This window comes from Chiloscyllium punctatum, chromosome 33 (assembly GCF_047496795.1).
Source record: "Chiloscyllium punctatum isolate Juve2018m chromosome 33, sChiPun1.3, whole genome shotgun sequence".
NCBI classification, from domain to species: Eukaryota; Metazoa; Chordata; class Chondrichthyes; order Orectolobiformes; family Hemiscylliidae; genus Chiloscyllium; species Chiloscyllium punctatum.
The window spans coordinates 52,685,954-52,756,595 of record NC_092771.1 but is presented as its reverse complement, the minus strand read 5'-3'; positions in this window follow the sequence as shown (position 1 = coordinate 52,756,595).

Below are 70,642 nucleotides of genomic sequence, written 5' to 3'. Positions count from 1 at the left end.
ATTGTCAGATTTGAGTCAGTCTGCTCTTCCCTGGGTGTGTTACATTGACAGAGTGGGGTCAGTCTGCTCTTCCCTGGGTGTGTTACATTGACAGAGTGGGGTCAGTCTGCTCTTCCCTGGGTGTGTTACATTGACAGAGTGGGGTCAGTCTGCTCTTCCCTGGATGTGTTACATTGACAGAGTGAGTTCATTCTGCGATTCCCTGGATCGGTTAGATTAACAGAGTGGGGTCAGTCTGTTCTTCCCTGGGTGGGTTACATTGACAGAGTGGTGTCAGTCTGCTCTTCCCTGGATGTGTTACATTGACAGAGTGAGTTCATTCTGCGATTCCCTGGATCGGTTAGATTAAGAGAGTGGGGTCAGTCTGCTCTTTCCTGGGTGTGTTACATTGAAAGAGTGGGGTCACTCTGCTCTTCCCTGGGTGTGTTACATTGACAGAGTGGGGTCAGTCTGCTCTTCCCTGGGTGTGTTACATTGACTGAGTCGGGTCAGTCTGCTCTTCCCTGGGTGTCTCACATTGACAGAGTTGGGTCAGTCTGCTTTCCCTGGGTGTGTTACATTGACAGAGTGGGGTCAGTCTGCTCTTCCCTGGGTGTGCTACATTGACAGTGTTGGGTCTGTCTGCTCTTCCCTGGGTGTATTACATTGACAGAGTGGGTTCAGTCTGCTCTTCCCTGGGTGGGTAACATTGACAGAGTTGGGTCAGTCTGTTCTTCCCTGAGTGTGTTACAATGACAAAGTGCAGTCGGTCTGCTCTTCGCTGGGTGTGTTACATTGACAGAGTGGGGTAAGTCTGCTCTTCCCTGTGTGTGTTACTTTGAGAGAGTGGTGTCCGTCTGCTCTTCCCTGGGTGTGTTACATTGACAGAGTGATGTCATTACGCGATTCCCTGGATGTTTTAGATTAACAGAGTGGGGTCAGTCTGCTCTTCCCTGGGTGTGTTACATTGAAAGAGTGGGGTCAGTCTGCTCTTGGCTGGGTGTGTTACATTGACAGAGTGGGGTCAGTCTGCTCTTCCCTGGGTGTGTTACATTGACAGAGTGGTGTCAGTCTGCTCTTCCCTTGGTGTGCTACATTGACAGAGTGGGGTCAGTCTGCTCTTCCCTGGGTGGGTTACATTGGCAGAGTGGGATCAGTCTGCTCTTCCCTGCGTGTGTTACATTGACAGAGTGGTGTCAGTCTGATATTCCCTGGGTGGGTTACAGTCACAGAGTTGGGTCAGTCTGCTCTTCCCTGGGTGTGTTACATTGTCAGACTCCCGTCAATCTGCTCTTCCCAGGGTGGGTTACATTCACAGAGTGGGGTCAGTCTGCTCCTCCCTGGGTGTGTTACAGTACCAGAGTGACGTCAGTCTGCTCTTCCCTGGGTGTGTTACATTGACAAGGTTGGGTCAGTCTGCTCTTCCCTGCGTGGGTTGCATTGACAGAGTGAGGTTAGTCTGCTCTTCCCTGTGTGTGTTACATTGACAGAGTGGGGTCAGTCTGCTCTTCCCTGGGTGTGTTACATTGACAGAGTGGAGTCAGTCTGCTCTTCCCTGACTGTTTTATATTGACAGAGTGTGGTCAGTCTGCTCTTCCCTGAGAGTGTGACATTGACAGAGTGGGGTCACTCTGATCATCACTGGGTGTGTTACATTGACTGAGTGGGGACTGTCTGCTCTTCCCTGGGTATGTTAGATTGACTGAGTGGGATCAGTCTGCTCTTGGCTGGGAAGGTTACATTGACAGATTGAGGTCAGGCTGCTCTTCCCTGTGTGTGTTACATTGATAGAGTGGGGTCAGTCTGCTCTTCCGTGGGTGTGTTACATTGACAGAGTGGGGTCAGTCTGCTCTTTCCTGGGTGTGTTACATTGTCAGATTAGAGTCAGTCTGCTCTTCCCTGGGTGTGTTACATTGATAGAGTGGGGTCAGTCTGCTCTTCCGTGGGTGTGTTACATTGACAGATTGAGGTCAGGCTGCTCTTCCCTGTGTGTGTTACATTGACAGAGTGGGATCAGTCTGCTCTTTCCTGGGTGTGTTACATTGTCAGATTAGAGTCAGTCTGCTCTTCCCTGGGTGTGTTACATTGATAGAGTGGGGTCAGTCTGCTCTTCCGTGGGTGTGTTACATTGACAGAGTGGGGTCAGTCTGTTCTTCCCTGTGTTTGTTACATTGACAGAGTGGGGTCAGTTTGCTATTCCCTGCGTGTCTCACATTGACAGAGTTGGGTCCGGATGCTCTTCCCTGGGTGTGTAACATTGACAGAGTTGGGTCAGTCTGCTCTTCCCTGGGTGGGTAACATTGACAGAGTTGGGTCATTCTGCTCTTCCCTGGGTGTGTTACATTGACAAAGTGGAGTCAGTCTGCTCTTCGCTGGGTGTGTTACATTGACAGAGTGGGGTAAGTCTGCTCTTCCCTGGGTGTGTTACTTTGAGAGAGTGGGGTCAGTCTGTTCTTCCCTGGGTGGGTTACATTGACAGAGTGGTGTCAGTCTGCTCTTCCCTGGGTGTGTTACATTGACAGAGTGAGGTCATTCAGCGATTTCCTGGATGGGTTAGATTAACAGAGTGGGGTCAGTCTGCTCTTCCCTGGGTGTGTTACATTGACAGTGGAGGTTAAATCAGCTCTTCCCTGGGTGTGTTACATTGACAGAGTGGGGTCAGTCTGTTCTTCCCTGGGTGTGTTACATTGACAGAGTGGGGTCAGTCTGCTCTTCCCTGGGTGTGTTACATTGTCAGATTAGAGTGAGTCTGCTCTTCCCTGTGTGTGTTACATTGACAGAGTGGGGTCAGTCTGCTCTTCGCTGGGTGTCTCACATTGACAGAGTTGGGTCAGTCTGCTCTTCCCTGGGTGTGTTACATTGACAGAGCGGGGTCACTCTGCTCTTCCCTGTTTGTGCTACATTTACAGAGTGGGGTCAGTCTGCTCTTTCCTGACTGTGTTAAATTGACAGAGTGGGGTCAGTCTGCTCTTTCCTGGGTGTGTTACATTGTCAGATTTGAGTCAGTCTGCTCTTCCCTGGGTGTGTTACATTGACAGAGTGGGGTCAGTCTGCTCTTCCCTGGGTGTGTTACTTTGATAGATTGGGGACAGTATGTTCTTCCCTGAGTGTGTTACATTGACAGAGTGGTGTCAATCTGCTCTTCCCTGGGTGTGTTACATTGACAGAGTGAGGGCATTCTGCGATTCCTTGGATGGTTTAGATTAACAGAGTGAGGTCAGTCTGCTCTTCCCTGGGTGTGTTACATTGACAGTGGAGAGTCAATCTGCTCTTCCCTGGGTGTGTTACTTTGAAAGAGTGGGGTCAGTCTGCACTTCCCTGGGTTTGTTACATTGACAGAGTGGTGTCAGTCTGCTCTTCCCTGGATGTGTTACATTGACAGAGTGAGTTCATTCTGCGATTCCCTGGATCGGTTAGATTAACAGAGTGGGGTCAGTCTGTTCTTCCCTGGGTGGGTTACATTGACAGAGTGGTGTCAGTCTGCTCTTCCCTGGATGTGTTACATTGACAGAGTGAGTTCATTCTGCGATTCCCTGGATCGGTTAGATTAACAGAGTGGGGTCAGTCTGCTCTTTCCTGGGTGTGTTACATTGAAAGAGTGGGGTCACTCTGCTCTTCCCTGGGTGTGTTACATTGACAGAGTGGGGTCAGTCTGCTCTTCCCTGGGTGTGCTACATTTACACAGTGAGGTCAGTCTGCTCTTCCCTGGGTGTCTCACATTGACAGAGTTGGGTCAGTCTGCTCTTCCTAGGGTGTGTTACATTGACAGAGTGGGGTCAGTCTGCTCTTCCCTGTGTGTGCTACATTTACAGAGTGGGGTCAGTCTGCTTTTTCCTGGCTGTGTTAAATTGACAGAGTGGGGTCAGTCTGCTCTTTCCTGGGTGTGTTACATTGTCAGATTTGAGTCAGTCTGCTCTTCCCTGGGTGTGTTACATTGACAGAGTGGGGTCAGTCTGCTCTTCCCTGGGTGTGTTACATTGACAGAGTGGGGTCAGTCTGCTCTTCCCTGGGTGTGTTACATTGACAGAGTGGGGTCAGTCTGCTCTTCCCTGGATGTGTTACATTGACAGAGTGAGTTCATTCTGCGATTCCCTGGATCGGTTAGATTAACAGAGTGGGGTCAGTCTGTTCTTCCCTGGGTGGGTTACATTGACAGAGTGGTGTCAGTCTGCTCTTCCCTGGATGTGTTACATTGACAGAGTGAGTTCATTCTGCGATTCCCTGGATCGGTTAGATTAAGAGAGTGGGGTCAGTCTGCTCTTTCCTGGGTGTGTTACATTGAAAGAGTGGGGTCACTCTGCTCTTCCCTGGGTGTGTTACATTGACAGAGTGGGGTCAGTCTGCTCTTCCCTGGGTGTGTTACATTGACTGAGTCGGGTCAGTCTGCTCTTCCCTGGGTGTCTCACATTGACAGAGTTGGGTCAGTCTGCTTTCCCTGGGTGTGTTACATTGACAGAGTGGGGTCAGTCTGCTCTTCCCTGGGTGTGCTACATTGACAGTGTTGGGTCTGTCTGCTCTTCCCTGGGTGTATTACATTGACAGAGTGGGTTCAGTCTGCTCTTCCCTGGGTGGGTAACATTGACAGAGTTGGGTCAGTCTGTTCTTCCCTGAGTGTGTTACAATGACAAAGTGCAGTCGGTCTGCTCTTCGCTGGGTGTGTTACATTGACAGAGTGGGGTAAGTCTGCTCTTCCCTGTGTGTGTTACTTTGAGAGAGTGGTGTCCGTCTGCTCTTCCCTGGGTGTGTTACATTGACAGAGTGATGTCATTACGCGATTCCCTGGATGTTTTAGATTAACAGAGTGGGGTCAGTCTGCTCTTCCCTGGGTGTGTTACATTGAAAGAGTGGGGTCAGTCTGCTCTTGGCTGGGTGTGTTACATTGACAGAGTGGGGTCAGTCTGCTCTTCCCTGGGTGTGTTACATTGACAGAGTGGTGTCAGTCTGCTCTTCCCTTGGTGTGCTACATTGACAGAGTGGGGTCAGTCTGCTCTTCCCTGGGTGGGTTACATTGGCAGAGTGGGATCAGTCTGCTCTTCCCTGCGTGTGTTACATTGACAGAGTGGTGTCAGTCTGATATTCCCTGGGTGGGTTACAGTCACAGAGTTGGGTCAGTCTGCTCTTCCCTGGGTGTGTTACATTGTCAGACTCCCGTCAATCTGCTCTTCCCAGGGTGGGTTACATTCACAGAGTGGGGTCAGTCTGCTCCTCCCTGGGTGTGTTACAGTACCAGAGTGACGTCAGTCTGCTCTTCCCTGGGTGTGTTACATTGACAAGGTTGGGTCAGTCTGCTCTTCCCTGCGTGGGTTGCATTGACAGAGTGAGGTTAGTCTGCTCTTCCCTGTGTGTGTTACAATGACAGAGTGGGGTCAGTCTGCTCTTCCCTGGGTGTGTTACATTGACAGAGTGGAGTCAGTCTGCTCTTCCCTGAGTGTTTTATATTGACAGAGTGTGGTCAGTCTGCTCTTCCCTGAGAGTGTGACATTGACAGAGTGGGGTCACTCTGATCATCACTGGGTGTGTTACATTGACTGAGTGGGGACTGTCTGCTCTTCCCTGGGTATGTTAGATTGACTGAGTGGGATCAGTCTGCTCTTGGCTGGGAAGGTTACATTGACAGATTGAGGTCAGGCTGCTCTTCCCTGTGTGTGTTACATTGATAGAGTGGGGTCAGTCTGCTCTTCCGTGGGTGTGTTACATTGACAGAGTGGGGTCAGTCTGCTATTTCCTGGGTGTGTTACATTGTCAGATTAGAGTCAGTCTGCTCTTCCCTGGGTGTGTTACATTGATAGAGTGGGGTCAGTCTGCTCTTCCGTGGGTGTGTTACATTGACAGATTGAGGTCAGGCTGCTCTTCCCTGTGTGTGTTACATTGACAGAGTGGGATCAGTCTGCTCTTTCCTGGGTGTGTTACATTGTCAGATTAGAGTCAGTCTGCTCTTCCCTGGGTGTGTTACATTGATAGAGTGGGGTCAGTCTGCTCTTCCGTGGGTGTGTTACATTGACAGAGTGGGGTCAGTCTGTTCTTCCCTGTGTTTGTTACATTGACAGAGTGGGGTCAGTTTGCTATTCCCTGCGTGTCTCACATTGACAGAGTTGGGTCAGTATGCTCTTCCCTGGGTGTGTAACATTGACAGAGTTGGGTCAGTCTGCTCTTCCCTGGGTGGGTAACATTGACAGAGTTGGGTCATTCTGCTCTTCCCTGGGTGTGTTACATTGACAAAGTGGAGTCAGTCTGCTCTTCGCTGGGTGTGTTACATTGACAGAGTGGGGTAAGTCTGCTCTTCCCTGGGTGTGTTACTTTGAGAGAGTGGGGTCAGTCTGTTCTTCCCTGGGTGGGTTACATTGACAGAGTGGTGTCAGTCTGCTCTTCCCTGGGTGTGTTACATTGACAGAGTGAGGTCATTCAGCGATTTCCTGGATGGGTTAGATTAACAGAGTGGGGTCAGTCTGCTCTTCCCTGGGTGTGTTACATTGACAGTGGAGGTTAAATCAGCTCTTCCCTGGGTGTGTTACATTGACAGAGTGGGGTCAGTCTGTTCTTCCCTGGGTGTGTTACATTGACAGAGTGGGGTCAGTCTGCTCTTCCCTGGGTGTGTTACATTGTCAGATTAGAGTGAGTCTGCTCTTCCCTGTGTGTGTTACATTGACAGAGTGGGGTCAGTCTGCTCTTCGCTGGGTGTCTCACATTGACAGAGTTGGGTCAGTCTGCTCTTCCCTGGGTGTGTTACATTGACAGAGCGGGGTCACTCTGCTCTTCCCTGTTTGTGCTACATTTACAGAGTGGGGTCAGTCTGCTCTTTCCTGACTGTGTTAAATTGACAGAGTGGGGTCAGTCTGCTCTTTCCTGGGTGTGTTACATTGTCAGATTTGAGTCAGTCTGCTCTTCCCTGGGTGTGTTACATTGACAGAGTGGGGTCAGTCTGCTCTTCCCTGGGTGTGTTACATTGACTGAGTCGGGTCAGTCTGCTCCTCCCTGAGTGTCTCACATTGACAGAGTTGGGTCAGTCTGCTTTCCCTGGGTGTGTTACATTGACAGAGTGGGGTAAGTCTGCTCTTCCCTGTGTGTGTTACTTTGAGAGAGTGGTGTCCTTCTGCTCTTCCCTGGGTGTGTTACATTGACAGAGTGATGTCATTATGCGATTCCCTGGATGTTTTAGATTAACAGAGTGGGGTCAGTCTGCTCTTCCCTGGGTGTGTTACATTGAAAGAGTGGGGTCAGTCTGCTCTTCCCAGGGTGTGTTACATTGACAGAGTGGGGTCAGTCTGCTCTTCCCTGGGTGTGTTACATTGACAGAGTGGTGTCAGTCTGCTCTTCCCTGGGTGTGCTACATTGACAGAGTGGGGTCAGTCTGCTTTTCCCTGGGTGGGTTACATTGGCAGAGTGGAGTCAGTCTTCTCTTCGCTGGGTGTGTTACATTGACAGAGTGGGATCATTCTGCTCTTCCCTTGGTGTGTTACATTGACAGAGTGGGGTCAGTCTGCTCTTCCCTGGGTGTGTTACATTGACAGAGTGGGGTCAGTCTGCTCTTCGCTGGGTGTCTCATATTGACAGAGTTGGGTCAGTCTGCTCTTCCCTGGGTGTGTTACATTGACAGAGTTGGGTCAGTCTGCTCTTCCCTGGGTGTGTTACATTGACAGAGTGGGGTCAGTCTGCTCTTCCCTGGGTGTGTTACATTGACAGAGTGGGGTCAGTCTGCTCTTCCCTGGGTGTGTTACATTTACAGATTAGAGTGAGTCTGCTCTTCCCTGTGTGTGTTACATTGACAGAGTGGGGTCAGTCTGCTCTTCGCTGGGTGTCTCACATTGACAGAGTTTGGTCAGTCTGCTCTTCCCTGGGTGTGTTACATTGACAGAGTGGGGTCAGTCTGCTCTTCCCTGTGTGTGCTACATTTACAGAGTGGGGTCAGTCTGCTCTTCCCAGGGTGTGTTACATTGACAGAGTGGGGTCAGTCTGTCTCTTCCCTGTGTGTGCTACATTTACAGAGTGGGGTCAGTCTGCTCTTTCCTGGCTGTGTTAAATTGATAGAGTGGGGTCAGTCTGCTCTTTCCTGTGTGTGTTACATTGTCAGATTTGAGTCAGTCTGCTCTTCCCTGGGTGTGTTACATTGACAGAGTGGGGTCACTCTGCTCTTCCCTGGGTGTGTTACATTGACAGAGTGGGGTCAGTCTGCTCTTCCCTGGGTGTGTTACATTGACAGAGTGGGGTCAGTCTGCTCTTCCCTGGGTGTGTTACATTGACAGAGTGGGGTCAGTCTGCTCTTCCCTGGGTGTGTTACATTGACAGAGTGGGGTCAGTCTGCTCTTCCCTGGATGTGTTACATTGACAGAGTGAGTTCATTCTGCGATTCCCTGGATCGGTTAGATTAACAGAGTGGGGTCAGTCTGTTCTTCCCTGGGTGGGTTACATTGACAGAGTGGTGTCAGTCTGCTCTTCCCTGGATGTGTTACATTGACAGAGTGAGTTCATTCTGCGATTCCCTGGATCGGTTAGATTAAGAGAGTGGGGTCAGTCTGCTCTTTCCTGGGTGTGTTACATTGAAAGAGTGGGGTCACTCTGCTCTTCCCTGGGTGTGTTACATTGACAGAGTGGGGTCAGTCTGCTCTTCCCTGGGTGTGCTACATTTACACAGTGAGGTCAGTCTGCTCTTCCCTGGGTGTCTCACATTGACAGAGTTGGGTCAGTCTGCTCTTCCTAGGGTGTGTTACATTGACAGAGTGGGGTCAGTCTGCTCTTCCCTGTGTGTGCTACATTTACAGAGTGGGGTCAGTCTGCTTTTTCCTGGCTGTGTTAAATTGACAGAGTGGGGTCAGTCTGCTCTTTCCTGGGTGTGTTACATTGTCAGATTTGAGTCAGTCTGCTCTTCCCTGGGTGTGTTACATTGACAGAGTGGGGTCAGTCTGCTCTTCCCTGGGTGTGTTACATTGACAGAGTGGGGTCAGTCTGCTCTTCCCTGGGTGTGTTACATTGACAGAGTGGGGTCAGTCTGCTCTTCCCTGGATGTGTTACATTGACAGAGTGAGTTCATTCTGCGATTCCCTGGATCGGTTAGATTAACAGAGTGGGGTCAGTCTGTTCTTCCCTGGGTGGGTTACATTGACAGAGTGGTGTCAGTCTGCTCTTCCCTGGATGTGTTACATTGACAGAGTGAGTTCATTCTGCGATTCCCTGGATCGGTTAGATTAAGAGAGTGGGGTCAGTCTGCTCTTTCCTGGGTGTGTTACATTGAAAGAGTGGGGTCACTCTGCTCTTCCCTGGGTGTGTTACATTGACAGAGTGGGGTCAGTCTGCTCTTCCCTGGGTGTGTTACATTGACTGAGTCGGGTCAGTCTGCTCTTCCCTGGGTGTCTCACATTGACAGAGTTGGGTCAGTCTGCTTTCCCTGGGTGTGTTACATTGACAGAGTGGGGTCAGTCTGCTCTTCCCTGGGTGTGCTACATTGACAGTGTTGGGTCTGTCTGCTCTTCCCTGGGTGTATTACATTGACAGAGTGGGTTCAGTCTGCTCTTCCCTGGGTGGGTAACATTGACAGAGTTGGGTCAGTCTGTTCTTCCCTGAGTGTGTTACAATGACAAAGTGCAGTCGGTCTGCTCTTCGCTGGGTGTGTTACATTGACAGAGTGGGGTAAGTCTGCTCTTCCCTGTGTGTGTTACTTTGAGAGAGTGGTGTCCGTCTGCTCTTCCCTGGGTGTGTTACATTGACAGAGTGATGTCATTACGCGATTCCCTGGATGTTTTAGATTAACAGAGTGGGGTCAGTCTGCTCTTCCCTGGGTGTGTTACATTGAAAGAGTGGGGTCAGTCTGCTCTTGGCTGGGTGTGTTACATTGACAGAGTGGGGTCAGTCTGCTCTTCCCTGGGTGTGTTACATTGACAGAGTGGTGTCAGTCTGCTCTTCCCTTGGTGTGCTACATTGACAGAGTGGGGTCAGTCTGCTCTTCCCTGGGTGGGTTACATTGGCAGAGTGGGATCAGTCTGCTCTTCCCTGCGTGTGTTACATTGACAGAGTGGTGTCAGTCTGATATTCCCTGGGTGGGTTACAGTCACAGAGTTGGGTCAGTCTGCTCTTCCCTGGGTGTGTTACATTGTCAGACTCCCGTCAATCTGCTCTTCCCAGGGTGGGTTACATTCACAGAGTGGGGTCAGTCTGCTCCTCCCTGGGTGTGTTACAGTACCAGAGTGACGTCAGTCTGCTCTTCCCTGGGTGTGTTACATTGACAAGGTTGGGTCAGTCTGCTCTTCCCTGCGTGGGTTGCATTGACAGAGTGAGGTTAGTCTGCTCTTCCCTGTGTGTGTTACATTGACAGAGTGGGGTCAGTCTGCTCTTCCCTGGGTGTGTTACATTGACAGAGTGGAGTCAGTCTGCTCTTCCCTGAGTGTTTTATATTGACAGAGTGTGGTCAGTCTGCTCTTCCCTGAGAGTGTGACATTGACAGAGTGGGGTCACTCTGATCATCACTGGGTGTGTTACATTGACTGAGTGGGGACTGTCTGCTCTTCCCTGGGTATGTTAGATTGACTGAGTGGGATCAGTCTGCTCTTGGCTGGGAAGGTTACATTGACAGATTGAGGTCAGGCTGCTCTTCCCTGTGTGTGTTACATTGATAGAGTGGGGTCAGTCTGCTCTTCCGTGGGTGTGTTACATTGACAGAGTGGGGTCAGTCTGCTCTTTCCTGGGTGTGTTACATTGTCAGATTAGAGTCAGTCTGCTCTTCCCTGGGTGTGTTACATTGATAGAGTGGGGTCAGTCTGCTCTTCCGTGGGTGTGTTACATTGACAGATTGAGGTCAGGCTGCTCTTCCCTGTGTGTGTTACATTGACAGAGTGGGATCAGTCTGCTCTTTCCTGGGTGTGTTACATTGTCAGATTAGAGTCAGTCTGCTCTTCCCTGGGTGTGTTACATTGATAGAGTGGGGTCAGTCTGCTCTTCCGTGGGTGTGTTACATTGACAGAGTGGGGTCAGTCTGTTCTTCCCTGTGTTTGTTACATTGACAGAGTGGGGTCAGTTTGCTATTCCCTGCGTGTCTCACATTGACAGAGTTGGGTCCGGATGCTCTTCCCTGGGTGTGTAACATTGACAGAGTTGGGTCAGTCTGCTCTTCCCTGGGTGGGTAACATTGACAGAGTTGGGTCATTCTGCTCTTCCCTGGGTGTGTTACATTGACAAAGTGGAGTCAGTCTGCTCTTCGCTGGGTGTGTTACATTGACAGAGTGGGGTAAGTCTGCTCTTCCCTGGGTGTGTTACTTTGAGAGAGTGGGGTCAGTCTGTTCTTCCCTGGGTGGGTTACATTGACAGAGTGGTGTCAGTCTGCTCTTCCCTGGGTGTGTTACATTGACAGAGTGAGGTCATTCAGCGATTTCCTGGATGGGTTAGATTAACAGAGTGGGGTCAGTCTGCTCTTCCCTGGGTGTGTTACATTGACAGTGGAGGTTAAATCAGCTCTTCCCTGGGTGTGTTACCTTGACAGAGTGGGGTCAGTCTGTTCTTCCCTGGGTGTGTTACATTGACAGAGTGGGGTCAGTCTGCTCTTCCCTGGGTGTGTTACATTGTCAGATTAGAGTGAGTCTGCTCTTCCCTGTGTGTGTTACATTGACAGAGTGGGGTCAGTCTGCTCTTCGCTGGGTGTCTCACATTGACAGAGTTGGGTCAGTCTGCTCTTCCCTGGGTGTGTTACATTGACAGAGCGGGGTCACTCTGCTCTTCCCTGTTTGTGCTACATTTACAGAGTGGGGTCAGTCTGCTCTTTCCTGACTGTGTTAAATTGACAGAGTGGGGTCAGTCTGCTCTTTCCTGGGTGTGTTACATTGTCAGATTTGAGTCAGTCTGCTCTTCCCTGGGTGTGTTACATTGACAGAGTGGGGTCAGTCTGCTCTTCCCTGGGTGTGTTACTTTGATAGATTGGGGACAGTATGTTCTTCCCTGAGTGTGTTACATTGACAGAGTGGTGTCAATCTGCTCTTCCCTGGGTGTGTTACATTGACAGAGTGAGGGCATTCTGCGATTCCTTGGATGGTTTAGATTAACAGAGTGAGGTCAGTCTGCTCTTCCCTGGGTGTGTTACATTGACAGTGGAGAGTCAATCTGCTCTTCCCTGGGTGTGTTACTTTGAAAGAGTGGGGTCAGTCTGCACTTCCCTGGGTTTGTTACATTGACAGAGTGGTGTCAGTCTGCTCTTCCCTGGGTGTGTTACATTGACAGAGTGGGGTCAGTCTGCTTTCCCTGCTGTTTTACATTGACAGAGTGGGGTCAGTCTACTCTTCCCTGGGTGTGCTACATTGATAGATTTGGGTCTGTCTGCTCTTCCCTGGGTGTGTTACATTGACAAAGTGGGGTCAGTCTGCTCTTCCCGTGGTGTGTTACATGGACTGTGTGGGATCAGTCTGCTCTTCCCTGGGTGTGTTACATTGACAGAGTGGGGTCAGTCTGCTTTCCCTGCTGTTTTACATTGACAGAGTGGGGTCAGTCTGCTCTTCCCTGGGTGGGTTACATTCACAGAGTGGGGTCAGTCTGCTCTTCCCTGGGTGTGTTACAGTACCAGAGTGAGGTAAGTCTGCTCTTCCCTGGGTGTGTTACATTGACAAGGTGGGGTAAGTCTGCTCTTCCCTGGGTGTGTTACATTGACAGTGTGGGGTCAGTCTGCCCTTCCGTGGGTGTGTTAAATTTACAGAGTGCAGTCAGTCTGCTCTTCCCTGGGTGTGTTACATTTACAGAGTGGGGTCAGTCTGCTCTTCCCTGGGTTGGTTATATTGACAGAGTTGGGTCAGTCTGCTCTTCCCTGAGTGTGTTACATTGTCAGAGTGATATGAGTCTGCACTTCCCTGGGCGTGTTGCATTGACAGAGAGGGGTCAGTCTGCTCTTCCCTAGGTGTGTTACATTGACAGAGAGGGGTCAGTATGCTCTTCGCTGGGAGTGTTACATTGACAGAGTGGGGTCCGTCTGCACTTCGCTGGGTGTGTTACCTTGCCAGAGTGAGGTCAGTCTGCTCTTCCCTGGGTTTGTTACAATGACAGCTTTTGGTCAATCTGCTCTTCCCTGTGTGTGTTACATTGACAGAGTGGGGTCAGTCTGCTCTTCCCTGGGTGTGTTAGATTGACTGAGCGGGGTCAGTCTGCTCTTGGCTGGGTGGGTAACATTGACAGAGTGGGGTCAGGCTGCTCTTCCCTGGGTGTGTTACATTGATAGAGTGGGGTCAGTCTGCTCTTCCCTGGGTGTGTAACATTGACAGGGAGGGGTCTTTCTGCTCTTTCCTGGGTTGGTTACATTCACAGCGTGGGGTCAGTCTGCTCTTCCCTGGGTGTGTTAAATTGACAGAGTGGGGTCAGTCTGCTCTTCCCTTGGTGGGTCACATTCACAGAGTGGGGTCAATCTGCTCTTCCCTGGGTGTGTTACACTAACAGAGTGGGGTCAATCTGCTCTTCCCTGTGTGTGTTACATTTACTGAGTGTGGTCAGTCTGCTCTTCCCTGGGTGTGTTACATTGACTGAGTGGGGTCAGTCTGCTCTTCCCTTGGTGTGTTACAATGACAAAGTGTGGTCAGTCTGCTCTTCCCTGTGTGTGTTACATTGACAGAGTGGGATCAGTCTGCTCTTCCCTGGGTGTGTTACATTGACTGAGTGGGATCAGTCTGCTCTTCCCTGCGTGTGTTACATTGACAGAGTGGTGTCAGTCTGATATTCCCTGGGTGGGTTACATTCACAGAGTGGGGTCAGTCTGCTCTTCCCTGGTTGTGTTACAGTACCAAAGTGAGGTCATTCTGCTCTTCCCTGGGTGTGTTACATTGACAAGGTCGGGTCAGTCTGCACTTCCCTGCCTACGGTACATTGACAGAGTGGTGTCAGTCTGATTTTCCCTGGGTGGTTTACATTGACAGAGTGGGGTCAGTCTGCTCTTCCGTGGGTGTGTTACATTTACAGAGTGCGGTCAGTCTGCTCTTCCCTGGGTGTGTTGCATTTCCAGAGTGGGGTCAGTCTGCTCTTCCCTGGGTGGGTTACATTGACAGAGTGTGGTCAGTCTGCTCTTCCCTGGGTGTGTTACATTGACAGAGTGATATGAGTCTGCACTTCCCTGGCCGTGTTGCATTGACAGAGACGGGTCAGTCTGCTCTTCCCTAGGTGTGTTACATTGACAGAGAGGGGTCAGTATGCCCTTCGCTGGGGGTGTTACATTCACAGAGTGGGGTCCGTTTGCACTTCGCTGGGTGTGTTACATTGACTGAGTGGGATCAGTCTGCTCTTCCCTGCGTGTGTTACATTGACAGAGTGGTGCAAGTCTGATATTCCCTGGGTGGTTTACATTCACAGAGTGGGTTCAGTCTGCTCTTCCTTGGGTGAGTTACAGTACCAGAGTGAGGTCAGTCTGCTCTTCCCTGGGTGTGTTACATTGACAAGGTGGGGTCAGTCTGCTCTTCCCTGGGGGGGTTACATTGACAGAGTGGGGTCAGTCTGCTCTACCCTGGGTGTGTTACATTGACAGTGTGATATGAGTCTGCTCTACCCTGGGTGTGTTACATTGACAGTGTCATATGAGTCTGCTCTTCCCTGGGTTTGTTACATTGAAAGCTTTTGGTCATTCTGCTCTTCCTTGTGTGTGTTACATTGATAGAGTGGGGTCAGTCTGATCTTCACTGGGTGTGTTACATTTACAGAGTGTGTTCAGTCTGCTCTTCCCTTGGTGGGTTACATTGACAGAATGAGGCAGTCTGCTCTTCACTGGGTGTGTAACATTGATAGATTGGGGTCACTCTGATAATCCCTATTGTTTAATATTGAGAGATTGAGGTCAGTCTGCACTTCGCTGGTTATGTTACCTTGACAGAGTGGGATCAGTCTGCTCTTCCCTGGGTGTGTTACAATGACAGAGTGGGCTCCGTCTGCTCTTCCCTGGGTGAGTTACATTGAGAGAGTGGGTTCAGTCTGCTCTTCTCTGACTGGTTTCCATTGACAGATTGGGGTCAATCTGCACTGCGGTGGGTGTGTTCCATTGACAGAGGGAGGTCAGTCTGCTCTTCCCTGGGTGTGTTGCGTTGACAGTGTGGGGTCAGTCTGCTCTTCGATGGGAGTGTTGCATTGCTGGAGTGGTGTCAGTCTGCTCTTCCCACTGTGTGTTATATTGACAGAATGGGATCAGTCTGCTCTTCACTGGGTGTGTAACATTGACAAATTGGTGTCAGTCTGCTCTTCCCTGGGTGTGTAACATTGAGAGAGTTGGGTCAGTTTGCTCTTCCCTGGGTGTGTTACATTGACAGAGTGGGTTCAGTCTGCTCTTCCCTGGGTGTGTTACATTGACAGAGTGGGGTCCGGCTGCTCTTCCCTGGGTGGGTTACATTGACAGAGTGGGGTGAGTCTGCTCTTCCCTGGGTGTGTTAAACTGACATATTGTGGTCAGTCTGCTCTTCCCTGGGTGGGATACACTAACAGAGCGGATTCTTCAGTGTTGGGTTGGGAGCAGTCAGGGAGGGGTTGATTACAGTGTTGGGTAGGGATCAGTCAGGGAGCTGGTGATTGCAGTGTTGGGTAGGGATCAGTCAGGGAGGGGGAGATTGCAGTGTTGGGTAGGGATCAGTCAGCGAGGGGGTGATTGCAGTGTTGGGTAGGGATCAGTCAGGTAGTGGGAGATTGCAGATTTGGGTAGGGATCAGTCAGGGAGGGGGAGATTGCAGTGTTGGGTAGGGATCAGTCAGGGAGGGGGAGATTGCAGTGTTGGGTAGGGATCAGTCAGGGAGGGGAGATTGCAGTGTTGGGTAGGGATCAGTCTGGCAGGGTGTGATTGCAGTGTTGGGTAGAGATCAGTCAGGGGGGGTGATTGCAGTATTGGGTAGGGATCAGTCATGGAGGGGGAGATTGCAATGTTGGGTAGGGATCAGTCAGTGAGGGGGTGAGTGCAGTGTTGGGTAGGGATCAGTCAGGGAGGGGGTGATTGCAGTGTTGGGTAGGGATCAGTCATGGAGGGGGAGATTGCAGTGTTGGGTAGGGGTCAGTCAGGGATTGAGAGATTGCAGTGTTGGGTAGGGATCAATCAGGGAGGGAGAGATTGCAGTGTTGGGTAGGGGTCAGTCAGGGATTGAGAGATTGCAGTGTTGGGTAGGGATCAATCAGGGAGGGAGAGATTGCAGTGTTGGGTAGGGATCAGTCAGGGAGGGGGGGATTGCAGTGTTGTGAAGGGATCAGTCAGGGAGGGAGAGATTGCAGTGTTGGGTAGCGATCAGTCAGGGAGGGGGAGATTGCAGTGTTGGGTAGGGATCAGTCAGGGAGGGAGTGAGTGCAGTGTTGGGTAGTGATCGAGGGAAATCAGGAGGGCAAAAAGGGGACATGAGTTTGCTTTGACAAGTAGGGTTAAGGAGAATCCAAAGGAATTTTACAAATGCATAACGGCCAAAGGGTCACTGGGGAGCGAATTGGACCCCTCAAAGATCAAGACAGCCTGCACGTGGAGCTGCAGGAGATGGGGGAGAAACTGAACAAGTATTTCCTGTAGAGAAGGATATGGAAGATATAGAATAGAATGATGGTTTGGGAAACAGCATTGGGAAATAGATGGTGTCATCTTGTAAAATGTCCATATTACAGAGGAGGAGGTGCTGGATGTCTTGAAATGGTTAAAGGTGGATAAATCCTCAGGACCTTATCAGGTGTACTCTCGATCTCTGTGGGAAGCTAGAGAAGTGATTGCTGGGCCACTTGCTGAATTATTTGTATCATCGATAGACACAGGTGAGGTACCAGAATACTGGAGGTTGGGCTAACATGGTGCCACTGTTTAAGAAGGGTGGTAAGGACAAGCCAGGGAACTACAGACAGGTTCGCCTGTCGTCAGTCGTGGGCACGTGGAAAGACGGATACATGAGGGACAGGAATTACATGTGTTTACAAAGGCAATGTCTAATTGGGGATAGTCAGCATTGCTTTGTACGTGGGAAATCAAGTCTCAAGATATTGAGTTTTTGAAGAAGTAATAAAAAGGATTGATGAGGGCAGAGGGTGGATGTGAGTGATATAGACTTCAGTAAGGTATTCGAAAAGATACCACATGGGAGATTAGAGAGCAAGGATAGATCTCATGGAATACAGGTAAAACCAGCCATTTGGATACAGAACTGGCACGAAGATAGAAGACAGAGGGTGGTTATGGAGGGTGTTTTTTTCAGACTGGAGACCTGTGACCAGTGGAGTGCCACAAGGATCGGTGCTGCGTCCACTACTTTCCATTAATTATATAAATGATTTGAATGTGAATACAGCAGGTGATACCAAAATTGCAGGTGTAGTGGACAGTGAAGAATGTTACATCACATTACAACGGGATGGTGAACTGATGGGCCAATGGGCTGAGGAGTGAGAGATGGAGCTTCATTTTGATAAATGGGAGGTGCTACATTTTGGGAAAGCAACTCTTTGCAGGACTGATACACTTAATGTTAAGGTCCCAGGGAGTGTTACTGAACAAAGAGACCTTGGAGTGCAGGTTCATTGTTCCTTGAAAGGAGAATTGTGGGTCGATAGGATAGTGAAGATGGTATTTGGTATGGTTGTGTTTACTGATCAGTGCATTGAGTAGAGGAGTTGGGAGGTCCTGTTGTGGCCGTACAGGATATTGGAAAAGTCACTTTTGGAATATTGTGTGCAATTCTTGCCTCCTCCCTATCGGAAGGATGTTGTATAAGTTGAAAGGGTTCAGAAAAGATTTACAAAGATGCTGATAGGATTGGAGGATGTGAGCTACAGGGAGAGGTGAAGTGGGCTGGGCCTGTTTTCCCTAGAATGTCTGAGGCTGAGGGGCACCCATATGGAGGTTTATAAAACCATGAGACGAATCGATAGGTATAACAGACATGTTCTTTTCCCTAGGGTGGGGTAGTCCAGAACTGGAGTGCCCAGGTTGAGGGTGAGACGGGAAAGATATAAAAGGAACGTAAGGGACAACGTTTTGATGTGGATGGTGTTGCGTGTATGGAATTAACTGCCAGATGAAGTGGTGGAGACTGGTACAATTACTGCATTTAAAAGGCATTTGAATGGGTATACGAACAGGAAGGGTTGAGAGGGATTTGGGCCAAGTGCTGGCAAATAAAACGAGATTATGATAGGATATGTTTGTGGCGTGGATGATTTGTTTCTGTGCTGTACATCTCTCTGACTGTAAATGTTTTTCACTGTCCATTTCCAGCCATACACTTCACTGTTTCCCCTGTTTACCTTGGTCAGTTCTCCTCTCAAACACATGTCAATGGCTTTGGTTGCGATTGTAGGGTGTGCTTTATGGTCACTTTAACAATCCATCATCTCGCTGAATTTCACTACACTACAATTTCCCAGAGGATATCTCAGTGGGACATTACTCCTTCACTCAGCATCATCACCCAACGGTCGATCTGAGATAGTCATCTCCCTGGCCGTTTGCACAACGTCTTATTCAAAGAAACACTGACACAAACATTCAAAGAGGAGTTCGGAGAACATCACTTTTGCCGATGTGACTGTCCCAGATTATACAAAGACTGAAGTCTCCCAGAATTATCACAGTGCCTTTGTATTACACAGGAATACATTGGAATGTGTAACAGGGTTGAGCATTGAAATGCTGTTAGGTTACCTAAAAACTGTTCTCCTGCTTGTGTTTTTGACACGTCTTACCCAGAATCTGCATTCAGACTGATTCAGCTGCATCATCTGAGGAAAAATGCTTTCTCTGTAATGCCTTTGTTACCCATTACTGTCAGGGTTACCCATCCTGCACTCCCTGAGACCCCTCAAGGAGGTGTCCAATAGAATATTCATGTTCCACCATTTGTTTTTTTTTTAGATTACTTACAGTGTGGAAACAGGCCCTTCGGGCCAACAAGTCCACACCGCCCCGCCGAAGCATAACCCACCCATACCCCTACATCTACATCTACCCCTTACCTAACACTACGGGCAATTTAGCATGGCCAATTCACCTGACCTGCACATCTTTGGACTGTGGGAGGAAACCGGAGTACCCGGAGGAAACCCATGCAGACACGGGGAGAACGTGCAAACTCCACACAGTCACCACTAAATCTCATTTATCTCTGTGCCACAGTCCATCCACCTTATTGCAGAGACATCATCCAGTACAAAAAAAAGAACATTACGATTGACTCTTTCCACAATTTCTTGTCACAGTCCAATTCACTGATGTGCAGTTTCAGTTAAACTCTGTCTCTTCCTGTTCCGTTCTGCTTGTATTCAGCTACATCACCACTTTCTCCTTGGATTTGGAAAGCTCCTTTCACCTGAACCCTGGCCCTGCATCGTCTCTGTCAGTTTAAATTCCTGCCCATAAGCCAACCGACATGATTGGCCAGGACACTGCTCCCAGCAGTGTTATGTTTAATTCACTCATGGGATGTTGCTGTCTCGAGCTGGCCAGCATCGCATGCCCACCCCGAGCTGCCCTTGAGCTGAGTGCCTTGCTGGATCATTTCAGGGGGCAGTTGAGAGTCAACCCCATTGCTCTGGGTCGGGATTCACATGTAGGCCAGACACGCTGCCCATAACAGATATCCTTCCTAAAAGGATATGAGGCAGTTAGATGGGTATACTACACTCTGGTATTAAAGTTTGGATGAACAGTCGGGTGAGAATAGCACGAGGCCATCACCTGTCCCACTCGTAGCTCACCTGTCACTGAGTACTGATCCCCGTGCACCATGAATCACAACCCTTTCATCATGACCATTGTGTGATCCTGATACCTTCCTGCACTCTGGTGATATCACTCAGTCTCTCTCCATGTGGTATCCCTCACTGTGTGGGTCTAATTGCTGCCTCTGTCAGTGTCTCTCACTCTTGCAGCTACTCCAGATCCCGAGCCATTCCAGAGAGACACAGCAGTACAGGCCATGGATGGAGACTGGGATTTTCCAGATCTCTGTGGGACTCAGGGCCATTCTCCATGTGTAACCCTGACTGCATCAGTCTAATTTCCCATTCTGTCTGTTTCTCTGTCTCCTGTCGGTCATCAGGATGTTCCTGTCTCAGCCGAATTCCTAACTCTTGTCTCGTCCATAACCAAATCAAAGACGGTTGGTCAGCCAGACAGAGATGGAGAGGGAGATCTGGAGCCTTCAGTAAATCCTGCAGCCGGTAAGATCACTCAGAGTAAACAGCACAGGGAGGGGTTAGTGACCTTCTGTATTCAGACCCGGAAGACAGGACATAGACACAGAGCTGGGTAAGGTACAGCAACATTCTAGGCTTCATTCACATCATCTTGTGAGGGACCTGCTTTCACCTCTGCTGGACTGGCCCTCCCTGAGCCATCTCTCTCTGACTTTCTGTCTCTTTTTCTCTATCCACTCTCTCACCCACTCACTCTCATTCTCTCTCTCACCCCCTCTCACCCTCTCTCTCCAAATCTCTTCCCCTCACTCATTCTCTCTCTCTCACCCTCTCACTCACTCTTGCTCCAACCCCCTCACTCACTCTCCACCTCATCCCTGTCTCTCACCGAACTCTCTCTCTCCCTTGCGTGCCTCTCCCTCACATCCCTCTCTCTCTGGCTCACCCTGTATCTCTCCCTAGCTCACTCTCCCCCTCTTTCTATATCACTCTCTTTCTCTTTCTCTCTTGTCCCCTTATCATGCTCTCTCTCGATCTCTCAGTCTGTCTCGCATTTTCGTCCTCTCGCTCACTCACACTTGCACCTTTCTCTCTCCCTCGCGTGCCTCTCCCTCATGTCCCTCTCTCACTGGCTCACCCTGTATCTCTCCCTATTTCGCTCTCCCCTCTTTCTATCTTACTCTCTTTTTTTCTCTCTCTCATCCCCTTATCGTTTTCGCTCTCTCGATCTCCCAGACTCTCTCTCGCATTCCGTCCCCTCACTCACTCTCTCTCTCTTTCTCACTCGCCCCATCTCTCGCCCGTCTCTCTTGCTCACACCTCGCTCTCTCCCTCTTCCTCCCTTCAATCTCTCTCCCATCTCTGTCACTTTCTCCCCCTCTCTCTGCCCCCTCTCTCTCTCCGCCCTCTCTCCCCACTTTCTCCCCCTCTCTCCCCGCCTTACCCCATTCTCTCACCCCTCTCTCACACCTCTCTCTCACCCCTCTCTCACCCCCTCTCTCACCCCCTCAGTCACACCCTCTGTCACACCCTCTCTCGACCCCATTTCTCAACCTCCCTCTCTCGACCTCCCTCTCTCAACCCCTTCTCTCGACCCCCCTCTCTTACCTCTCTCTCTCCCCACCTCACCCCTCTCTCTCACCCCTCTCTCCCTCTCTCTCCCCCACTTTCTCGATCCACTCTCTCGAACTCCTCACTTGACCCCTTCACTCGACCCCCTCTCTCGACCCCGTGCTCTCAACCCTTCTCTCTCTCCCACCTTTCTCCACCCCCTCTCTCCCCACTCTCTCTCCCCCCTCCCCATCTCTCCCCCTCTCAAACCCCTCACTCGACCCCCTCTCTCAACTCCCTCTCTCAGCACCCTCTCTCGACTCCCTCTCGCTCTCCCAATCCCTCTATCCCCCCTCCACCCCCTTTCCCCCTCCTCCCTCTCTCCCCCTCTCTCAATCCCCTCACTCTACCCCGTCTCTCGACTCCCTCTCTCTTATCCCCCTCTCCCCATCTCTCCCCGTCCCCCTCTCTCAACCCCCTCTCTCGACCCCCTCACTAGATCCCCTCACTCCACCCCCTCTCTCTACTCCCTCTCTCACCCCCTCTCCCCTTCTCTCTTCCCCCTCTCAGAAAGCACTCTCTCTCCCCACTCACCCGCTTTCTGTTCCCCTCTCTCCATACTCCCTCTCCCCTTCCTCACCCTCCCCCTCTCACTAATCCTGTCTCTCCCTCTCTCACCCCCGTCGCTCTCCCCATCTCTCTCCTCCCCTCTCTCCCCCTTTCTCTCCCCTCCCTCTCCCCCAATCTCTCCCTCTCACTTGATTTCCCTCTCTCTTGACACCCCTCTCTCGACCTCCCCTCTTTCAAACCCCCCTCACTTTACACCATCTCTCAACACCCTCTCACGACCCGCCTCTTTCGACCCCACCTCACGACACATTCACTCGAACCGCCTCACTTGAACCCCCTCTCTCTTCCCCGCCCTCAACCTCTCTCTCACTTGATCCCCTCTCTCCCCCCTCTCTTTCCCCCTCTCTTCATCCCCTCTCTCCCCCTCTTTTCCCCCTCTCTCAAACCCCCTCTCTTGACCCCCTCTCTCAGTTCCCTCACTCGACCCCCCTCACTCGACCCCCCTCACTCGAGCCCTTCACTCGAACCCCTCACTCAACCCCGCCTCACTTGGCCCCCCTCACTCGACCCACTCTCTCGACATCCCATTGTCTATACCCTCTCTCTCCCGTGTCTCTCCCGCCTCTCTCCTCCACTCTCCCCTCTCTCCCATTCTCTCCCTCCTCTCCCCTACTCTCTTCCCCAATCTACCCTCCTCTCCCCCTCTCTCTCCCCTCTCTCTCCCCTCTCTCCCCCTCTCTCCCCTCCCCCTCTCTCACTCCTCTCTCCCCCTCTCTCCCCCGTCTCTCACCTCTCTCTCCTCATCTTTCTCCTCCTCTCTCTCCCCCTCTTAATCCCCCTCATTCAAACCCTCTCAATCTAACCCCTCACTGGACCCACTCACTTGACCCCCCGCTCTCCCTCTCTCTCTTCCCGCTCTCTTTCCCTCACCCCCTTTCTTTCCCCCTCTCTCCTCACACCGTCTCCCCCTTCCTCACCCTCCCCTCCCACTCCCCCGTCTCCCCCCTCTCTCCCCCTCTCTCTCCCTCTCTCTCCCCCTCTCTCCCCCTCTCTCATTCCCCCTCTCACTCCTCCTCTCTCTCTCCCCTCTCTCTCTCCCCCCTCTCTCTCTCCCCTCTCTCTTTCCCCGTCTCTCTGCCACCCTCTCACTCCCCCTCTCTTTCTCCCCCTCTCTCCCCCTCACTCTCTCACCCTCTATCTCGCCCCGTTCTCTTCCCCTCTCCCACTCTATCTCCCCCTCTCCCCCCCTCTTTCTCCCAGTCTGACTCCCCCTCTCTCTCCCCACTCTCTCCCTCTCTCTCTTAGTCCCCCTCACTCTCCCCGTCACTCTCCCCCCAACTCTCTACCTCTCTCTCCCCCTCTTTCTCCCCCGCTCTCTGCCCCCTCTCTCCTGCACACTCTCCCCCTCTCTCCCCACTGTCTTTCCCCCCTCTGTCTCCCCCTCTCCCTCTCTCTCCACCTCACTCTTCCCTCACTCCCCTTCTCTCTTGCCTCCTCTCCCTCCTCTCTTTCGCCTCTCTCTCTGACCCTCTGTCTGCCCCTCTCTCTCACCTCACTCTGTCACCTCACTTTCCTTCCCTCTCTCACTCCCTCCCTCTCTCCCTTTCTCCCTCTCTCACCCTGTCATTCACTTTCGTTCCTCTCCCCCACTCACTGCTCCCTCTCTCTCCCCTTTCTCAAACACACACTCCCCCGTGTCTTTACTTCTCTCCCTCTACCCCCTCTCTCCTCTCTCTCCCCTTCAATCTCCCCATCGCTCTCCCCCTCTGTCCACCTCTCTACCACTCTCTCCCTCTCTCTTTCTCTCACCGCCTCTTTCCTCATCTGTCTATACTGTCTCTCTCACCCTGTCTCTCTACCCCTCACTCTCTCTCCCCCTCTCTCTTTCTCTTCACTAACTCTCTCCCATAACCTGTCACCTAACTGTCTCCCCTCTCTCTCTCTCACTCCCTCCATCCCTAAACCTCTCCCTCCCCACTCTCTCCCCCCCACTCTCACCGGCCACACTCTCCCCCACTCTCTCTCCACAATCTCTCTCCCCCCACTTTCTCCACCCACTTTCTCTCCCCACTTTCTCTCCCCACTCTCTCTCCCCATTCTCTTTCCCCACTCTCTCCCCACTCTCTCCCCAACTCTCTCCCCACTCTCTCTCCCCATCTCTCTCCCCATCTGTCTCCCCATCTCTCTCCCCATCTCTCTCCCCATCTCTCTCCCCACCTCTCTCCCCTTCCCTCTCTCCCCATCCCTCTCTCCCCATCCCTCTCTCCCCATCCCTCTCTCCTCCTTACTCTCTTCCCCTCACTCTCTTCCCCTCACTCTCTCCCCCTCTTTCTCATCCCGTTCTCTGCCCCCCTCTCCCACTCTATCTCCCACCTCTCTCCCCCTCTTTCTCCCAGTCTGTCTCCCCCCTCTCTCTCCCCACTCTCTCCCCCTCTCTTCTCTCACCCCCTCACTCTCCCCTGGTCTCTCACCCCCTCACTCTCCCCCTCACTCTCCCCATTTCTCTTCCCCCTCTTTCTCGCCCGCTATCTGCCCGCCTCTCCCCCTCTCACTCTCTACTGCCTCTCTATCTCCCCATCTCTCTCTCCCCCCTCCCCCTCTCTCCCCCTCCCTTGCCCCCTCTCTGTCACCTGTCTCTCTCCCCCTCTCTCTTTGACTCTCTTTCCCCTCTCCCTTGCCCCTTCTCCCTTGCCTCATCTCCATCCCTTCTTTCACCCTCACTCTCTCGCCCCTCTCTCTCTGCACCTCTCTCTGTCTTCTCTCTCTCCCCTCACTCTGTCACCTCACTCTGCCTCCCTCTCTCACTCCCTCCCTCTCTTCCTCCCTCTCTCTCTCACCCTGTCTCTCACGATCCTCTATTTCCCCCACTCACTCCCCTCTCTCTCCCCCTCTCTCACACCCACACTCCCCCTCTCCACTTCCTTCCCTCCACCCCCTCTCTTTCTCCCCCTCTCTCCCCCTCTCTCTTCACCCTCTCTCCTCCTCTCTCTCCCCCCTCTCCCCCCTCCCTATCTCTCTTCCCCAGTATCTATCTCGCTCTACCTCCTCTCTCTTCCCCCTCTCTCCACGGCTCTCTCTCTCACTCCCCGCTCTCTCCTCACCCCTCTCTCGCCCCCTCTCTCACCATCTTTCTTCTCCTCTCTCCCACTCTCTCTCTACCGTCTCTTTCTCAACCCCTCTCTTTACACCTCTCTCTCTCTCACCCCCTCTCTACCTCTCACTCTCTCACTCTCCCTTCGCTCACACCCACACTCCCCCTCTCCACTTCCCTCCTTCCAACCCCTCTCTTTCTCCCTCTCTCTCCCCCTCTCTGCCCTTCTCTCTCCCCATCTCTCTTCACCCTCTCTCCCCCTCACTCTCCCCCCTCCCCTCTCCCCATCTCTCTTCCCCAGTCTCTATCTCGGTCTACCTCCTCTCTCTTCCCCTTCTCTCCATGACTCGTTCTCGCTCCACCCTCTCTCCACATCCCTCTCTCGCCCTCTCTCTCACCATCTCTCCCCTCCTCTCTCCCACTCTCTCCTGCCCCCCTCTCTCCCCCTCTCTCTCCCCTCTCTATCTACCGTCTGTCTCTCAACCCCTCTCTCTACACCTTTCTCTCACCCCCATCTCTACCCTCTCTCTCTCTCCCCTCTCTCTTCACTAACTCCCTCCCCGACTCTGTCACCTAACTTGCTCCCTCTTTCTCCTCCCTCCCTAACACTCTCCCTCCCCCACTCTCTCCCCCCACTCTCCCTCCACTCTCTCCCCACTCTGTTCCCCCCACTCTGTCTCCCCACTCTGTCTCCCCACTCTCCCCACACTCTCTCTCTCCCCCAGTCTCACCCCCACTTTTCCCCCCACTCTATCTGCCCCCACTCTCTCTGCACTCACTCTCTCTCACTCTCTCTCTCCCCCTCTCCCCTCCTCTCTGTCCCCAACCTCTCTCTCTTTCTTTCTCTCCCCCTTTCTCACCCCTTCTCTCCCCTTTCTCTCCCCCCTCTAGCCTCCGCTCTCTCACCTCTCTCTCTCACCCTCTCACTCCTCCCACATTCTCCCCCTCTCTCCCCTCTGTCTGCCCCCCTCCCCCCTCTCTACCCCCTCTCTCCCCCCTCTACCCAACTCTCTCCCCCTCCCCCTCTCTATCCCCACACTCTCCCCCTCTTTCTCCCCCCTCTCTCCCCCCTCTCTCACCCCCTCTCACCCCCTCTCTCCCCTCTCTCTACCCAATCTCTGTCGCCCCCTCTCTCTAGCCCCCTCTTTCTTGCCCCCTCTGATCTCTGTCTCCCCTCTTTCTTGCCCCAATCTAACTCCCCTCTCCCGCCCCCTCCTTTGCTCACCCCCTCTCTCAAACCCCTCTCTCCCCATCTCTCTCTTCACTACATCTCTCCCCTTACTCTGTCATCTCTTCTCCCTCCCTCTCTCACACCCTCCCTCTCTCTCCCTTCCTCCCTCTCAGTCTCCCCCACTCACTCCCCTCTCTCCCCCACACTCTCCCCTCTCTCGCTCTCTCCCCCTCTCTCGACCCCTCTCTCGACCCCTCTCTTGCCCTCTCTTGCCTCATCTCTGTTGCCCATCACTCTCATCCCCTCTCTCTCGCCTCCTCTCCCTTACCCTCTCTCTCCACCCATCTCTCTCCACCCATCTCTCTCTCCACATCACTCTCCATCCATCTCTCTCCCCCTCTCTAACCCCCTCCCCTCTCTCTCTCCCGATCCCACGCCTACTACCTTCCCCTCTGTCTCCGCCCATTCTCTCCCCTCCTCTCACTCCCTCTCTCCCCCTCCCCGTCTCTCTTCCGTCTCTCTCTCCCCCCACCTCTCTCTCCCTTCCTCTTTCTCCCCACCTCTCTTCCCGTCTCTTCCCGACTCTCTCCCCATCTCTCTCCCCATCTCTCTCCCCATAATTTCCTCCCTCGCCCTCTTTCTAGCTCCATACTCTCTCGCCACTCTCTCCGCACTCTCTCTCCTCTCCTCTCTCTCTTCCTCTCCCTCCACACTCACTCTCCTCTCTCTCTCCCCGTCTCTCCCCCCTCTCTCCCCGTCTCTCCCCCTCTCTCCCCCTCTCTCTCCCCCTCTCCTCCGCCCCCTCTCTCCCCCCTCTCTCCCCCTCTCTCTCCCTCCCCCCTCTCTCCCTCTCTCTTCCCGCTATTTCTCCCCCCTCCCTCACCCCCATTCTGTCCTCCTCTGTCTCCCTCTCCCTCCCTCTCTCTCTCTCCCCCTCTTCCCCCCACTCTCCTGTCTCTCTCCCCTCTCCTGTCTCTCTACCGTCTCTCTCTCTCCCCTTCTCTCTCCCCCCTCTCTCCACCCCACTCTCTCCACCCCACTCTCTCCACCCCACTGTCTCCACCTCTCCTCCCCTCTCTCTCCCCACACTCTCTATCCCTGCTCCCTCACCCCCGCTCTCTCACCTCCCGCTCTCTCACCTCCCTCTATCTCACCCCCTCGCTCTCACCCTCTCTCTCCCCTTCTCTCTCACCCCTCTCTCTCACCCCCTCTCTCTCACCCCCTCTCTCTCACCCTCTCTCTCCCCTTCTCTCTCACCCCCTCTCTCTCACCCCTCTCCCTCGCCCCACTCTCGCGTGGTCTCTCTCTCAACCCCACTCTCTCCCCCTCTCTCACCCCCTCTCTTACACCCTCTTTCTCACACCCTCTCTCTCACACATCTCCCTCCCCCTCTCTCTCCCGTTACGCCAACCTCTCTCTCCCCCACTCTCCCAAACACCCTCTCTCCCTCTCAACCCACTCTCTCCCCCTCTCTCTCGCCTCTCTCTCTCACTCCCTCTCTCTGCACCCTCTCTCGACCCCCTCTCTCTCGCCGCTCTCTCTTGTCCGCCTCTTTCCCACCCTCTGTCTCGCCCCCTCTGTCCCCCGTCTCACCCACTCTCTCGCCTTTTCCTCTCTCTCCCCTTTCCCTCCCCTCTCTGTCTCACCTCCTCTCTCTACCCCTTTCTCTCCATCTCTCTCGCTTCACTCGCTCCCTCCAATTACTCTGTCACCTCACTCTCCCTCTGGCTCTCACTCCCTCCCTTTCTCCCTCCCTCCCTCTCACTCTCCCCTCTCTCACCCCCACTCACTCCCCTGTCTCACCCGCACTCACTCCCCTCTCTCTCTCTCTCACTCACTCCCCTCTCTCTCTCCCCCTCTCTCCCCCTCTCTCTCCCCCTCTCTCTCTCCCCCTCTCTCTAAACGCCTCCATGACTCCCTCTCTCTACCCTCTCTCTCCAGCCCGCTCACTCCCTCTCTCTACACCTCAATCTCTTTCTCCCCTCTCTCACTCCCTCCCTCTCTCCCCCTCTTACTGTCCCCGCTCTCCCCGCTGTTTTTCCTCAATCTCTCCCCAATATCCTCCCCCACTCTCACCGTCCTCTCACTCCCCACTCTCCCTCTCCCTCTTTCTCTCTCCCCCTCTTTTTCTTTTTCCCCCTCTCTCCACCCTCTTTCTCCCCCTCCCTCTCTCACCCTCTCACTCTCCCTCTCTCTTTCTCAATTGTTCCCCACTCTCTTCCCCCAATCTCACTCCCCCTCTTTCTCTCCTCTATCTCTGCCCCTTTCTGTCCCCCTTTCTCTGCCTCCATCTCTCTCCCCCACAACCCCACTTTTCCCTCCCTCTCTGTCCCCCACTATCTCTTTCCCCCCCTCTCTGCCCCCCTCGCTCTGTCCCTCTGCTCTCTGCTCCCCTCCTCTCTGTCCCCCTTCCTCTCTGTTCCCCCTTCTATCTGTCCCCACCTCTCTCTGCCCTTCTCTCTGTCCCCCCCTCTGTCTCCCTCTCTTTGTCCCTCTCTTTCTGTCCTCCTCTGTCCCCCCAGTCTCCCTCTCTCTGTTCCTCTCTCTCTGTCCCACACTCTCTCTGTCCCTGTCTCTCTGACCCCACTCTCTTTGACACCTCCCTCTTATTCCCCACCCCCCTCTGTCCCCCTCTCTCTGTCCCCCTCTCTCTGTCCCCAATCTTTGACTCCCCCTCTCTCTGTCACTCTCTCCCTGTCCCCGCCCGTCCCCCTCTCTCTTCCCCCCCTTCTGTCCCCCCTCTCTAAATCCCCCCTCTCTCTGTCCGCCTCTCTCTTCCCCCCCTTCTGTCACCCCTCTCTCGGTCCCCCCTCTCTGTGTCCCCTCTCTCTCTGCCCCCCCTCTCTGCCCCTCTCTCTGTCCCACCCTCCCTGTCCCTGTCTCTGAGTCTCCCCCTCGCTCTGTTCCCCCCCTCGCTCTGTCACCTCCTCGCTCTGTCGCCCCCTCGGTCTGTCTCTCTGCTCTCTGCCCCCCTCCTCTCTGTCCCCCATTCCTCTCTGTTCCCCCCTCTCTGTGACCTCCCTCTTCCAGAACCCCCATGACCCAATCTCTCTGTCCCCGTCTCTCTGTCCCCATCTCTGTCCCTTTATCTCTGTCCCCCTCTTTCTGACCTCCCTCTCTCTGTCCTCACTCTCTCTGTCCCCCACTCTCTATCCCTGTCTCTCTCTGTCCCACCTCTCTGTCCCCCTCTCTCTAACCCCCTCTGTCCCCCACACTCTGTCGCCCCCACTCTCTGTCCCCATCTCTCTGTCACCCTCTCTCTGTCCGCACTCTCTCTGTCCGCCCTCTCTCTGTCTGCCCTCTTTCTCCACCCTCTCTCTCTGTCCCCATCTCTCTGTCACCCTCTCTCTGTCCCGCCCGTCCCACCTCTTTCTGTTCCTCTCTTTCTGCCCCCGTCTCTGTCCACCCTCTCTCTGTCCGCGCTCTCTCTCTGTCCCCCCCTCTCTGCCCCCCTCTCACTGTCCACGTCTCTCTGCCCGCCTCTCTCTTTCCCCCTAACGGTGTCCCCCTCTCGGTGTCCCCCCTTGCTCTGTGCCCCCCTCGCTGCACCCCTTGCCCACTTCTCTCTGTCCCCCTTCTCTCTGTCCCCCTTCTCTCTGTTCCCCCTTGCTCTGTTCCCCCCTCTCTGTCCTCCTCTCTCTGTCCCGCCTCATTCTCCCTCACTCTCTGCCCACTCTCTCTCCTCCCTGTGACCCCCGTCTCTCTGTCCCCCATATCTCTGTCCCCCGTCTCTCTGTACCCACTCTCTGTTCCCCCCTCTGTCCCCGTCCCTCCTCTTTCTGTTCCCCTCTTTCTGTCCCCCCTGTTTGCGCCCCCGTCACCCCCTCTGTCCACCCCTCTCGGTCCCCCCTCGCTGTCCCTCACTATCTCTGCTCCCCATGACCCCCTTTCTCTGTCCCCCGTCTCTCTGTCCCTCGTCTCTCTGTCCCCCATCTCTCTGTCCCCTGTCTCTCTGTCCCCGTCTCTCTGTCCCTATCTCTGTCTCCCTTTCTGTCCCCCCTCTCTGTACACACCCTCTGTCACCCCATCCCTCCTCTTTCTGTGCGTCTCTCTCTGTCCCCCTCTCTGTCCCCCCTTTCTCTGACCCCTCTGTCTCTCTCCCCCCGTCCCCCCTCTCTCTGACCCCCCTCTCTCTGACCCCCTCTTTCTGCCCCCCCTCTCCCTGAACACCTCTCTCAGCCCCCTATGACCCCCTTTCTCTGTCAGCCGTCTCTCTGTCCCCCATCTCTGTCCCCATCTTGTTCCTTCCTGTCTGTCCCCCCTCTCTGTCCCCCCTCTCTGTCCCCCCTCTCTGTACCCACCCTCTGTTCCCCCCTCTGTCCCCGTCCCTCCTCTTTCTGTTCCCCTCTTTCTGTCCCCCCCTGTTTGTCCCCCCGTCACCCCCTCTGACCACCCCTCTCTGTCCCCCCTCGCTGTCCCTCACTCTCTCTGCTCCGCATGACCCCCTTTCTCTGTCCCCCGTCTCTCTGTCCCTCGTCTCTCTGTCCCCCATCTCTCTGTCCCCTGTCTCTCTGTCCCCGTCTCTCTGTCCCTATCTCTGTCTCCCTCTCTGTCCCCCCTCTCTGTACACACCCTCTGTCCCCCCTCTGTCACCCCATCCCTCCTCTTCTGTTCCCCTCTCTCTGTCCCCCTCTCTGTCCCTCCTTTCTCTGACCCCCTTTCTTTCCCCCTCTCTGTCCCCCTCTTTCTGTCCCCCTCTCTCTGTCCCCCCTCTCTCTGTTCCCCTCTCTCTCTGCCCCCCTCTCTTTCCTCCTTTCCGTGTCCCACTCTCTTTGTCCCCTCTCTCTATCCCCCTGTCTCTGGCCCCCTCTCTCTGTCACCCCTCTCTCTGTCCCTCTCTCTGCGTCTCCCTCTCTGTCCCTTTCTCTCTGTTCCCTTCTCTCTGTTCCTGCTCTCTCTGTACCCCACTCTCTGTCCCTCCTCTGTCTTGCCCCCTCTGTCCCCTTTTCTCTGCCCCAGTCACCCTCTTTCTGTCCACCTCTCTCTCTGTCCCCCCTCTCTCTGACCCCACTCTCTCTGTCCCCCCTCTCTCTCTGTCCCCCTCTCTCTCTGTCCCCCCTCTCTCTGTCCCCCCTCTCTCTCTGTCCCCTCTCTCTCTGTCCCCCTCTCTCTGACCGCCCTCTCTCTGTCCCCCCCTCTCTCTGTCCCCCCTCTCTCTGTCCCCCTCTCTCTCTGTCCCCCTCTCTCTCTCTGTCCCCCTCTCTCTGTCCCCCCTCTCTCCCTTCCCCACTCTCTCTCTGTCCCCCCTCTCTCTGTCCCCCCTCTCTGTCCCAGCCTCTGTTACCCCCTCCTCTTTCTGTTCCCCTCTTTCTGGCCCCCCTCTCTGCCCGCCCTCTCTCTGTCCGCCCTCTTTCTCTGTCCCTCTCTCTCTTTCCCCCTCTCTCAGCCCCCTCTCTGGGTCCCGACTCTCTCTGTCCGCCCTCTCTCACTGTTCCCCCCCTCTCTGCCCCCCTCTCTCTTTCGTCCTCTCCGTGTCCCACTCTCCTTATCCCCTCTCTCTATCCCCCTGTCTCTGTCCCCCCCTCTCTCTGTCACCCCCTCTCTGTCCCTCTCTCTGTCCCTTTCTCTCTGCCCCTTCTCACTGTCCCTTTCTCTCTGTTCCCGCGCTCTCTGTACCCCACTCTCTGTGACCCCTCTGTCTCTCTCCCCCGTCCCCCCTCTCTCTGTCCCCTCTCTCTCTGACCCCCCTCTCTCTGACCCCCCTCTCTCTGACCCCCTCTTTCTGTCCACCCTCTCCCTGAACACCTCTCTCAGCCCCCTATGACCCCCTTTCTCTGTCAGCCGTCTCTCAGTCCCCCATCTCTGTCCCCATCTTGTTCCTTTCTCTCTGTTCCCCCTCTCTGTCCCCCCTCTCTGTCCCCCCTCTCTGTCCCCACTCTCTCCGTCCCCCACTCTCTGTCCCTGTCTCTCATGTCACCGTTCTGTCCACCTTTCAATTTCCCCCTCTCTCTGCCCCCCTCCCACAGTCCACCTCTCTGTAACCCCTCTCTCTGTCCCTCTCCCTCTGTCCCCCTCTCTCTTTTTCCCCCCATTCTCTGTACCCCCTCTCTGTCTCCCCCCCGCACTCCCCCACTGTACCCACCCCCTCTGTCCCCCTATCTCTGTCCCTTCTCTCTCTGTCCCCCCCGTTCCTCTCTCTCTGTCGCCCCTCTCTCTGTCCCCCTCTCACTATTCCTGCTCTCTCTGTCCCCCTCTCTTTGTCCCCCCGCTCTCCGTCCCCCTCTCTGTCTCCCCTCTTTCTGTTGCCCCTCTCTTTGTCCGTCTCTCTATTCCTGCTCTCTCTCTCCTCCTCTCTCTGTCCCCCCTCTTTCTGTCGCCCCTCTCTCTGTCCCTCTCTCTGTCCCTCTTTCTCTGTCCCTCTTTCTCTGTCCCCCTCTCTCTGTCCCCTCTCTCTGTCCCCCTCTCTCTGTCCCCCCTCTCTGTCGCCCCTCTTTCTGTGTCCCCTCTCTTTGTCCCTCTCTCTATTCCTGCTCTCTCTCTCCTCCTCTCTCTGTCCCCTCTCTCTGTCCCCCCTCTCTGTGGCCCCCTCTCTGTTCCCCGTCTCTCTGTCCCCCTCTCTATTTCCCCCTCTCTATTTCTCCCTCCCTATTTCCCCCTCTCTCTATCTGCCCCTCTCTCTGCCCACCTCTCTCTGCACTCCTCACTCTGTCCCCCTCCTCTCTGTCACCCTGCTCTCTGTCCCCCGCTCTCTGTCCCCCGCTCTCTGTCCCCTCCTCCTCTGCCCCCCTCCTCTGACCCCCCTCTCTGTCCCCCTCTCTATTTCCCCCTGTCTCTGCCCCCCTCTCTCTGCCCACTCACTCTGTCCCCCTCTATCGGTCCCCCTCCTCTCTGTCCCCCTCCTCTCTGTCCCCGCTCTCTGTCCCCCTGCTCTCTGTCCCCCTCTCTCTCTCTCTGCCCCCCTTTCTATATCCCCTTCTCTATGTTCCCGCGATCTATGTCCACCCTCTCTCTGTCCCCCTCTCTGTCCCTCCTCTCTCTGTCAATCTCTCTCTGTCCCCCCTCTCTCTGCCCCCTCTCTGTCCCCCCTCTCTCTGTCCCCTCTCTGCACCCCTCTCTCTGTCCCCCGTCTCTCTATTCCCATCTCTCTGTTCCAGCGCTCTCTGTCCCCCGTTTCTCTGTCCCCCTCTTTGTCTCTCCTCTCTATCTCCCCCCTCTCTCTGCCCCTCTGTCTGCCCCACATCTCTGACCCATCTTTCTTCCCCCTCTTTCTGTCCCGTCTCTCTGCGCCCCTCTCTCTGTCCGCACTCTCTCTGTCCCCTCCACTCTCTGTCCTCCCTCTCTCTGTCCCCTGTCTCTCTGTCCCCGTCTCTCTGACCCCTGTCTCTCTGTCTTCCCACTCTCTGTCCCCACTGTCTCTGTCCCTGCGCTCTCTATCTCCCCTCTCTCTATCCACCTCTCTCTGTCCGCCCTCTCCCTGTCCCCCTCTGTCTCCCACTCTCTCTGTCCCCACCTCTCTGTCTCCCCTCTCTGCCCCCCGTCCTCACGTCTCTCTGTCCCCCTAAGTCTGTTCCCTCTCTTTCTATCACCCCCCTCTCTGCCCCCTCTCTCTAACCCCCTCTCTGCCCCCTCGCTCTGTCCACCCTCCCTGTCCCACTGCCTCTCTGTCTCCTCTCGATCGCTCACCCCTCACCGGCTCCCCTCACACTGTCCCCCCTTTCTCGATCCCCCTCTCTCCGTTCCCATGTTTCTCTGTTCACCTCGGTCTGTCCCCCCTCTCTCTGTCCCCTTCTCTCTGTTCCCTTCTCTCTGTCCCCTGATCTCTGTCCCCACTCTCTCTGTCCCTCACTCTTTGTCGCTGTCTCCCACTGCCCCCTCTCCCTGTCCCCACTCTCTCTGTCCCCACCTCTCTGTCTCCCCTCTTTGCCCCCCGTCCTCACGTCGCTCTGTCCCCCTAAGTCTGTCCCCTCTCTCTCTGTCCCCTATCTCTCTGTCCCCCTCTGTTCCCCTCTCTCTGTCCCCTCTCTCTCTGTCCCCCTAAGTCTGTCCCCTCTCTCTCTGTCCCCTCTCTCTCTGTCTCCCCTCTCTGACCCCCGTCCTCACGTCTCTCTGTCCCCCTAAGTCTGTCCCCTCTCTCTCTGTCCCCTCTCTCTCTGTCCCCTCTCTCTCTGTCTCCCCTCTCTGCCCCCCGTCCTCACGTCTCTCTGTCCCCCTAAGTCTGTCCCCTCTCTATCTGTCCGCCTAAGTCTGTCCCATCTCTCTCTGTCATCCCTCTCTCTGTGCCTCCCGATCTCTGCCCCCTCGCTCTGTCCACCCATCCTGTCCCACTGTCTCTCTGTCGCCTCTCTCTGTCCCCCTCTGTTCCCCTCACTCTGTCCCTCTCTCACTGTCTCCCCCTCTCTCTCTGCCCCCGCCCCCTCTATCTGTCCCCCCTCCCTGTCCCCTTGTCTCTGTCCTCCCCTCCCTGTCCCCTGACTCTCTGTCACCCCCTCTCTGCCCGCTATCTCTCGCCCCCCCCGCCCCCTCGCTCTGTCCACGCTCCCTGTCCCCTTGTCTCTCTGTCCCCTCTCGCTCGCTCACCCCTCTCCGTGCCCCCTCACTCTGTCCCCCCTCTCTCGATCCCCCTCTCTCTGTCCCCACGGTTCTCTGTTCCCCTCTGTCTGTCCCCCCTCTCTCTGTCCCATTCTCTCTGTTCCCTTCTCTCTGTCCCCTTCTCTCTGTCCCCTTCTCTCTGTTCCCTTCTCTCTGTCCCCTGCTCTCTGTCCCCTGCTCTCTGTCCCCACTCTCTGTCCCTCACTCTTTGTCCCTGTCTCCTTCTGCCCCCCTCTCTCTGTCCCCACTCTCTCTGTCTACCTCTCTCTCTGTCCACCTCACTCTCTGCCCACCTCTCTCTCTGTCCCCCTCTCTCTGTACCCTATCTCTGTCCCCACTCTCTCTGTCCCCCTCTCACTGTCCCCCTCTCTCTGTCCCTTCTCTCTCTGTCCTCACTCTCTCTGTCCCCCTCTCTCTCTGTCCCCTCTCTCTCTGACCCCCCTCTCTCTGTCCACCTGTCACTCTGTCCACCTCTCTCTGCCACCCCTCTCTCTGCCTCCCTCTCTCTGCCCCCTCTCTCGGACCACCTCTCTCTGCCCTCCCTCTCTCTGCCCCCTCTCTCTGCCCCTATCTCTGTTACCCTCGCACTGCCCCCTCCCTGAAACCCTCTCTCTGCCCCCCTATGACCTCCTCTCTTTGTCACTCATCTCTGTCCCCCTCTCTCTGTCCCCCTCTTTCTGTCCCCCTCTCTCTGTCCCTCCTCTCCCTGTCCCCACTCTCTCTGTCCCCCCTCTCTCTGCCCCCCTCGCTCTGCCCCCCCTCGCTCTGTCCCCCCTCGCTCTGTCCCCCCTCTCTCTCTGTCCCCCCTCTCTCTGCCCCCCCCTCACGCTGTCCCCCTCTCTCTGTCTCCCCTCTCTCTGTCCCCCCTCCCTCTGTCCCTCCTCTCTCTGCCCCACCTCGCTGTGTCCCCCCTCTCTCTATCCCCTATGTCTCTGTCCCCCTGTCTCTGTCCCTCTGTCTCTGTCCGCCCTGTCTCTGTCCCCCACTCTCTCTGTCCCCATCTCTCTGTCACCCCTCTCTCTGTCCCCCCTCTCTCTGTCCCCCCACTCTCTCTGACCACCCCTCTCTGAACCCCCACTCTCTGACCCCCCTCTCTCTGACCCCACTCTTTCTGCCCCCTCTCTCTGCCCCTATCACTGTTACCCTCTCACTGCCCCCTCTCTGAAACCCTCTCTCTGCCCCCTATGACCACCTCTCTTTGTCACTCATCTCTGTTCCCCCCTCTCTCTGTCCCCCTCTTTCTGTCCCCCTCTCTCTGTCCCTCCTCTCCCTGTCCCCACTCTCTCTGTCCCCACTCTCTCTGTCCCCCCCTCCCTGTCCCCTCTCTCTCTGTCCCCCTCTTTCTGTCCCCCTCTCTCTGTCCCTCCTCTCCCTGTCCCTCCTCTCCCTGTCCCCACTCTCTCTGTCCCCCCTCCCTGTCCCCACTCTCTCTGTTCCCACTTTCTGTCCCCATCTCTCTGCCCCCCATCTCTCTGTCCCTCATCTCTCTGCCCCCCATCTCTCTGCCCCTCATCTCTCTGTCCCCACTCTCTCTGTCCCCCCTCTCTCTGTCCCCACTCTCTCTGTCCCCCTCCATCTGTCCCCCTCTCTGTCCCCCTTCTCTCTCTACCCCCCTCTCTCTGTGCTCACTCTCTCTGTCCCCACTCTCTCTGTCCATCTCTCTGTGTCCATCTCTCACTGCCCCACTCTCTCTTTGGCCCTGTCCCTCTGTCCCCGTCTCTCTGTACCCTGTTTCTCTATCCCCCTCTCTCTGTACCCTGTCTCTCTGTCCCCACTCTCTCTGCCCCCCTCTCTCTGTCCACCCTCTCTCTGTCCCCACTGTCTCTGTCCCCCTCTCTGTCCCCCTTCTCTCTCTACTCCCTCTCTCTGTCCCCACTCTCTCTGTCCCCCTCTCTGTCCCCCTTCTCTCTCTACTCCCTCTCTCTGTCCTCACTCTCTCTGTCCCCTCTCTCTCTGTCCCCTCTCTCTCTGTCCCCCTCTCTCCGTCCATCTCTCACTGCCCCACTCTCTCTTTGGCCCTGTCCCTCTGTCCCGCTCTCTCTGTACCCTGTCTCTCTGTCCCCCCTCTCTCTGCCATCCCTCTCTCTGTCCACCTTTTTCTGTCCCACTAAGTCTGTCCCCCTTCTCTCTGTCACCCTCTCTCTGTTTACTCTCCCTGTCCCTCTGTTTCTCTGTCCTCCCATCTCTTTGTCCCCATCTCTCTGTTCTTCTCTCTCTGTGCCCCCTCTCTCTGTCCCCTATCTCTCTGTCCCCAATCTCTCTGTTCCCCCCTCTCTTTCCCCCCTCTCTGTCCCCCCGTCTCCCCCTCACTGTCCCCCCTCTCTGTCCCCCTCTCTCCCCTCTCTCTCTCTCCCCCCTCTCTCACTCCCCCTCTCTCTCTCACCTCTCTCTCTTCCCCTCTCTCTCTCCCCCTCTCTCTGTTCTCCTCTCTCTGTCCCCTTTCTGTCTGTCCCCCTCTCTCTGTCCCCCCTCTCTCTGTCGCTCTCTGTCCCTTTCTCTCTGTCCCCCCTCTCTGTCCCCCACTCTCTCTGACCACACCTCTCTGTCCCCTTCTCTCTGTACCCCTCTCTCTGTACCCCTCTCTCTGATCCCCTCTCTCTGACCCCCTCTCTCTCACCCCACTCACTCTGTCCCGCTCACTCTGTCCCCCTCTCGCAGTCCCCCTCTCGCTGTCCCCCACTCTCTGACACCCTCTCTCTGACCGCCTCACTCTGTCCCCACTCTCTGTCCCACTCTCTGTCCCCCCACTTTCTATCCCACCTCCCTCTGTACCCCTCTCTCAGTCCCCCTTCACGCTGACTCCCTTCTCGCTGCTCCCCGTCTTGCTGTCCCCCCCTCTCCCTGTCCCCCACTCTCGCTGCCCCCCTTTCTCTGTCCCCCTCTCTCTCTGTCGCCCTCTCTCTGCCCCTCTCTCTCTGTCCCCTCTCCTCTCTATCCACCGTTCTCTGTCCCCCTCTCACTGACCCCCCCTCTGGTCCCCCGTACCCGCTCTCTCTGTCGACCCTCACTCTGTCGCCCCTCTCAGTCGCCCTCTCACTGTTCCTCTCTCTCTGTCCCCCCTCTCTCTGCCCCGCTCGCTCTGCCCCCCCTCGCTCTGCCCCCCCCTCGCTCTGTCCCCCCTCTCTCTCTGTCCCCCCTCTCTCTGCCCCCCCCTCACGCTGTCCCCCTCTCTCTGTCTCCCCTCTCTCCGTCCCCCCTCCCTCTGTCCCCCCTCTCTCTGCCCCACCTCGCTGTGTCCCCCCTCTCTCTATCCCCCATGTCTCTGTCCCCCTGTCTCTGTCCCTCTGTCTCTGTCCCCCCTGTCTCTGTCCCCCACTCTCTCTGTCCCCATCTCTCTGTCACCCCTCTCTCTGTCCCCCCTCTCTCTGTCCCCCCTCTCTCTCTGACCACCCTCTCTGAACCCCCACTCTCTGACCCCCCTCTCTCTGACCCCACTCTCTCTGACCCCACTCTCTCTTACCCCACTCTCACTGACCCCACTCTCTCTGTCCCCCCTCTCTCTGTCGCTCTCTCTCTGTCCCCCCTCGCTCTGTCCCACCTTGCTATCTGCCCCGTCTCTCTCTGTCCCGTCTCTCTCTGCCCCCCCTCTCTGTCCCCCTATCTCTGTCCCAACTCTCTGTACACACCGTCCCTCTCTCTCTGCCCCTCTTTCTCTGTCCCTCTCATCTCTTCGCTCTCGCGTCCCTCCTCTCTCTGTCCCTCTCTCTGTGCCCCTCTCTCTGTCCCCCTTTTCTCTGTTCCACCTCTCTCTATCCTCCTCTCTCTGTCCCTCTCTCTCTGCACCCTCTCTCTCTGCCCCCTGTCCGTCTCTCTCTGTCCCCCCCATCACTCTGTCAGCACTCTCTCTATCCCCCCTCTCTCTGTCCCTCTCTCTCTGCCCCCGTCACTCTCTCTCTGCCCCCCCATCTCTCTTTCCCCCAACATTCTGTCCCCCAACTCTGTCCCCAACTCTCTGCACCCCCTCTCTCTGTCCCCCTCTCTCTCTGTTCCCACTCTCTGTCCCAATTCTCTCTGCCCCCACTCTCTGCTCCTCTCTCTGTGTCCCTCTCTCTCTGTCCCTCTCTCTCTGCCCTCCTTTCTCTGTCTCCTTCTCTCTGTCCACCCCTCGCTCCGTCCCCCTCTCACGCCCCCTGCTATCTGTCACCCGTCTCTCTGTCCCCCAATCTCTGCCCCCTCTCTCTATCGACCCTCTCTCTGTCGCCCACTCTCTGTACCCTCTTTGTTCCCCTATCTCTATTCCTCCCTCTGTCCCCCCATCCCGCCTCTCTCTGTACCCCATCTCTGTTTCCCCTCTCTGTTCCCCCCCCTCTGTCCACGCTCTCAATATCTACCCTCTCTCTGTCCCCCCACTCTCTGTCCCCCCACTCTCTGTACACCTCTCTTCCCGCCTCTCTGTCCCTCTCTATACCCCTTTCTCTGTCCCCCTCTCACTGTCCCCCCTTGCTCTGCACCCCCGGCCCCCTCTCGCGTTACCCCGTCTCTCTGTCGCCCCTCTCTCTTTCATCCCTCTCTCTGTCGTCCCTCTCTCTGTCGCTCTCTCATTTACCACCCTCTCCCTGCCCCCCCCTCTGCACCCCCTATCTCTGTCCGCCCTCTGTCTGTTCCCACGCTCTCTGCCCCCTCTCTCTGACCCCTCTCTCTCTGACCCCCCTCTCTCTGACCCCCCTCTCTCTGACCCCACTCTCTCTGCCCCCTCTCTCTGTCTCCCCTCTCTCTGTCCCCCCTCTCTCTATCCCCCCATGTCTCTGTCCCCCGTCTCTGTCCCCCCTCGCTCTCTGCCCCCTCTCTCTGTCCCCCCTCTCTCTGCCCCCCGTCCCCCTCTCTCTCTCCTCTATCTCTGTCCCAACTCTCTGTACCCCCTTTCTCTGTCCCTCTCCTCTCTGTCCCCCTCTCTCTGTCCCCCTTTTCTCTGTTCCCCCTCTCTCTATCCCCCCTCTCTCTCTGTCCCGCTCTCTCTGCCCCCGTCCGTCTCTCTCTGTCCCCCCATCTCTCTGTCAGCCCTCTCTCTATCCTCCCTCTCTCTGTCCCCCAACTCTCTGCACACCCTATCTCTGTCCACCCTCTCTCTGTTCCCGCGCTGTCTGTCCCCTACTCTCTGCCCCTTCTGTCTGTCCACCCTCTGTCTGTCCACCCTCTCCCTGTTCACCCTCTCTCTGTCTCCCCTCTCTCTGTCCCTCTCTCTCTGTCCCTCTCTCTCTGTCCCCCTCTCTCTGTCCCCTTCTCTCTGTCCCCCCTCTCTCTCTGTCCCCCCTCTCTCTGCCCCCTCTCTCTGTCCCCCCTCTCTCTGTCCCCCACTCTCTGTGCCCCCCCGTCCCTCTCTTCTCTGTCCCCCCTCTGTCCTCTCCCCCTCTCTCCCCATCTCTCTGTCCCCCCACTCTCTCTGTCCCCCCTCTCTCTGTCCCCCCTCTCTCTGTCCCCCATCTCTGTACCCCTCTCTCTGTCCCCCTCTCTCTGTCCCCCTCTCTGTACCCTACTCTCTGCCCCCCCGTCCCCCATCTCTTGGTCCCCCCTCTCTGTACACCCCTCTCTGTCCCCCTCTGTCCCCTCCCTATCTGTCTCCTCTCTCTGTCCCCCTTCTCTTTCCCCCCCTCTGTCCCCCTCTCTCTGTCCGCCCTCTGTCTGTTTCCGCGCTCTGCCCCCTCTCTCTGCCCCCCGCTCTCTGCCCCGCTCTCTCTGTCCGCCCTCTGTATGTTCCCGCGCTCTCTGCCCTCTCTCTCTGACCCCCTCTCTCTGCCCCCCTCTCTCTGTCCTCCTCTCTCTGACTCCACTCTCTCTGACCCCACTCTCTCTGCCCCCTTGCTCTGTCCCCCCTCTCTCTGCCTCCCTCTCTCTGTCCCCCAGTTTCTGACCATTCCTCCCTCAGTCCGCCCGTCCACCCCCTCTCTGTCCATCCCTCACTCTGCCCCCTCTCGCTGTCCCCCTCTCGCTGTCGCCCTCTCTCTGACCCCCTCTCTCTGACCCCCTCACTCTGACACCCCACTCTCTCTCTGTCCACCCGTCACTCTGTCCCCCTCTCTATGTCCCGCTATCTCTGCTCCTCCTCTCTTTCTGTCCCCCTTTCACTATCCCCTTCTCTGTGCCCCCCTTGCGCTGTTCCCCCCACCGTCCACCTCTCTCTGCCCCCCTCACTCTGCTCCATTCTCTCTGTCCCCCTCTCGCTGCCCCCCTCTCTCTGCCCCCTCTCTCTGCCCCCTCTCTCTGCCCCCCTCTCTCTGTCAGCCCTCTCTCTGTCACCCGCCTCTCTGTCCCCTCCTCTCTATCCCCTCCTCTCTATCCCCTCCTCTCTGTCCCCCACTCTCTGTCCCCCCTTTCTCTGTCCCCATCTCTCTGTCCCCCTATCTCTGCTCGTCCTCTCTCTCTGTCCCCCTTTCTCTTTCCCCCCCTCTCTGACCCCCTCTCGCTGTCCCACTCTCTCTGCCCCCCTCGCTTTGTTCCCCCCTCTCTGTCGCCCTATCTCTGCTCCTCCTCTCTCTCTGTCCCCCTTTCAATATTCCCCTCTCTCTGTTCCCCTCTCTCTGTCCCCCTCTTTCTGTTCCCCTCTCTCTGACTGCCCTGTCACTGTCCCCCTCTCTCTGTCGGCCTTTCTCTGTCCCCCCTCTCTCTGTCCCCAGTCTCTCTGTTCCCCCCCCTCTGTCCCTTTCTCTCTGTCCCCCATCTCTGTCCCCCAACTCTCTGTACCCACTCTCTCTCCGCCCTCTCTAAGTTCCCGTGCTCTCTGTCCACCCACTCTCTGTCCCCCTCTCTCTTGTCCCCTCTATCTGTCCACCATCTCTCTGTCCCCCCTCTCTGTCTCCCTCTCTCTGTGTCCCTGAACACCTCTCTCTGCCCCCTGTCCCCCTCTCTCTGTCCGCACTCTGTCTGACCCCACTCTCCCTGCCCCCCTCTCTCTCTCCCCCCTCTCTCTGTCGCCCTCTCTCTGTCCCCCTGTCTCTGTCCCCCCTCGCTCTGTCCCACCTTGCTCTCTGCCAGTCTCTCTCTGCCCCCTCTCTCTGCCCCCTCTCTCTCTGCCCCCCATCTCTGTCTCCCTATCTCTGTCCCAACTCTCTGTCCCCCCCGTCCCTCTCTCTCTGCCCCCCTTTCTCTGTCCCACTCCTCTCTGTTCCCCTCTCTCTGTCCCCCTCTCTTCGCCCTCCCGTCCCTCCTCTCTCTGTCCCTCTCTCTCTGTCCCCCTTCTCTCTGTTCCACCTCTCTCTATCCCCCCTATCTCTGTCCCTCTCTCTCCGCCCCCCTCTCTCTCTGCCCCCCGTCCGTCTCTCTCTGTCCCCCCATCTCTCTGTCAGCCCTCTCTCTATCCCCCCTCTCTCTCTGTCCCTCTCTCTCTGCCCCCCCGTCCCTCTCTCTCTGTCCCCCATCTCTCTTTCCCCCAACTTTCTGTCCCCCAACTCTGTCCCCAACTCTCTGCACCCCCTCTCTCTGTCCCCCACTCTCTGTTCCTCTCTCTGTGTCCCTCTCTCTCTGTCCCTCTCTCTCTGCCATCCTTTCTCTGTCCCCTTCTCTCCGTCCACCCCTCGCTCCGTCCCCCTCTCACGCCCCCCGCTATCTGTCACCCGTCTCTCTGTCCCCCACTCTCTGCCCCCTCTCTCTATCGACCCTCTCTCTGTCGCCCACTCTCTATACCCTCTTTGTTCCCCTATCTCTATTCCTCCTTCTGTCCCCCCCAACCCGCCTCTCTCTGTACCCCATCTCTATTTCCCCTCTCTGTTCCCCCCTCTCTCTCCCCGCTCTCAATGTCTACCCTCTCTCTGTCCCCCCACTCTCTGTACACCTCTCTTCCCACCTCTCCGCCCCCCTCTCTATATACCTTTCTCTGTCCCCCCTCTCACTGTCCCCCCCTCTCTCTGCACCCCCGGCCCCTCTAACGTTACCCCCTCTCTCTGTCCCCCAGTTTCTGACCATTCCTCCCTCAGTCCGCCCGTCCACCCCCTCTCTGTCCATCCCTCACTCTGCCCCGTTCTCGCTGTCCCCCTCTCGCTGTCCCCTTCTCTCTGAACCTCTCACTCTGACACCCCACTCTCTCTCTGCCCACCCCTCACTCTGTCCCGCTCTCTATGTCCCGCTATCTCTGCTCCTCCTCTCATTCTGTTCCCCTTTCACTATCCCCTTCTCTGTCCCCCCCTCTCGCTGTTCCCCCCACCGTCCACCTCTCTCTGCCCCCTCACTCTGCCCCATTCTCTCTGTCCCCCTCTCGCTGCCCCTCTCTCTGCCCCCTCTCTCTGCCCCCTCTCTCTGTCAGCCCTCTCTCTGTCAGCCCTCTCTCTGTCACCCGCCTCTCTGTCTCCTCCTCTCTATCCCCTCCTCTCTATCCCCTCCTCACTGTCCCCCACTCTCTGTTCCCCCTCTCTCTGTCCCCATCTCTCTGTCCCCCTATCTCTGCTCGTCCTCTCTCTCTGTCCCCCTTTCTCTTTCCCCCCCTCTCTGACCCCCTCTCGCTGTCCCACTCTCTCTGCCCTCCCTCGCTCTGTTCCCCCCTCTCTGTCTCCCTATCTCTGCTCCTCCCCTCTCTCTGTCCCCCTTTCAATATTCCCCTCTCTCTGTTCCCCTCTCTGTTTCCCCTCTCTCTTCCCCCCTCTCTGTCCCCGCTCTCAATGTCTACCCTCTCTCTGTCCCCCCACTCTCTGTCCCCCCACTCTCTGTACACCTCTCTTCCCGCCTCTCTGCCCCCCTCTCTATACACCTTTCTCTGTCCCCCCTCTCACTGTCCCCCCTCTCTCTGCACCCCCGGCCCCTCTCACGTTACCCCCTCTCTCTGTCACCCCTCTCTCTTTCGTCCCTCTCTCTGTCGTCCCCCCCTCTGTCGCCCTCTCATTTTCCACCCTCTCTCTGCACCTCCCTCTCTGAACCCCCTCTCTCTGTCCGCCCTCTGTCTGTTCCCACGCTCTCTGCCCCCTCTCTCTGACCCCACTCTCTCTGACCCCACTCTCTCTGCCCTTCTCTCTCTGTCCCCCCTCTCTCTGCCCCCCCTCTCTCTATCCCCCATGTCTCTGTACCCCCTGTCTCTGTCCCCCATCTCTGTCCCCCCTCGCTCTCTGCCCCCTCTCTCTCTCTCCCCCCTCTCTCTGCCCCCCTCTCTGTCCCCCTTTCTCTGTCCATCTATCTCTGTCCCAACTCTCTGTTCCCCCTCTCTCTGTCCCCCTTTTCTCTGTTCCCCCTCTCTATCCCCCCTCTCTCTGTCCTGCTCTCTCTGCACCCCCGTCCGTCTCTCTCTGTCCCCATCTCTCTGTCAGCCCTCTCTCTATCCCCCCTCTCTCTGTCCCCCCATCTCTCTGCACACCCTCTCTCTCCACCCTCTCTCTGTTCCCGCTGTCTGTCTGTCCACCCTCTCCCTGTTCACCCTCTCCCTGTTCACCCTCTCTCTGACCCCACTCTCTCTGACCCCACTCTCTCTGTCCCCCCTCTCTCTGTCCCCCCTCTCTCTGTCCCCCTCTCTCTGTGCCCACCCGTCCCCCTCTTCCCGGCCCCCCCTCGGACCTCTCCCTCTCTGTCCCCCCTCTCTCTGTCCCCCCACTCTCTCTGTCCCCCTTCTCTCGCTCTGTCCCCCCTCTCTCTGTCCCCCCTCTCTCTGTCCCCCTCTCTCTGTCCCCCCTCTCTGTACCCCACTCTCTGCCCCCGTCCCCCATCTCTCTGTCCCCCCCTCTCTGTCCCCTCCCTCTCTGTCTCCCCTCTCTGTCCCCCTTCTCTCTGTCCCCCCCTCTCTGTCCCCCCTCTCTCTGTCCGCCCTCTGTCTGTTCCCGTGCTCGCTGCCCCCTCTCTCTGCCCCCATCTCTCTGCCCCCTCTCTCTGCCCCCATCTCTCTGCCCCCTCTCTCTGTCCCCCTCTCTCTGTCCCCCTCTCTCTGACCCCACTCTCTCTGACCCCACTCTCTCTGCCCCCCTTCCTCTGTCCCCCCTTCCTCTGTCCCCCTCTCTCTGTCCCCCCTCTCTCTGTCCCCCCTCTCTCTATCCCCCCATGTCTCTGTACCCCCTCGCTCTGTCCCACCTTGCTCTCTACCCCCTCTCTCTCAGCCCCGTCTCTCTGCCCCCTCTCTCTGCCCCCATCTCTCTGCCCTCCTCTCTGTCCCCCCTCTCTCTGCCACTTCTCTCTCTCCCCCCTCTCTCTCTCCATCCTCTCTCTGTCTCCCCTCTCTCTCTCCCCCCCTCTCTATACCCCCATGTTTCTGTACCCCCTGTCTCTGCCCCCCGTCCCCGTTCCCCCCTCGCTCTGTCCCACCTTGCTCTCTGCCCCCTCTCTCTCTGCCCCGTCTCTCTCTGCCCCCTCTCTCTGCACCCCCCTCTCTCTGCCCACCCTCTCTGTCCCCCTCTCTCTGCCCCCTCTCCCTCTCCCCCCTCTCACTGCCCCCCCTCTGTCCCCGTCTCTCTGTCCCCCTATCTCTTTCCCAACTCTCTGTCCCCCTCTCTCTGTCCCTCTCTCTCTACCCCTTTTTCGATGTCCCTCTCCTCTCTGTCCCCCTCTCTCTGTCCATCTATCTCTGTCCCAAGTCTCTGTCCCCCTCTCTCTGTCCCTCTCTCTCTGCCCCCTTTTCTCTGTCCCTCTCCTCTCTGTCCCCCTCTCTCTGTCCACCCCTCGCTCCGTCTCCATCCCAAGCCCCCCGCTATCTATCCCCCGTCTCTCTGTGCCCCGTCTCTCTCTGCCCCCCCACTCAGTCCCCCTTTCTCTGTCACCCCTCTCTCTGTCCCCCACTCTCTGTACCCCCTCTTTGTTCCCCTCTCTCTGTCCCCCCTCTGTCCCCCACTGTCCCGCCTCTCACCGTCACCCCTCTCTATGTCCCTATCTCTCTGTACCCCATCTCTGTCCCCCCCTCTCTTTTCCCTTCTCTGTTCCTCCCCTCTGTCCCCCCTCTCAATGTCTGCCCTGTCTCTGTCCACAATTCTCTGTCCCCCGACTCTCTGTACACCTCTCTGTCCCGCCTATTTGTTCCCACCCTCACTGTACTTCTTTCTCTGTCCCCCCCTCACTGTCCCCCTCTCTCCGACCCCCGGCCCCCTCTCTCTGTCCCCTCTCTCTGTAGACTCTCTCTCTGTCCCCCTCTCTCTGACCCCTTCTCTCTGTTCCCCCTCTCTCTATCCCCCTCTCTTTGTCCCCCATCTCTCTGTCCCCCTTCTCTCTGTTCCCCCTCTCTCTATCCTCCCTCTCTCTGTCCCGCTCTCTCTGCCCCCCCCCGTCCGTCTCTCTCTGACCCCCCCATCTCTCTGTCAGCCCTCTCTCTCTATCCCCCCTCTGTGTTCCTCTCCCTCTGCGGCCCCGTCTCTCTCTCTCTGTCCCCCAACTCTCTGTCCCCCAACTCTGCACGCCCTCTCTCTGTTCCCGCGCTGTCTGTCCCATAGAACACAGAACATAGAAAAATACAGCGCAGTACAGGCCGTTTGGCCCTCGATGTTACGCTGATGCAAGCCCACCTAACTTACACTCGCCCAATATCCTCCATATACCTATCCAATGCCCGTTTAAATACCCATAAAGAGGGAGAGTCCACCACTGCTACTGACAGGGCATTCCATGAACTCACGACTCGCTGAGTAAAGAATCTACCCCTAACATCTGTCCTATACCAACCACCCCTTAATTTAAAGCTATGCCCCCTCGTAATAGCTGACTCCATACGTGGAAAAAGGTTCTCATCGTCAACCCTATCTCAACCCCTAATCATCTTGTACCCTAATCATCTTGTCCCCTTCTCTCTTCCCCCTCTCTCTGTCCCCCTCTCTCTGTCCCCCTCTGTCTGTCCACCCTCTATCTGTCCACCCTCTCCCTGTCCACCCTCTCCCTGTCCACCCTCTCTCTGACCCCACTCTCTCTGTTCCCCCTCTCTCTGTCCCTATCTCTTTGTCCCCCTCTCTCGGACCCCACTCTCTCTGACCCCACTCTCTCTGACCCCACTCTCTCTATCCCCCTCTCTCTGTCCCCCGCTCTCTGACACCCTCTCTCTAACCCCCCTCTCTCTGACCTCTCTCTCTGTCCCTACCTCTTTGTCCCCCACCTCTCTGTCCCCCCCTCTCTATACCCCCCTCTCTGTTCCCCCCTCTGTCCCCCTCTTCTCTGTACCCCTCTGTCCCCTCCCTCTCTGTCCCCCTTCTCCTGTCCCCCTCTCACTGTCCCCCCTGTTTCTGTCCCCCATCTCTCTATCCCCCTCTCTATGTCCACCCTCTCTCTGTCCACCCTCTCTCTGTCCCCCTCTCTCTGACCCCCCTCTCTCTGACCCCCCTCTCTGTCCGCCCCCCCGCTCTTCCCCCCCACTCTGTGCCCCCTCTCTCTGTCCCCCTTCTCTCTGTCCCCCTTCTTTCTGTCTCCATCCCTCTCTGTTCACCCTCTCTCTGTCCCCCTCTCTCTGAGCCCCCTCTCTCTGACCCCCCTCTCTGTCCGGCCCCCAGCTCTTCCCCCCCCACTCTGTCCCCCTCTCTCTGTCCCCCTTCTCTCTCTCCCCCTTCTTTCTGTCTCCATCCCTCTCTCTGTCCCCCCCTCTCTGTCCCCCCCTCTCTCTGTCCCCCTTCTCTCTGGCCCCCTCTCTCTGTCCCCCCCTCTCTCTGTCCCCCCTCTCTCTGTCCCCCCCTCTCTGTCCCCCTCTCTCTGTCCCCCCCTCTCTGTCCCCCTCTCTCTGTCCCCCCCTCTCTGTCCCCCCTCTCTCTGTCCCCCCTCTCTCTGTCCCCCTCTCTCTGTCCCCCCCTCTCTGTCCCCCCCTCTCTCTGTCCCCCTTCTCTCTGTCCCCCTCTCTCTGTCCCCCCCTCTCTCTGTCCCCCTCTCTCTGTCCCCCCCTCTCTCTGTCCCCCTCTCTCTGTCCCCCCCTCTCTCTGTCCCCCTCTCTCTGTCCCCCCCTCTCTCTGTCCCCCTCTCTCTGTCCCCCTCTCTCTGTCCCCCCCTCTCTCTGTCCCCCCCTCTCTGTCCCCCTCACTCGTTCTTCCCTCTCTCTCGCCCTCCTCCTCTCTCACACTCCCCTCTCTTACACTCCCGTTTTACACTCTCCCTCTCTCTCGCGCTCCCCTCCCTACCGCCCCTGTCTCGTCCTCCTCTCTCTCAACCTCTCCCCTCTCTCTCTCTCATCCCTGCCTCTCCACCTCTCTCGCCCTCCAAACCCTCCCTCACCTCTCTCGCACTCTCCCTCCCTCTCGCCCTCCCCTCCCTCTCCCCTCTCTCGCCCTCCCCCTCTCTTGCCCTCCCCCTCACTCCTGCTCCCTCACCTTTCTCAACCTCTCCTTTCCTCTCGCCCTCCCCTCCCCCGTCCCCATTCTCACCCTCTCCCTTCCTCTCACCCTCCCTTCCCACCCTTCGCTCGCCCTCCCCTGCCTCCATCCCCCTCTCGCCATCCACCCTCTCCCTCTCCTCACTCGCCCTCGTCTCTCGCCCTCTCCTTTCCTCTCGCCCTCCCCTCCCCCGTCCCCTCTCTCACCCTCTCCCTTCCTCTCACCCTCCCTTCCCACCCTTCGCTCGCCCTCCCCTGCCTCCATCCCCCACTTGCCCTCCACCCTCTCCCTCCCCTCACTCGCCCTCGTCTCTCGCCCTCCCCTTCCTCTCCCCTCCCTACCGCCCCTGTCTCGTCCTCCTCTCTCTCAACCTCTCCCCCTCTCTCTCTCTCACCCCTACCTCTCCACCACTCTCGTCCTCCAAACCCTCCCTCACCTCTCTCACTCTCTCCCTCACTCTCGCCTCCCCACCCTCTTCCCCCTCTCTCGCCCTCCCCCTCTCTCGTCCTCCCCTCTCTCACTCTCACCCTTCTCTCGCCCTCCCCTCCCTCCCTACCCTCTCTTGCGCCCTCTCTCCCTCTCGCCCTCCCCTCCTTCCCTCATCTCTCACACCCTCCCCGCTGTCTCGCCCGCCCCTCTCTCGCCCTCTCCTTCCCTCTCGTCCTCACATCCTTCACTCCCCTCTCTCGCCATCCCCCTCTCTCACACTCCCCCCTCACCCTCACCCTTCTCTTGCCCTCCCCCCCTCCTCTCTATCGTCTCCCCTCTCTCGCCCTCTCCATCCCTCTCGCCTTCACCTCGCTCCCCCTCTCTCGCACCCCCCTCTCTCACCATCCCGCCTCTCTTGCACCCACCTCTCTCACCCTCCCCCTTACTTGCCCTCCCCCTTTCTCGCCCTCCTCCCTGTCTCGCCCTCCCCTCCCTTCCCTCCCCTCTCTCTCAACCTACCGTCTATCACGCTCCCCTCTCTCGCCCTCCTCTCTCTCACCCTCCTCCTCTCTCACGCTCCCCTCTCTCGCCGTCCTCTCCTTCCCTCGCCTGTCTTGTCCTCCCCTCTCTCAACCTCTCTCCTCTCTCGCCCTCCCCACCCTCCCTCCCCTCTCTCGTCCTCTCCCTTCCATTCTCCCATCTCTCGCCCTCCCCCTCTCCCATCCCCTCTCTCACCCCTCCCTCCCTCTCTCTCTCCCTCCCCTCCCTCCGTCCCCTCTCTCCCTCCCCTCTCTCGCCCTCTCCCTCCCTCTCTCTCCCTCCCCACCCTCCCTCCCCTCTCTCGTCCTCTCCCTCCCACTGTCCCCTCTCTCGCACTCCCCCTCTCTCCCATCCCCTCTCTCGCCCTCCCCACCCTCTCTCACCTCTCTCGTCCTCTCCCTCCCACTCTCCCCTCTCTCGCACTCCCCCTCTCTCCCATCCCCGCTGTCACCATCTCCCTCCCTCTCTCTCTCCCTCCCCTCCCTCCCTCTCTCGCCCTCCAGTATCTCACCCTATCTCTCCCTTGCCCCCTCTCTCTCCCCCCGCTCCTTCACTCTCGCTCCACCTTCTCACTCTTGACCCCCTCAATCAGTGTCTCTCTCTGTCCCCACCTCCCTCTGTTTGTCTCTGACTGAATCTCTCTCCCTCCCTCCCTTTCTCTCAGTCACAATCTGTTGTCCTGCTCCTTCCCTCTTCCTGTGACCCAGAGACTGGGGTTTGGGGGGGTGATTGGTCGTGAGGCTGCCTGTGGTGGGGGGTGGGAGATGTGGGAGGGAGGAGGAGGGGAAAATGGTGTATAGATGGAACTGCTGGAGGGAGGCAAAGACGGCAGGACAGAGAGAGTGAGGGTGAGGGGAAAGGGAAGTGTGGAGGCAGGTGGCGAAACCGGGGTTGGGTGTGTGTGTGAGAGAGGGGGAGTGAGGGAGTGTGAAGAGGAGGGGTGGTGAGAAAGAGGGAGAAATTTGAGGAGAAAGTGGGGGGAAGATGAAATGGGGAGTGCAGGTTGGGTTGGAGGGGACAGAGGGAGTTAAACCCAGCTCCTGAGCTCAGGGCCCGGTTCCCTCCCCTTCCCTGGGGGCCAGGACTTGGGGCTGAGTCTGTCTCTCTCCAGCTCAGCTTCTCCAACACAAAGACACACAACAACATCGGTCACTCTGCTGCTCGGCACGCTTTAATCAACATTTTTATTGGTTACAAATGGAAGTGATGGATACAGTCAGTGGGATGCTGCCTTTTCTCACTGGCCCCTGAGTTGTGAGAAACATTGAAATGTTTCCCTGTAACCCGCTGGGGGATAAGGATGGACAAACCAGCGCTACCCTCAGTCTGTTACCATAGCGACAGGCTGCTCCATCGCTGAAACACCGAACTGAAATGAGAAAATCCCGGATGGTGTGATTAATGAGGGAATTTGATGGATGGATGGATTTGGGTGAAGGGATATTTCAGCACATTCTTCAGCTGCTGCCTGAACATAGTCTGGGTCACGGCATAAATCGCGGTGTTTGTGCAGCAACTGAGGAGCTGCAGCATGAAGCCCAATTCCCGCACAAAGGGATGGAGATACAGAGGGGTATACACAATCCAATCCATCCGGTACCATATAGAATACAGCATGAACGTTGACCATAACAGCATGAAATTGGCCGAGATCACAAACAGTAAAATGATGGATTTTTTTCGGTTTCTCATTTCAGTGTCAGACTGAGCGTCCCCATTGGTGTGAGCGCGGAGTCTCCTGCGGGCTCTGCTGGTCACTAAAATGTGTCTGACGGTGAGAACATTGAGCAGCAGAATCAGGAGAAATGGGACACACGGGGTTAGAATGTGGTGGAGGAACTCGATTGTGCCCCAGACACTGGAGTAACGAACAGCGTCTGTTATAAAACAAAACCAGGGATTGTTCCACAGCAAATACCGAGCCGTGAACATAAAATACCAGGAAATGTTCTTTAAACAGCTCAGCACAGTCACTGCTCCCAGAACCACAGCCGCCGTTTTCTCATTGCAATATTTACTTTTCAGCTTCTGGCAACAAATGGCCACAAACCGATCAAAGGTGAAAGTGACGGTGAACCAGACAGAGCAGTCAGTGGCTGCATAAAGCAGGACGGCGTGGATATTACACACGGGGACGGAGTCCCTCAGGAAATAAAACTGTTCCTGATAAATAATGGGAATGTGTCTCAGGATCAGGTCGAGGATAATGACCAGAAGATCCGCCGCTGCCATGGCCCCCAGGTAACGTCTGACACATGGAGACAATCCACAATCTTTATAAAGCAGGACGTAGATGGTCACTACGTTAACTGTGAGGAAGGAAAACAAACCCATTATCCATCAGCCTGGAGGCAAAGGGACCCGTTTGATCGGGGACCCAGTGAGATTTCCAAATGTGTCCCTGTATTCAGGGATTTATTAAAATAATTGGAGCTGGAATAACAAATGGGAAGGTCGGAATTAATGACAAAAATGTCACATAAACCACAAGAAACCCTCCCTCCCCAAACACACAGAGACACATCCATAAGGACAGATGGTTTCTAGAACATTCCCACACACTCGATCACTCAAGAGCAGACACAGGTCACTCCTTCCCAGTTCCTAATACGGAGGGTGGAAACGTTACTGTCCTTAAGGATTCTCTCCCAGTTTCCTGAAGACAAACGGAGTTTGGGAATTTCTGTATTTTGGTCTAAATTGTGGTCGATCCTGTGTCGTGGAGAAATGTAAATGCAGGGAAAACGTATTCACCCCTTTAACTGCCTGAGGGACATTCGGAACAGTGTCTCCTTCTCCCTGGAACGGGATCTCTTCCTTCGGGATCTTATCGTTTGTTCAAATCACTGACGTCCCGCCGTTCACAAACAATGTCAGGGACAGAACGTTTCGGGGAATGTCAGTTATAGAATGTCAGGGACAGAACGTTCCGGGTAATAGCAGTTATAGAATGTCGGGGACAGAACGTTCCAAGGAATGTCAGTTATAAGAATGTTGGGGACAGAATGTTCCGGGGAACCCCTTGACCTGTCCATGACCTTTCCCCCCTACCCATCCCACCAACACGATGTGCTGTGCCTGGGGTGACATTAACATTAATGGGGGGAGAGGCGGAGGGTCCAATCACAGGAATGGGAACTAAAGGCACTGCCAGATCAGCTGAAATGGTTAGTTATACCACATTATCAATCCACCTCCCAGAACCAGCCCAGACACCATACACCCAGAGGAGATATCTGTTCACCGTGGAACACTGTGTAGACCAGGCCAGTGTACTGCTCAGTACAACCCAGCAATCTGTGCAAATTCATCCATTACACTGGTCAATACAATCCAGCAATCTGTCCAGAGTGGAACACTGCGCAGATCATGTCAGGGCACTTATCTTCAAACGCAGATGAGACATGTGTACACTATGGAAAACTGGGACAGAGACAGAAAGGCTGCAGATGCTGGAATCCAAAGAAGACAGGCAGGAAGCTTGGAGAACACAGCAAGCCACGCTGTGAGGTAGAGAAGTCGACGTTTCAGGTGTATCCCTTCTACAAGAGTCCTGACGGAGGTCTACACCGAAACATCAAACTCCACTCCTCTGATACTGCCTGGCTTGCTGTGTTCCTCCAGCAAGTATTCAGTATGGGAAACAGTGCAGACAACAGCCATGCATTGATCTATAAACGCGGACTAGATATCTTTCCAGCGCGAGGAGCTATGCAGACAACAACAGTGCATTCATCAATAAAACTCAAACAGATAGTCTGACCAGCACAGCGAACTATGCCGCGATTACTCGTGAATTAATCTATAAACCAGGAGCAGTTACCCTCCCAGCATGCAGGACTGTGTTTACGACCCCAGTACATTGATCTGTAACGCAGGAGTAGTTACCCTCCCAGCATGTAGGACTGTGTATACCACCCCAGTGCATTGATCTGTAAACCAGGAGCAGTTACCCTCCCAGCATGTAGGACTGTGTACATCACCCCAGTGCATTGATCTGTAAACCAGGAGCAGTTACCCTCCCAGCATGGAGGACTGTGGAAACCACCCCAGTTCATTGATCTGTAATCCAGGAGCAGTTACCCTCCCAGCATGTAGGACTGTGTATACCACCCCAGTACATTGATCTGTAACCCAGGAGCAGTAACCCTCCCAGGAGGTAGGACTGTGTATACCACCCCAGTACATTGATCTGTAAACCAGGAACAGTTACCTTCCCAGCATGTAGGACTGTGTAAACCACCCCAGTGCATTGATCTGTAACCCAGGAGCAGTAACCCTCCCAGTATGAGGGACTGTGTACCCCACCCCGATTCTTTGATCTGTAACCCAGGAGCAGTTACCCTCCCAGTATGTGGGACTGTGTACACCACCCCAGTACATTGATCTGAAAACCAGGAGCAGTTAGGCTCCCAGCCTGTAGGACTGTGCACACCACCCCAGTGCATTAATCTGTAACCCAGGAGCAGTTACCCTCCCAGCATGTAGGACTGTGTACATTACCCCAGTGCATTGATCTGTAAACCAGGAACAGTTAACCTCCCAGCATGTAGGACTGTGTACCCCATCCCAGTGCATTGATCTGTAAACCAGGAGCAGTTACCCTCCCAGCATGTAGGACTGTGTACAACACCCCGGTGCATTGATCTGTAAACCACGAGCAGTTACACTCCCAGCATGTAGGACTGTGTACCCCACCACAGTGCATTGATCTGTAACCCAGAATCAGTTACCCTCCCACCATGTAGGACTGTGTACCCCACCGCAGTGCATTGATCTGTAAACCAGGAGCAGTTACCCTCCCAGCATGTAGGACTGTGTACATTACCCCAGTGCATTGATCTGTAAACCAGGAACAGTTAACCTCCCAGCATGTAGGACTGTGTACCCCATCCCAGTGCATTGATCTGTAAACCAGGAGCAGTTACCCTCCCAGCATGTAGGACTGTGTACAACACCCCGGTGCATTGATCTGTAAACCACGAGCAGTTACACTCCCAGCATGTAGGACTGTGTACCCCACCACAGTGCATTGATCTGTAACCCAGAATCAGTTACCCTCCCACCATGTAGGACTGTGTACCCCACCGCAGTGCATTGATCTGTAAACCAGGAGCAGTTACCCTTCCAGCATGTAGGACTGTGTACACCACCCCTGTACATTGATCTGTAAAACCAGGAGCAGTTACCCTCCCACCATGTAAGACTGTGTACATCTCCCCAGTGCACTGATCTGTAAACCAGGAGCAGTTACTCTCCCAGCATGTAGGACTGCGTACACCACCCCAATGCATTGATCTGTAACCCAGAATCAGTTACCCTCCCGGCATGTAGGGCTGTGTACAACACCCCAGTGCATTGATCTGTAAACCAGGAGCAGTTACCCTCCCAGCATGTAGGACAGTGTTCCCCACCCCAGTGCGTTGATCTGTGACCCAGGAGCAGTTACCTCTCAGCATGTAGGACTGTGTACACCACCCAGGTAGATTGATCTGTAACCCAGGAGCAGTTAGCCTCCAAGCATGTACGACTGTATATACCACCCCAATACATTGATCTGTAACCCAGGAGCAGATACCCTCCCAGCATGGAGGCTGTGTACCCCACCACAGTGCATCGATCTGTAACCCAGGATCGATTACCCTCCCAGTATGTAGGACTGTGTATATTACCCCAGAACATTGATGTGTAAAACGGGAGCAGTTACCCTCGCAGCATGTAGGACTGTGTACCCCACCCCAGTGCATTGATCTGTAACCCAGGAGTAGTAACCCTCCCAGCATGTAGGACTGCGTTCATCTCCCCAGTGCATTGATCTGTAACCCAGGAGCAGTTACCCTCCCAGCCTGTAGGACTGTGTACACCACCCCAGTACATTGATCAGTAACCCAGGAGCAGTTACTCTCCCAGAATGTAGAACAGTGTACACCTCCCCAGTGCATTGATCTGTAACCCAGGAGCAGTTACCCTCCCAGCTTGTTGGACTGTGCACATCTCCCCAGTGCATTGATCAGTAACCGAGGAGCAGTTACCCTCCCAGCATGTAGGACTGTGTAGCCCATTCCGGTACATTGATCTGTAACCCAGGAGCAGTTACCCTCCCAGCATGTAGCACTGTGTACCCCACCCCAGTGCATTGATCTTTAACCCAGGAGCAGTTACCCTCCCAGCATGTAGGACTGTGTACACCACCCCAGTGCATTTATCTGTAACCCAGGATCAGTTACCCTCCCAGCATGGAGGACTGTGTACACCACCCCAGTACATTGATCTTGAACCCAGGAGCAGTTAACGTCCCCGCATGTAGGACTGTATACATCAGCCCAGTACATTGATCTGTAAACCACGAGCAGTTACACTCCCAGCATGTAGGACTGTGTATCCCACCCCAGTGCATTGATCTGTAACCCAGAATCAGTTACCTTCCCAGCACGTCGGGCTGTGTACACCACCCCAGTGCATTGATCTGTAAACCAGGAGAAGTTGCCCTCCCAGCATGTAGGACTGTGTACATCACCCCAAGACATTGACCTGTAAAAGAGGATTAGTTTGCCTCCCAGCATGGAGGACTCTGTGCCCCACCCCTGTGCATTGATCTGTAAACCAGGAGCAGTTACCTCCCAGCATGTAGGACTGTGTACCCCACCCAGGTACATTGACCTGTAACCCAGGAACAGTTAGCTTCCAAGCATGTACGGCTATGCATACCAACCCAGTACATTGATCTGTAACCCAGGAGCAGTTACCCTCCCAGCATGTAGGACTGTGTACATCTCCCCAGTGCATTGATCTGTATCCCAGGAGCAGTTACCCTCCGAGCGTGTAGGAATGTGTACACCAGCCCGGTACATTGATCTGTAACCCAGGAGCAGTTACCCTCCCAGCATGTAGGACTGTGCACATCTCCCCAGTGCATTGATCAGTAACCGAGGAGCAGTTACACTCCCAGCATGTAGTACTGTGTTCACCACCCCGGTACATTGATCTGTAACCCAGGAGCAGTTACCCTCCCAGCATGTAGGACTGTGTACACCACACCGGTACATTGATCTGTAACCCATGAGCAGTTACCCCCCTACCCGCACCCCCCACCACTCCCCTCCCAGCATGTAGGATTGTGTACACCACCCCAGTGCATTGATCTGTAACCCAAGAGCTTTTACCCTCCCAGCATGTAGGACTGTGTACCCCACCCCAGTGCATTGATCTGTAACCCAGGAGCAGTTACCCGCCCAGCATGTAGGACTGTGTACAACACCCCGGTACATTGATCTGTAACCCAGGAGCATTTACCCCCCCAGCATGTAGGAATGTGTACACCACCCCAGCGCATTGATCTGAAACCCAGGAGCAGTTACTCTCCCAGCATGTCGGACTGTGTACATCACCCCAGTGCATTGATCTGTAACCCAGGAGCAGTTACACTCCCAGCATGTAGTACTGTGTTCACCACCCCGGTACGTTGATCTGTAACCAAGGAGCAGTTACCCTCCCAGCATGTAGGACTGTGTTCACCACCCCGGTACATTGATCTGTAACCCATGAGCAGTTACCCCCCTACCTGCACCCCCCACCACTCCCCCGCCAGCATGTAGGATTATGTACACCACCCCAGTGCATTGATCTGTAACCCAAGAGCTTTTACCCTCCCAGCATGTAGGACTGTGTACCTCACCCCAGTGTATTGATCTGTAACCCAGGAGGAGTTACCCTCCCAGTATGTAGGACTGTGTACATCACCCCGGTACATTGATCTGTAACCCAGGAGCAGTTACCGTCCCAGCATGTAGGACTGTGTACACCACCCCAGTGCATTGATCTGTAACCCAGGAGCAGTTACCCTCCCCGCCTGTAGGACTGTGTACACCACCCCAGTGCATTGATCTGCAAACCAGGAGCAGTTACCCTCCCAGCATATAGGACTGTGTACATCACCCGAGTACATTGATCTGTTACCCAGGAGCAGTAACCCCCCACACCCCCAGCATGTAGGACTGTGTACCCCACCCCAGTGCATTGATCTGTAACCCAGGAGCAGTTACCCCCCCCCCCCCGCCCCAGCATGTAGGACTGCATACACCACCCCAGTGCATTGATCTGTAACCCAGGAGCAGTTACCCTCCCAGCCTGTAGGACTGTGTACACCACCCCAGTGCATTGATCTGCAAACCAGGAGCAGTTACCCTCCCAGCATATAGGACTGTGTACATCACCCGAGTACATTGATCTGTAACCCAGGAGCAGTAACCCCCCCCCCCCCCCACCCCCCAGCATGTCGGGCTGTGTACACCACCCAAGTGCATTGATCTGTAAACCAGGAGCAGTTACCCTCCCAGCATGTAGGACTGTGTACACCACCCCAGTGCATTGATCTGTAAAAGAGGAGTAGTTTGCCTCCCACCATGTAGGACTGTGTACCCCACCCAGGTACATTGACCTGTAACCCAGGAACAGTTAGCTTCCAAGCATGTACGTCTGTGCATACCACCCCAGTACATTGATCTGTAACCCAGGAGCAGTTACCCTCCCAGCATGTAGGACTGTGTACACCACCCCAGTGCATTGATCTGCAAACCAGGGGCAGTTACCCTCCCAGCATATAGGACTGTGTACACCACCCGAGTACATTGATCTGTAACCCAGGAGCAGTAACCTCCCCAGCATGTAGGACTGTGTACCCCACCCCAGTCCATTAATCTGTAACCCAGGAGCAGTTACCCCCCCAGCATGTAGGACTGTGTACCCCACCCTAGTGCATTGGTCAGTCACCCAGGAGCATTTACCCCCCCCCCCCCCCCAGCATGTAGGACTGCATACACCACCCCAGTACATTGATCTGTAACCCAGGAGCAGTTACCCTCCCAGCATGTAGGACTGTGTACACCACCCCAGTTCATTGATCTGTAACCCAGGAGCAGTTACCCTCCCAGCATGTAGGACTGCGTAGACCACACCAGTGCATTGATCTGTAACCCAGGAGCAGTTACCCTCCCAGCATGTAGGACTGCGTACACCACACAAGTGCATTGATCTGTAACCCAGGAGCAGTTACCCTCCCAGCATGTAGGACTGTGTACACCACCCCAGTGCATTGCTCAGTAACACTGTGTTCGATCCCTGCCCAGCGTGGGAAAGCTGGCAGCCCATGCTGGAAGTGACAGGATGTGCAGGCCCCATCCATTTACAGCTCCATCTCACCATTGTGCCCTGACAAGGGGCTGATGTGGGTGAGAACATCACTGCCAGAGAGAAATGGCAGGGGATTCACTTTAATATCATCCCATGGGAGTGGTTTGGGGTATCGACAGAGAGGGGGAGACTGAGAGATAATGTCATTGAAAGATGTGTTCGGAGGTTTCAGAATGTTGAAACGTAGACACTTCGATAGCATCCTGTAATATGAGTCAGTCTTCCCAGGAAAGATGGGAAAAAGGGATATTGGTGTGAAGTCAGTTGATCATTTGTTCTGCGCATTTGTAACTGGGAGTAGGGTCAGTATAGTCTTCAACTCATTGGTCTGAATCATACAATAATTTGTCTCAATGCCATTTTCTTTGAGTGTGGCAGAGGATTTGTCTGTACGAGGCTGAGCTCGTTTCCTGGTGCTATCTTATCGAACTCACCTCATTAACTACCCACCCCACCTCATGGTCTTCCTCTCATTCAATACTAGCCCGATTCTCCCACCCATTATTTTCCAATGTACTTTCAGGAATTGAATCTCCCGTGCTTTCCTGGACTGGCCACAAAGTGACTCCAGAAAGATAGACATGTGATAAACTCTTCAATAGTCTCTGAAATGGCAAAGCAAGATCCTCAATTGTATCAAACTGTTCCGATGTCTTCAAGGATAAAACCAGACAGAACACCCAGCACCAGTTTCGGTATCGGAAAAGGGAATGGTAAACACAATCCTGTCGCCCCTGCAGAGACCTCCTTCCTTACTTCTGAGAGTTTGTGACAATTTTCCCACAGACTACACACAAACACCGGTAAAGAAGGAGAAACATCCAGAGAAGAATCCACACACTAAACAAACAGTTCTTCCTAACCATATCGGAAATTAAAGACAGTAAGTACCAAAAACTTTCATGTACTTACTCCCACACTCTGGGTTCCTCAACTGTTCCAGAAATGGACCCAAAGAAGGAGGTCATACAACATATTGAGCCTCCCCCATTCTAGTTCATGTTCAAACATCTCCTCAATGCACGTATCGCACTAAATGAATATATCCGTTAATGTGAGTAACCTTGGAAAACTATAAATAGGAAGTACAGTAGTCCCTTTGGCCCATCGAGTTTGCTACCCAATTCAGTATAATGATGGCTGGCCTTTCATTTCCACACTGTACTCTTGCTCTCACCTCATCCGTTTACTGCCTCTAAATCCTTATTTAAATTCAGTGCCTTGGCTTCTAGGTGTGAGCGAATTCCTCAGGTGCCCCAGTCTCTGAGTGCAGATATTTATTCTCATCTCAATGCACAGAGTCCTGCCTGTACCCTTGTTTTAGACATATCAGCCAGGGGAATTACCATCCCTGATTCAATACTGTCACACCCTGTTAGAGTTTTATATATCTCACTGAGATCACCACTCATTTTCATAAAGTCCATGGGATACAGACCCAGTCGCCACAAATTCTGCTCCCACAACAAGCCTGTCATTCCAGAGAATCAGTCTGGTTATCCTTTGCTGCTCTCCCTCAATGTCAGGTTTGTCCTTTATTAGGTAAGGAGACCAAAACTGCACACAACACTGCATAGTGTTCAAGATGGGGTCCCAACTAAGCCCTGTACAGCTGCAGTAAGTCACCCTTACTCCTGGGCTCAAATCCTGAAATGAAGATCAATGCATCGTTTATCTTCCTAACTGCTTTCTGTTTCTGCAATATTGCTTTCAGTGACTGGTGTACAAGGCGATTCAGATCCTTTTCAATGTTACAGCTCCCCCCTTGGAGGGTCTATGTACACTGGTCAGCATGACAATGCCATTCCCAGTATTGACCTCTGGGTTGAGAACTCTCTGTGCTTCAGGGACCTTGGAGCGCTGCTCAGAAGGAAACAACAAAAAGGAGCATACATCTCTTTATAGAGCAACATGTTTCAAATATAAGCTGACAATCTATTCTTCCCACCAAAGGGCACACCGTCACCTCTACCCACCTTGTTCTCCATCTGCTACGTATTTGCCCATTCACTCCACTTGTCTCAGTTACCTTGGCACTTTTTAACATCCTCCCCACCCACTCACAATCCCACATCCTTTAGTGCTTTCAACAGGCTGGGGTATATTGTATTTGATTCCTGCAATCAAATGTTTAATTGGTATTGCGAACAGCTGGGGCGTGAGCACCGATCCCTGCGATACCTCAGCAACCTTCCTGTTAATTTTATTTTTCCAAATTATTTATTTCGTCAATCTGGGTGTCACTGTCTGGGCCAGAATTTATTTCCTGTCCCTAGTTCCCCTTGATAAGGCGGTGATGAGCTGTCTTGTTGACTTGCTGCAGTCCACTTGCTGTGGATGAATGGTAACTGAATTGCTGAGGACCACTGGAGAAGGCTGAGATGGATCATCCACTCAGCATTTCTGACTGAAGATTGTTGCGAATGCATCAGCCTTATCTTATACACTGAAGTGCTGGGCTCTTCCATCATGGAGGAAGGGGTTATTTGTGGAATCTCTTCATCCAGTGAATTGTTTAATTGTCCCCAGCGTTTCTCGACGAGAAGTGGAAGGACTGCAGAGATTACATCTGATCCATTGCTTGTGGGATCACTTAGCTCTGTCTATCACTTATTGCTTCTGCTCTTTGGCACACATGTAGTCCTATTTCATGCTTCACCAGGCTGACATCTCAATGTCAAGTGTGCCCGGTGCTGTTCCTGCCCTCCTGCACACTCTATTGAACCAAGGTTGATCCTCTGGCTTGATGGTGATTGTTGTGAGGGGGACATGCCAGACCATGAGGTTGTGCTGGAGTACAATTCTGCTGCTACTGATGACCCACATTACCTTATGGAAACCCAAACTTGAGCTGCGAGATCTTTTCGAAGTCTGTCTTGTTTAGCACGTGGATAATACCACTCAAACTGATGGAGGTTATTCTCAATGTGAAGTTGTGGCTTGTCTCCACAATGACTATGCGGTAGTCACTCTTACCAATATTGTCATGGGCAGATACTTCTGCAATTGGCTGAATAAGGATGTGGTCAAGTATGTATTTTCCTCTAGTTGGTTCATTCACCGCCTGCTACCGACCCAGTCTAGCTGTTATATCCATCGATCGATCAGTAATGCTGTAGCTGAGATACTCTTGGAGGTGGACATTGGAATCCCCCACGCAGAGTACATCTTGCATCCTTACCAGCGTCAGTGTTTCCTCCAAGTGTTGTTCAGCATGGAGGAATATTGATTCTTCAGTTGAGAGAGGCTGGTATATGGTTATCAGCAGGAGGTTTCCTTTCCCATGTCTAAACTACACCGTGAGACTTCATGGGATACAGAGTCATTATTGAGGACTGTATCTCACTCTGCCGTCACATCTGCTGTGTCTGTCCTGCTTGTGAGACAGGAGATCTCCGGGGAAGGTGATGGGGTGTCTGGGACAGAGTCATACTCACAGAATCATACCTTAAATACAATGTCAGGCTGTTGCTTCACAAGTCTGTTTATTTCTATTCACTGTTTCCTGCCAGCTGTCCCATTCTATAAACATGGCCATATATTAGCCCCAATCCACTAAGATTTAATTTTGCAAACTGGGCTTGGCGCTTTACCAAAATTTTTTTTCTGAAAATCTAAATGTATTACATCCATTGTTTCTCTTTCATTTGTCTTCCTGTCTGTTTCACAATCATAATTCCCATTTCTTAAATCTATGTTAAAGTTGTCTATGACCATTATTTTCAGTCCCAATAATTTCTCCTAATTCATTTACTTACTATGTTCTCTGTTCCGTGTACTATGTCATTTTCCCACACCAGACTTGGTGTTCCTAGTATTGTTAGAAAGTTATGTGAAGGCAGAACTGAAGTAGTGACTTCATCGTTCTGCCATTTCCCTGTTTCCCATTGCCTATTCTCTGGTTTCAGGAGGCTGCACTTACTTTCTCATACCTCTCACATTGACATGATTAAACAAGCTATTACAGTTCACTTTTCAGAAACCGATCAATTCGTGCATTCAGCTGCTCAATAATTGACCTTGCACACCATACACTCTCAGTACTATGGACTATGTGCCAACAGAAATATAGCACGATCTATATTAGTCCCATTTTCCAACATCAGGTCCATAGCCGGGAATGCCATGACACTTCCAAGTACTCGTCCAAGCACTTTTTAACGGTTGTGAGGTTACCCATGATAACTCCCCTTTCACCTTCTGGGTGAGAAAAAAAATTAAATTCTCTCTGTACCTCAAACTCCTCACTGTAAAATTGTGCTCCCTTGTTCTTGACCCTCTGACTAAAAGAAACAACTGTGGTCTATCCACCCTGTCCATGTCCCTCATTATCTTATCCTTCTGAATCACATCCCCCTCAGCCTTCTCTGCTCCAAAGTAAACAACCCGAGTTTATCCAGTCTCTCTCCACATCCTGGTGAATCTCCTCTGCACACCCTCCATTACAATCACATCCTTCCTGTAATGTTGCTCCCAGAACTCCACACAGTATTCCATCTTGGCCTAAGAAAAGCCCTGTACAGTTCTTATAATCTACACACTGATTAATAAATGCTGCACCCAAGGTCCAATTCTTAACTAGCCCATTATCCTGTCCAGTCACATTCAGGGATGTGTGGAGGTGCATAGTCTAAGCTTCTCGTGCGCTGCCATTCATTGAGTACTCTTCTGTCTGGTTCCTTCTTCCAAAGTGCATGTCCTCATACTTACCAGGTTTACATTCCATCTGTCAATGATCCAACTGTCTGACCATTCCTTCTGTATCTTCCTGCAACATAAAGCCTTCCTCCTCACTGCCAACCACCCGGCCAATCATTGTATCAAACGCAAACTTACTTATCACAACTCCCACCTCCTCTACCCACCTCCCTGCAGATTCACATCTACACCATTTATGAGTATCACAAAAAATAAGGGACACAGCACTGATCCCTGTGGTACACCAGGGGACACTGGTCTCCAGTCACACAAACAGCCTTCTCCCACAACCCTCTGTCTCCTGACACTACGACAACTTTTGTTATAACTTGTCAAGTTATTCTTGATACTGTGAGAATACTTTATTTCTCAGTTTCTCATGTGGAACTTTGTCAATGACCTTGCTACAAAACTAAATAAGCGACTTCCTCAAACTAATTCAATCAAATTCATTAAATGTGACTTCCCTCTGATAAAGTCGTGATGATTATCGCTGATCACCCTTGCCACTCTGATTAGAGTTCGATTTTTTTCCTTCCCTGTTTTCTCCAGTAATTTTCCTATCAATGATCTAACCCTCACTTGTCTATAGTTCCCTGATCTATCTCTACCACCCTTACCATGAAGTGGAATCACATTAGCTATTCTCCAGTCCTCTGGCACCTCCCCTATGGTCAGATTCTAATTACAATTTTCAGTCAGGGTCTTTCCTCCTTTGACCCTGACAGCAGCCTGTGATACAACTCATCCAGACCGGGGATTGGTCCAATTTTATACCGGTCAAAGCTTCAAATTCCTGCTCGTATTTTACGTCAATCTGTTCGAGAGCTTTTCAGTCCATCTTCTCGAATTCTCTACCTGACTCCTCCTTCTCCCAAGTAAAACAGATGCGAAGGTCTCATGTAACAACCTGTCAATGCTCACCAGCTTCTCACACAGATTGCCCCCCTTTGGTTTCTAATGGACACTAACTGTTGGCTGATTATTCTATTCTACTTGTACATGTAGAATATCGTGGGATTCTCGCTAATCTCGCCTGTTTGCACTTCTCCATGTCCCTCTGTTATTCAGTCCCCTCGATATTTCTAAGTTTCACTGTAATCAAATTATGAAAAGCAAGATCACAAGGTGAGTTTCCCCATCAGACAATCTTGCAATTTTATGGATTAATCTGGATAATACCTTTTGCAGTTCCTCTGTAGTCAGTATATTATATCTTAGATTGGGACTCCAAACGGTACACAATACTTTAAGTTTAGTCTCACTAACACTCTATACTACTGGTGCACGACATGTTCTACATTGCAATTACATTCACATGAATGTAAACCTAATTTTAACTGTCATGTTTGCATATATCGTTCCCAATACCTTGCTCTTTATTTTTTCTTATGAGCTTGCTGTGTGAGTTCTCAAAATATTGCTCCTGAATATCCAACTATACGTTATCCATTGGTTCCTCATTGCTTATGTCGACAAGAATCATCTTTCAAACCATTCCAAAAAGTGTTTGCTACTTATGACTTTCATTTCATCGATGCGTTATCATACTTCCCGGTTTTGCCATTACCTTCTATATATCTAGCAGCACGTTCTTTGTAATTGAGTCCAACAGACACCCAACCGCAGATGACAAGTTAACTGGTCTGTAGTTCACCGCTCTCTATCTTCATCCTTTCTTAAACTGTCGGATAATATTTATAAACTTCACCTTATTCAGACTAGCTAAATGCCTTTCAGTAATGTGTAGGAAAATAACATGAAAATCCGCAATGCAATCAATATGTCCATTGCTGCTTCATTTGAAATACTTGTATGTACTACATCTGGTCTGTCAGATTTATCAATACTCAATCTGGCTGTCTGTTCAATGAAGACCTCATCACTGATATGAATGATCTTTGACTTTACTTACACAAATCCCATGGTCTCTTGGTATTTCTGGGAGAATCTCTGGATATTCTTCCTTGAAGATGGACACAAAAATAACTGTTTCATTTCCCTGTGATTTTTCTGTTCTCGACAATAAATGATCCTGTCTGCACACTCACTGTCCCACATTTGAGCTTGTTTTTGATTTTGTTTCATACATTGATAGAAGCTTTTTAACAGGCTTTTGCTTTTCTTTCGTTTGCATGCTTTACGTTTTTGATTTTCTTCTCAGTTTCTTGGCCATCCTTTACTGGGCCTTACATTTCTCTGAATCCACTGGCCTACTACAACACTTGCCATTTTCCTAAGCTGCCTCCTTTGATCTAATAAGTAGATGAAGATGGGGCTGATGAGATGGCAGGTGGACACATAGGAACATTCAAAATGGCGGTGCTGAGTTGCAAGTTTGGACTGGGATAAGATGGGGTTTGAGGAAGTGGGGAAACTGATGAAATCCACCATGATCCCTTGTGGTTGGAGGATACCAAGTCGGAAGATGAGGCTTTCTTCCTCCAGGCTTCTGGTGGTTAGGGAGTGGCGATGGAGCAGGCCCAGAACCCTCATGTCGTTGGCAGAGTGGTAAGGGGAGTTAATGTGTTCAGTAACAAGACGGTGGAGTTGGTCAATGTGGCTGTCCCAGTGATATTCTCTGAAATGATCCACAAGTTGGCGTCCTGTCTCTCCAATGTAGGGAAGACTACATTGGGTGTAATGGATGCAGTCGATTAGGCTTTTTGTCTCCGTTCATCACCTATCACTTTCAACCCCACATTCATCTTCCTATCGCATTCCCAGCTACCTCCCTTTTGCCACACCCACTTCTCATTTATCCCTCAGCCCCCTTGGCCCACAAGTCTCATTCCTGATGAAAGGCTTATGGTCAAACATCTATAATCCTGCTCCTAGTATGCTGCCTGTCTATGCTTTTCCAGCACCATTCTTTTCGACTCTGATCTCCAGCATCTGTAGTCTCCACTTCCTCCTCACACCTTCATGGCTTGCATGACTCAGATTTATAACGGTTACTTCAAATAAAACAAAAATTGTCGTGGACTCAAACATTATAAACGAAAACCAATGCATTATTGTCACTGGTCCCAAAAGGTCATTTACAGCAAAGTTTTCAATTAGCTCTTCAGATCATCCAACTCCAATTCCTAAGTAACCTGATCTCGAGCTCGGTGCTAGACATAATATTAATACAAGCCATCTCAAATATGCTCATGAAATCCATTTTTCTCAGCATTAGCATTCAGTTCGGTTAATGCAGCTTAGATCTAATTTGCAGTACATTATTCCTGCAGTAGCCACAAACGTGTATATCTCATTTTCCTATTTTATAACATACCCAGTATTTGTATTGCAGCTTTCACTTTGATATATTATTACCATCAATGTTTGCTCCTCCTTGCTGTTTCTGAGCTCCACCTTATTAGATTCTGTAGAACCTGAGCGAAGTGGGCTCTGGGTAAATTAATGTTGGAGATCATCTCGCCACATCATTTATGCTTTTCTTCAGATCTCCTGTTATGCTGGTGGGGTAGAGAAGGACAATGATCTTTCAACAATGCTGTGTATTTGCCCAGCCAGCTGAAACTGCTGTAACCTGGGTGGGGACCTTACAGCAGGCTTGTAAAGTGTTGCTGCTGCTGAACAGGGTCTTAGTGAGATCACATCTGGAGTAGTGTGTACAGATTTAATCTCCTCAATGAGGAACGGATATTGTTACATTCGAAGCACCTCAGAGATAGTTCCCTCAATTGATTCCTGTTATGAAGTGTTAAACTATAAGGAAAGGATGATCAGGTTGTGTTTAGAAGACCGAAAGATGACCGTATTTTTACATCGGACACCGGAAGGAGTCAGCAATCGAAGACAATTACACAATAAATGGAGGAATCCATTCCACTTCTCCAGATTGTTGCACAGGAACAGCAGAAGGATATTCATACCTTCGACCCTTTTACACCAGAACAGGACAAGGGTATTCAGTCCCGGAGCCTGATGTAAGGTTACAGGAGGTGGCCAATCAGCCCCTCGAGTCAAAACACTGGACCCAGAGTAGGTCACGCTGCACCAGTATCCTGTTACACAGCAACAGGATCAGTCCATTCAGCATCTTCAAGTCTGTAACACAGGAACTGGAAGAGGCCACACAATGACTGGAGATTTGCTACACTGAGATAACAGGAGGTCAGTCAGCCCCTCCGATCCTTTGTAGGGGAATTGGATAAGGATACAAAGTATCAGATACTTTTTTTTAGTAAGAAAGTTGGAGGTAATTCAGACACGTGTCTGTTGTGTGAGAACAGGAGAAGACCAATCACTCCCTCAGTCCCATCTCAGGGATACATCAGGAGACTGTTCAGTATCTCCAGCCTGTTATGGAAGAAAAAGAGAAGACCCATCATCCTCAAAATGTTACACAGCAACAGGAAAATTCCATAATCCCCCAACCCTCTAACACATCAACAGGAGGAGGTCATTCTGGCCATAGAGATTAGAGTATCATAAAACCAGAAAGATGTCAGCCCATCGATTGTGTACACCACCAGGATGATGAATCCATGCAACCACACATACCTCTTACACAGCAATTGGAGCAGATCCTTTAAAAACGTTTGCACGTTAAACAGGAATTCAAAGAAAACGTTAAGGTTTTCAAAAGGGAAGAACTTACAATAACTGTATACATTATCTTAAAACATATCGATAAAACTATCGCAATTTACGGCAAATTATTAGAATCCGTTGTTGAGGACATTTGCAAAGTCAAACCACAATCCATCAGAGTCAACACGGTTTTACGAAGGATCAACTGAGTATGAATTGTTTGCGTGAGTTACTTAAGGATGTAGCAAGCAAGTTAGATAGTAGGATTCTTGGAGATGGAATGTATCTGGTCTTCCTGAAGGCATCGGATATGTTGCTTATCCAAAGGGTAAGTGGTAAGATCAGAGAACATGGGTTTAGGAGTAAATTATTAGCTTGGATGGAGGATTGGTTAACCAACAAAATGCAGTCAGATGAAATAAATGTGTCATTTTCTTTTGGCAAATGCAATTTGTGGAGTCCCGTAGATTTCAGTACTTATGCCTCAACTATTTGCGTTCGATATTATTACTCGGTTGATGAGATAGAAAATACTATTTTCAGAGGACACTAAGTTTGTGAGAAGATTTGTAACTCAGTGCTTGTTGTTGTGGTTCTGTTCGCCGAGGTGGGAATTTGTGTTGCAGATGTTTCGTCCCCTGTCAAGGTGAGATTCTCAGTGCTTGGGAGCCTTGTGAAGCGCTTCTGTGATCTTTCCTCTGGCATTTGTAGTGGTTTCAATCTGCCGCTTCCGCTTGTCAGTTCCAGCTGTCCGTTGTAGTGATCAGTATATTGGGTCCAGGTCGATGTGCTTATTGATTGAATCTGTGATGAGTACCATGCCTCTAGGAATTCCCTGGCTGTTCTCTGTTTGGCTTGTCCTACAATATTAGTGTTGCCCCATTCGAACACCAACTAGCCTCGAAACGACACGACCAACTATCCATAGGAGACACACACGCAGATGACAAGCAACATGAGTTCGATTGGGACAACAGATTCAATCAATAAGCATATCACAGAAGTGCTTCACAGGAGGCTCCCAAGCCCTGAGGATGTCACCTAGACAGAGGACGAAACGTCTGCAACACAAATTCCCAGCTCGTCGAACAGAACCACAACAGAGGACACTAACATTGGTGGGAAATTACTTTGGAATGAAGATGGAAGAGATATCAAAATAAACATGGATAGTTTGGTTGAATGGGCAATAATTTGGCAATGAAAATTAAATTGGATAAGTATGGGTTATTCAAGTTGGCCAGCATCATCGGAAGGAAAATTATTAGCAAAATGTCCAGAAACTTCAAAGTGGTTAGGAGCAGAGGGATATCGGTGTGCACTTGCATTTCACAGAAACCCTGCATGCAGGTACTGCAAGCAATGAGAAATACAAGCATAATTTCAAAGTTTATTTGGACAATGCCAGACTAGAAGGTTAGGGTTTGTGACTGTAGCTATGCAAGGCATTCGCGAGGCTGCAAATGGAGTACAGTTTAGATGCCCAGTCTTGTGGAAGGATCCACTTATATTGGAGTTAATTCAGCAGAGGTTCATTAGATTGATTCCAGAGATGAAACGGTTGTCTAATGAAGAGAAATTGAGCAGTTAAGGACGATATTCTTAAGTTTATAAGAATGAAAGGAGATCTCATTGAGATCTGCAAAATGTTAAGACTAATTGATAGTGTAGATGTGGAATGGATTTTTTTTTCATGTGACGCAATCTACAGCAAGAGCCCAGCGTTTTAGGATTGAGAGATGGCAGTAAAGTGGAACAGAGGCCGCAATGACACCTGCCATGCTACTATTCAATGGCGGAGCAGAGAGGACATCAGCCATGATTGTATTCAGTGGTGGAGCAGAGAGGACATCAGCCATGATTGTATTCAGTGGTGGAGCAGAGAGGACATCAGCCATGATTGTATTCAGTGGTGGAGCAGAGAGGACATCAGCCATGATTGTATTCAGTGGTGGAGCAGAGATGACATCATCCATGTTTGTATTCAGGGGTGGAGCAGAGAGGACATCAGCCATGTTTGTATTCAGGGGTGGAGCAGAGAGGGCATCAGCCATGTTTGTATTCAGGGGTGGAGCAGAGAGGACATCAGCCATGTTTGTATTCAATGGTGGAGCAGAGATGACATGAGCCATTATTGTATTCATTGGTGGAGCAGGAATGACATCAGCCGTTATTGTATTCAATGGTAGAGCAGGGATGACATCAGCCATTATTGTATTCAATGGTGGAGCAGGAACGACATCAGCCGTTATTGTATTCAATGGTGGAGCAGGGATGACATCAGCTCTTATTGTATTCAATGGTGGAGCAGGGATGACATCAGCCGTTATTGTATTCAATGGTGGAGCAGGGATGTCATCAGATATTATTGTATTCAATGGTGGAGCAAGGATGACATCAGTCGTGATTGTATTCAGTTGTTGGAGCAGAGATGACATCAGCCATGATTGTATTAAATGGTGGAGCAGAGATGACATCAGCCATTATTGTATTCAATGGTGGAGCAGGGATGACATCAGCCATGATTGTATTCAATGGTGGAGCAGGGATGACATCAGCCATTATTGTATTCAATGGTGGAGCAGGAATGACATCAGCTATTATTGTATTCAATGGTGGAGCAGGGATGACATCAGTCATGATTGTGTTCAATGGTGGAGCAGGGATGACAACAGCCATTATTGTATTCAATAGTGGAGCAGGCTCGAGGGGGTAAATAGATGACTGATGCTCCTTGTTCTTATTCAGCCCTTCGAATGTGTTACAGGGAGGACTGGCTATCAAACAGGAAACAGGCACTCCGGATAAATAAGTCTGAATCAGTTGGACCGATCATAAAATGTTGAGTCATTTAGCGACCACTGTTGGGTCCTCAACTATTTACAATCCATATCAACGATCAGTGGGATTGAATAGATGTAGTGGGACTGAGTTTGGCGATGTCGTGGTGATAAGGAAGAAATTACATTATAAAGAGAGGATGGAGAGCCTGAAAATAGATACAGAGTGGTAAAAACAATAGATAATCGTTTGGCAGGTGGAATATAACTTGATATAACCTGTCATTTCATTTACAGGACTAATGGAAGGTAGTATGTTACTGAAATGAAGAGGGATTACAGGACTTAATGATACTGTGTAGTGGGGGGTTCACTCAGATCCGTTCAGACATGGAAGCTTTTGTTCCATCCCTGATCGTCTGCTCCTTGACGCTCCAAGTGACTCCATTGCGCTCCGTACACATGGAATATTTTGTTGTGGTTGCTTAGTGGTGGGATGATGTTTTGAAATGTGTATCAAGGGGACAGCCTTTATCCAAGATAAACTCATTCCTTTCTACATGGAGACCAGAAGACGATGGGAATGGCTGCCTGCCTTTGAATGAAGGAACTGTGGCTGCTGTCAGGACAGGGGTATTCACCAACATGATATACTGTGCATGGACACACGGTAACATTAACAGAGAGAGAGCTCCTTCAGTTCCTCTACCTCTCCCCATTGGTATGGGTACTCTGAAGTTGCCATGTACACCATCGGGAATCCCACTATACTGGGAAAAGAAGGATACACTCGATAGCTCCCTGCTGTGGGAGAAACAAT